The sequence below is a fragment of the Henckelia pumila genome, chromosome 3, assembly GCF_033568475.1.
Source record: "Henckelia pumila isolate YLH828 chromosome 3, ASM3356847v2, whole genome shotgun sequence".
Lineage (NCBI taxonomy): Eukaryota > Viridiplantae > Streptophyta > Magnoliopsida > Lamiales > Gesneriaceae > Henckelia > Henckelia pumila.
In genome coordinates, this window is record NC_133122.1 from 156547401 (window position 1) to 156619489 (window position 72089).

General features: G+C 38.1%; 3 protein-coding genes across 5 annotated transcripts; 1 reads left to right on the forward strand and 2 right to left on the reverse strand.

Annotated features, from left to right (window-relative positions):
• Positions 1-37110: 37110 nt before the first annotated feature.
• On the reverse strand, positions 37111-42661 carry LOC140891384 (uncharacterized). Of its 2 annotated transcripts, none has more exons than XM_073299845.1 (2): positions 41349-42661; positions 37111-38853 (listed from the first exon to the last, which is right to left on the reverse strand). In XM_073299845.1, the coding sequence occupies exons 1-2, from the start codon at positions 41698-41700 to the stop codon at positions 38789-38791; spliced, it is 417 nt and encodes a 138-aa protein (XP_073155946.1). In that variant the 5' UTR covers positions 41701-42661; the 3' UTR covers positions 37111-38788. The 2 variants fall into 2 exon arrangements, with proteins under 2 accessions (XP_073155946.1, XP_073155945.1); XM_073299844.1 differs by having other exon boundaries at positions 37111-40985.
• Positions 38014-38679, reverse strand: LOC140889802 (uncharacterized). The gene has a single exon (XM_073297533.1). It carries the CDS (start codon positions 38677-38679, stop codon positions 38014-38016), a length of 666 nt encoding a protein of 221 aa, XP_073153634.1.
• Positions 42662-47847: 5186 nt separating the features above from the next.
• LOC140891336 (uncharacterized) lies at positions 47848-51220 on the forward strand. 2 transcript variants are annotated; one of them, XM_073299784.1, is made up of 5 exons: positions 47848-48204; positions 48926-49105; positions 49412-49538; positions 50142-50255; positions 50965-51220. In XM_073299784.1, the coding sequence occupies exons 1-5, from the start codon at positions 47950-47952 to the stop codon at positions 51078-51080; spliced, it is 792 nt and encodes a 263-aa protein (XP_073155885.1). In that variant the 5' UTR covers positions 47848-47949; the 3' UTR covers positions 51081-51220. The 2 variants fall into 2 exon arrangements, with proteins under 2 accessions (XP_073155885.1, XP_073155884.1); XM_073299783.1 differs by having other exon boundaries at positions 47853-48204; positions 48908-49105; positions 50965-51213.
• The last annotated feature ends 20869 nt before the right edge of the window (positions 51221-72089 follow it).

Sequence of the window (72089 nt, forward strand, 5' to 3'; positions counted from 1 at the left end):
GATACAACTTGGTGGAGTTTTTCGAAGTTCGGGGACTTTTGTCCATTTTTTTGTAGTCACGTCATACTGCCATAAGCCCATGTTAGAATTTTTCACTAATCTCATATACAGCATGGGTGATGAGAGATCTACCAATTTTGGCAGAGATTTTTTTCGTTATTGTTTCTTTCAGTTCAATCTCTCTACCATCAATGTTTTGTACAACAAACCCGATGAGGATGAGAAAGGAGTTCAATCTGACATCAATGAGGTAATTATTGGGCTCACTGGTGGGTTGATCACGCAATTCCCTAATCATCCTAGCCATTTCTCCACCGCCAACATAAGTTCGTTCTATTAGGTTATTCATAATACAGTTGTGTGGAACTGGACGTCGTCTACCAAATCCACAGTGGTCACAAAACCACAAGCTTTTGTGTTGTTTTCCATTGGCAATGGCAGAACTTTCAATTTTGAAAGATGATGTTCAATTACGTGCTCCAATTTGCAGACGGAGGTGTGAAATCAACCACGCTATCTTTACCTTCTCTTATCTATTGGATTTTGGAATCACAGGTTTTATCCGAGATATTGATGAGCCTCTCTTTGTGGTGACTGAAGATCTGAATATTTCCCCCGTACTCTTCAAAGGTAATAGGAAGGTGGATCTTCATTGGTCCAAATCCATTGTTGCCCTAGATGTTGGCAACATGGTCTCAGCCTCTGACTATATCCAACTTGCCCCTACCACCTTACAAAAACAAATTGATTTTGCACTCAAGCATATCGTCCATGCCAAAGAATTGATCGTTCACTACGAAGCCAGGTGGCTCCATACAAGATTTTTTTGGACGTGGGTGCCCATTCTGGAAAAAAATAGGGAGATAGCAGTACACAAAGATTTGAAATTGGACCCCTGGAGTTCATGACGAGACTGAAGAAGATGAGGAAGAAGAGACTGAAGAATAAGAAAAAATTATCCTTGATATTTTCATTCTATATATGTGCTTAGTTTGGTTACTTTTAGTAGTTCTTATTAAATTTCAGTGTTCTAATTTAGTCAATTAATGAATGTTATTAATCTCTTGTTTTCAACACTACTAAAAATATCCGAGTTAACATGATCAAATTCAGGGGGTGTAGCATGGAGTTTTGTGAATCTCTGAAGACTTGTTTGTGCTTGTTTTGTCCATAAAGATAAAAACAAAGGGAGATTGAAATGAAACATGACTTGCATGAAAATTGCAAGATTGAATTTATTTTTCCTTTTATTTAAGATTATACATTAAAGAGTTTTATCTTTCTAGAATATTGATTTTCTTAAACTCTAGATTTAATATCTTATATTTAAAAGAGTTTGTTTTCTAATGAAGCTACTTTCCTTATTGTATAGGTATCTATTCAAGAAAATATTTCAAGACCAAAAAAAGTCTCTATAAATATTGAAGAACAGATTATGCATAAAACATCGAACATACATGAGCAAGTAGAGAGAACACAGAGAGAGATTAAAAAGGTCGAAGATTTTTCTAAAGAAATCGTATAATCGAGTATTGCTGTGTTGCTGTGACATGTTGAAGACACTCGAAGATAACACTCATCCAAAGTGTTGTTTGAAGAGTTGTTTTTTTGCTCTGAATTTCGACGATTCAAGATTTGCATTCTTGTTTATTTGGTTATTTTATTTTCGTATTTAGGATGCAATTTACTTCCTTGACTTGTCAAGGAAAATAGTTTTCGTTATTCACTAGTATTGGCTTGTAAAATTGATATTTTTTGTAGAGATTATTTTACACCGAGGCATCGCACAGGTGTATTCGATTGTGAACAATTAATTTTGTTTTATTTTAATTACGTAACTTATTTGTGTGTTAAATTATTCCGATGCATTTTGTTGTTGGTGTTAACAATATCACACACAACATTTACTCACACATGTTATTAAAATACCAGTTTGTTAGACAAAAATTCTTTCAAAAACTTTTTCTGCCCTACCCACACGCTCGTGCCCCTGTGCATGGGTGACCCTGAAAAATGGTCTGCCCAACCCACGCTCGGATGCACGTTTGTGTTCCCTTGTGCATTGGTCATGTAGACAGTTTTACAGAATACACATCTAAACACCCCATTCAAAATCATAATCATCTTTCTTTGAAATTATTACATCCAAACCCATACTTCTACCTATCAAGAATGTCTTGCACTTCACATACAAACATTTTCATGCCTCTTTCTTTCAAGAAATATTTTGATACCTCGCAAGACAACATCATATAATTAATATACATACACATAACCAAAATATCTAATATATTTTAGATAACACATTAAAAATGGAACAATACTTGTCTTGTTCTTATTAGTAGGGAATAATCCAGACTCAGGGAATACGATTCTAGCCTTCACTCGATCGAACAATGTAAAAAACTCGTGAAAATTTTGAAGGAAATTACGTGTAGTTTTGGGGAAAGAGGAGGCGGCTATAACATTATTGAGGGAGAGAGAGGGTTTTTTTTCCTAATCTTGGATTAGACAAGCTAAGTTTGTGGACCGAAAACTAGCCGTTGAGACTAAAATAAAATTATTTTAAAGTATTTCTCATGCTCCTTTAAACTAAAATGTTACATATTATTTTATTGAACGTACATGCATAAATGTATCTCTCTATAAAAACTCATAAATATTTCTCACAAGGCTAGTATAGATTCTTTATACTCATACCTGAAAAATATCAAACCAATATTTGCATAAAATTTCATAATTTAAATAATTAAACACATAGATTTACATATTATATAATTTAAATCTCTTATGAATATATTTGTGGATGTCAGATATTACATAATTATATAAAAGGGTATATTTTGAGTGTAGTAACTCGTATCTTGTTTCAAGTTAATAAAATATTAAACATGATTATGAGTTATTAACTAAACAAATCAAAGGAATAAGTGGAATTAAAATATGAATTACAAGCTTTGAAACCACCGAAGAGTTCGGGAGATCCAGGGCTTTAAAACAAGTTTGGAAGCACCGAACAAGGTCTTTGGCATGTTTGGATGCAGGGAAAGTTCGGAAGGTCCAAACTTCCCAACTTCGGAAGCAACGAAGTATGCATGGTTGGTTTAGAAGCAAGGGATAGTTTGGAAGTTCCAAACCCATGATTGGAACGTCCGATCCCTACCATACAAGTAAGTCGATGGGTTCACGGTTGGATGCAAGCCACGTGACAGATCTAAAGGTTCAAATTTTTGATCGGAGCTTCCGAAGCCAGCTATCAGTGAGTTGTCCATGCATCGTTGACTCATCCACTACATGAAGAGTTCGGAACCTCCGAAGTATGATCGGAACATCCGAACTCCAATGATCGGAAACATGTCACACGTGCAGAGTTTAGAAGGTCGGAACTCGGGTTCGGAGCTTTCGAACTCGGCCTATATATAGGGCACCTGAGGAAAATTTCTAATTCACAATTCACACAGTTTCCTATTTAAATTAGTCTATATATTGTGTAGTGACCCTGCATGGAATCACCTACTAACTGGCAACTAATAGCATGCATTAAACTTAATACAGTAACATTCTTAACAGAGTAAAAACGTGCGGAAACATAATCCATAATTTTCATAATAGCTTAGGTAAACATATCCAGGCTTAAATCTGTAGTGATACAACCATATCGAAGAACTTAAAAGTAAACATTATACAGCTAAGCAAATCCTGCTGTATAAAATCCCCTAAAAAGCTCCGGCTTCCTAGTCCTGCCTCGAACTACCGGCTCCGTCCATCCTGCGACCTGCCCATGGAATAGGGTGTCCAAGATAACAACTAGGAGGTGAGCGCTAACGCCCAGTACATAGACATGAGTAAACATATGTATATGATGCATGCAACATGATGACTAGTAAATTGTAGCGACCCGACCCGGATCCACTACCTAATCAGAGTTAAGAGCATAATTAAGCATGCATTAAATAAAATCGCTGCGGAAGACTTAAATACAAGCAGACCGGCAGAATACAACCGGCTAACAAACTCGATTTATACAACCCAATCGAATTACTTAGATAAAAACCTACAGCTAAATACTGCTGTCTTCAAGGTCGCTGGCTCCTCCAGGCTCCTGGTGCTCAATCCTGCACCTACACCTGCCCCGTCGAATAGGGTATCCAGATACACAGAAAATAATGGCCGTGAGCTCTAAGCTCAATATGAAAGCACGGATAAACATACAAATATGATGCATGCAAATGATAGGGTATCCATATCTGGGATAACTGTATACACACTGCTCAGACTGGCGCCTGGGATATAAGCTCGTCACATCGGGTTTAGCTAACCACTGTGTGCGACCACTCATTCCCGAATCACGGACGCGGACCACGGAGTCCTCGAGGTATCAGTACCTAAGGGTACTCGATATCAAACGTCCTAACAGGGCTGAGCAACCCTAACTGGCTCATCTCGAAAGATATACAGATGTTCAGGCACAATATGATATGCACATGCCGCATAACAATAATAACATGCAAACACATAAATGCAACATATAAGCATGCATATCCGCTGGCAATCTCAGTCAGTACTTACGTACCTTTCTAAGGCAGTCCTAGTAGTCCCACTCTAGGTTCCAAGCCTATCATCAAATCTACAATGCAAATACCCATGCATCATTCAATAAGCTCTAAAAGCCTTAACTAAGCTATTGCATACTCCTAAATAATTTAAGGAGACCATATCTATACCTGCGTCCGTTGTCAGCCCACTGATGGCGACTATCCCGCAACTAGGGGTACACCCCTGCTGCAGCTCCACAGCTTCGAGCACTGCTCCGCTACACGAGCACTGATCTGTTACTGTGTCAGACACTATCTGACTATACTAAAATATGTTCCCTACTCTAACTCTAAAATAAGAGTACCCAAAGCACTAAAATAGAGCCACGTGGGCAAAGGAGAGGAACTCGGAATTCGCACCAAATGAGGAGTTTGGACCTCATATTTATAGAGCACGTTCGGATCGTCCGATCCTGACTTCGGATTATCCGAACTGCTTCGGGCCATCCGATCGTCTCATCGGATCGTCCAATCTCCGCCACGCGTCCAACCAATCGCATGCAACCATACACCTGTCCAATACAGTGTTCGGGTCGTCCGAACTGGATCTTCGGATCGTACGACCATTTCCCGGATGACGTCACCAATGACGTATTATTTTGGGACAGCTGGCCGCATGAGTTCGGATCGTCCAAACCCACTTCGGACCATCCGAAGTCTTCAGAGCCTCCGAAGCCTGGCTCCGTCCATGTTCGGATCGTCCGAACTCAAGTTCGGAGCGTCCGAACCTGCCGAACCATATACACCATTTTTGAGTGTCCTGGATCCATTTCTGGACTCCGTTAATTCATCTGGAATTTCCTTAATCATGTTTTACTTAATCTCAACATGAATATACGATTAATTACTCATTAATCGTTAGTTTTGGATACGGGCTACTACATTCCCACCACCTTAAAAGGATTTCGTCCTCGAAATCTAGAGTAAACCCCGGGAATATAGTATAAACCATTCGTCCAATTTATTAATAGTTCCGGTTCAAAACATTGGGTTGAATAACCTTCGACAACCCCAATCCTTGCTAAAATTGTGTCACACTACTGACTACCATCAGTTATCCATCGTTAACCGCAACGACACGGCACATTTGGTCCAAATTACCCATTGAATCAGTCACACTGCCTATAGATCTTAGCGATGACACTCATGCTAAGATTGTTACTAGTTATTAGATATCTCTGGACACGCACGAACTCTATCGCTGCCCATTGAAAAAAAACAAGATACAACTCATTGAATCTCACTAGTGTAACGATAACATCGCATCCCTTGACGTTATCGCAAAGCTCTAAACAAATCGATCTAGATTCGACTCTCGGTCAAATCCTAGATATCCCTTTTTCAAGAACTCATGTGGGTTACTTTTATCACGAAGGATAAAATGTATCTTCCAAAACAGTACCTTATGCGAATAGAAATGGCAACTATCGGTCACCAGCTCGCAGAGCAATCGCACCACTGCACACGACTCTAACCATCTGAAACCCTCAGACTGATTGCAATAAACCTTGATCCGAATCTCGCTATCGTAGATGGTATCTAATTTATCATCTTAGTCATCCTATCATGGATAACCACCAAATCCTGACAATTCCTGGCGTCATAGTACGTACCTTCAGAACTTACTTTTCCCAATGAATGTTTCCCAAAGAGTACCAACTAAGTAAATAGATGACAAAATCTCTGCTTATTAACCCCAATTGCTACAAAATCCTTGTACACAATTTCTTGTTTTAATGCACCCTTCGAGGTCGTCGCTTTGAAATTCACTACCATCCTGCTGAAACTCCCAGATGGACCAACACCATCCTCAGCAGTAGTCTATATCAGATGCTTACTTCTATCTCGGAACTAGAGATAGTAGCGACAAAAACGATTCCGGTTAATCCTGTTCCAGATAACCAAATCCTTGGCTCCCTAGCGGGGATAACCAAACTGATTCACCTAGATCCCGCACAAAATCTATCAATACTAGTGGCAATTCCGCTATCTCAACCTCTCAATGACACAGCATATCAAAACGTACTGGGATATCAGTGACAACAATCCTGCCAGACTCAGAAACACAAGTCTCATCTGTTGTCTCATCCCATGAAACAACTAATGCTAACCTGCTAACGTTCATTGAAATCCATGAGCACTTGTCGAATCGCCTCTCAACAACAAATCTTGAGAAATCTGCTGGAAGCACCCCAAGCAAAACACTCTGACTAACAGTCTTCAAAATTCGTCCACTGACAAACCTGGGACAATCACTGAATCATATTTCCGCAAACTGAATAATTCATTGCTAACACCAAGCAATGCTCAGATCAAAATCCGTCACTGGTAGCCAAAACAACGTTACCAAAAACTACGATCACAGGAGCCAACTAATGACCACTTTTATGATCCGTGGAATCCAAAAGTCTCGATTCCCGCATTCCTGGAGATCCCTTAGCGACTAAAGAATTTCCTAAATGCACTTGAATCGTTATATCAAAGCATACCATACTTAAAGTATCATTCCCAGTACTTCTTGATTCACTATATCCCATCTGAACTGATTGGAATAATATGATCAATCAAATCGATATACTGTAGCTCTCGCCATTCCTGACGATATCAACCCTAATCAGACAATCACTGATCAATGAAACTCTCATGGCTCGATCAATATCGATGATCTCACTGCCACACGTCCGCATATCCCAAATACTTGGAATCATAAGAATAACAGCTGCTTCAATCACTCATCTTTGACAGAGTCAGACAACAGTTACAAGTAGTCACTAGTGCTAAACCTGCACCAGTCTAGACATACTATCACTGTCTATCTTCATCCAAGATGATCATAAGGACTTGTTCAACCCAAGCCGCAATACAAGTCCGAAATATTTCAACTATCGTTGAACATGCTCCTGATAACTATATCTCTTGCTAAGACTGCAACAAATCGAGACTGATGTTACTTGCCGCGGTGTCCCACCTGAAATCACCACCAAGTGTACACTGGCATAAATCACGCTATCCTCACACCTCAAATAGTCATGTACAATCCTTAGCATCAGATGTAATCTATCACTGAAGGAAACCATCAATGCTGAAAACTACTCATCCCCGAGTCAAATGTTTCAGGAATTTCACAAACCCATCTCCTGGATAGCCCCTATCACAAGAGCATCCAAACCCCGACTAGATCCACTAGTCTAGCAGTATCCAATAGACTAAAACTATCTGCTCAGAGTACGCACTCATCAAGGAAAATCCCTCCAAGACTGGTCCTTATGACAAAACTGCAAACCAATATCTCCGACGACAGTCAGACGATATCTAAACCGCCGAAACCTAACCAGGCATCCAATCCAATGTTATACCCCGTCGTTATTGTTACCAAAACTCTATACTAAGTAGCCTTCCCACCGCCAAATCCTGAAGCACAAAGGCTTCCAAGCATTCTCCGAAGTACGAAAGACTCCTAGAGTAACACTGGCATAGGGTCGCGCTCCATCATGTCTAGTCATGGTCATAGTCCACAACTCTCGGCATATACTTGACTTGGTATCCCGATGAAATCCCATCATCACGAAGTCTCAACCTATGAAGGTCAATCAGACTACTGTCCTAAGGAAACAACTTAGAACAAAAACTCAAAATTCCAAACAAGATCAATATTTCCATGCCCCCAGATGAATTACCTCATCAATGGCACTAACCCAGTCAAACGACTAATTAGGTCAGCCCTAGGAAGACACCTAGACTAACCCCATGTCAATTCGTTACCACTGGCTTACCCAAAATCCATGAGTTAACATAGTTGATCACAAATCAACTAATTCCAAGCCAAACTTAGTAAAATTACTTGTAATCAAACACGAATCTTTGAATAAGCAAAACATGTATCATTACTTCAAGTTATGTACAATTTCCTTTATTACAATCCCATGTAATACATACAGTATTCAAAATACAAAAAAAATGTACATCCAATAACTTGAACTGATACAACCAAATTCTGATGATTCATTACAACTGAAATACTGTTTACAACTACAACAATACAGTATTTAAAATCATCGAATCCTGTCTTCGTCCCTTGAGCATGAAGCTTCCCATTGACACACGCATCGATACAAGCATACTCCCGTCCAAGTCTCTCTACATGTCCTTCCGTGAAGAACTCCGGAGAAATGGCACGTGATAGCTAACCAGCTATGCTCTGCGTTAGTGCATGTCGGTCAACTTATTTTGCTCACGATCTACCATCAGCGTTCTTCTTGTGCCCAAATCATGTTTTTGAACATGAAGTTTTCCGTATGCCTACCAAAAGCATCGATACAAGCATACCGGCAAAACCATGTTCTGCATGAGTTTACAAACCTTACACTCGAAACCTGTCATGCCTTAGACACTCAAGGCATTCCCTGGTAAAGGTCTATCTGACAATCTCTCCAGTTACGAGTGGAGAATCTTCAAGGACTGGAACCACATGGATTACTAAACACCATTCGTTCCAAAAAGCCCTAAGAGGTATCTGACGCGATATACTCGATCTTCTCTTCCAATCTTCCCTTTTTGGAATCCATATATTCTTCGATCAGCAATCCAATGCATCGAATGATGAACTGTCCACAGCAGTCAGTCTATCTATCGATATGCTACTACTGGTGTTCTCATCACTGTTGCATTCCTTATAGTAAAGACTTATGCCGCAAACCTCGACAATGAAGAACCAAATCTTCTTTCGCTATGCCTCAATTAATCCTACAAGGATAATCAAGAAGTCTTATTATCAATTTCCTAAGTCCCTTGCATGCAGCTCTGATACCATAAATATAGCGACCCGACCCGGATCCACTACCTAATCAGAGTTAAGAGCATAATTAAGCATGCATTAAATAAAATCGCTGCGGAAGACTTAAATACAAGCAGACCGGCAGAATACAACCGGCTAACAAACTCAATTTATACAACCCAATCGAATTACTTAAATAAAAACCTACAGCTAAATACTGCTGTCTTCAAGGTCGCTGGCTCCTCCAGGCTCCTGGTGCTCAATCCTACACCTACACCTGCCCCGTCGAATAGGGTATCCAGATACACAGAAAATACTGGACGTGAGCTCTAAGCTCAATAAGAAAGCACAGATAAACATACAAATATGATGCATGCAAATGACAGGGTATCCATATCTGGGATAACTATATACACACTGCTCAGACTGGCGCCTGGGATATAAGCTCGTCACATCGGGGTAGCTAACCACTTTGTGCGACCACTCATTCTCGAATCACGGACGCGGACCATGGAGTCCTCGAGGTATCAGTACCTAAGGGTACTCGATATCAAACGTCCTAACAGGGCTGAGCAACCCTAACTGGCTCATCTCGAAAGATATACAGATGTTCAGGCACAATATGATATGCACATGCCGCATAACAATAATAACATGCAAACACATAAATGCAACATATAAGCATGCATATCCGCTGGCAATCTCAGTCAGTACTTACGTACCTTTCTAAGGCAGTCCTAGTAGTCCCACTCTAGGTTCCAAGCCTATCATCAAGTCTACAATGCAAATACCCATGCATCATTCAATAAGCTCTAAAAGCCTTAACTAAGCTATTGCATACTCCTAAATAATTTAAGGAGATCATAGCTATACCTGCGTCCGTTGTCAGCCCACTGATGGCGACTATTCCGCAACTAGGGGTACACCCCTGCTGCAGCTCCACAGCTTCGAGTACTGCTCCGCTACACGAGCACTGCTCTGTTACTATGTCAGACACTGTCTGACTATACTAAAATATGTTCCCTACTCCAACTCTAAAATAAGAGTACCCAAAGCACTAAAATAGAGCCACGTGGGCAAAGGAAAGGAACTCGGAATTCGCACCAAATGAGGAGTTCGGACCTCATATTTATAGAGCACATTCGGATCATCCGATCCTGACTTCGGATCATCCGAACTGCTTCGGGCCATCCGATCGTCTGCCCGGATCGTCCGATCTCCGCCACGCGTCCAACCAATCGCATGCAACCATACACCTGTCCAATACACTGTTCGGGTCATCCGAACTGGCTCTTCGGATCGTCCGAACATCTGCCGGATGATGTCACCAATGACGTATTATTTTGGGACAGCTGGCCGCATGAGTTCGGATCGTCCAAACCCACTTCGGACCGTCCAAAGTTTTCAAAGCCTCCGAAGCTTGGCTCCGTCCATGTTCGGATCGTCCGAACTCAAGTTCGGAGCGTCCGAACCTGCCGAACCATATCCACCATTTTTGAGTGTCCTGGATCCATTTCTGAACTTCGTTAATTCATCTGGAATTTCCTTAATCATGTTTTACTTAATCTCAACATGAATATACGATTAATTACTCATTAATCGTTAGTTTTGGATACGGACTACTACATAAATGGTCATCTGAAAAGTCATGCTCAGCACCGACGCCACATGAGTGCTGCCACCGCACGGATCAACCTCTGGGTGCAACCACACTCGTCTAGTACACTAGAGTAGTCAGACATACATGTCCCCACTGTCGCGGTACTCTCAATGATAGACTATCGAGTATAGAGCTGAGCGGCTCTATAATCAAGTATAACAAGATATAGGCTTAACGTGTATATGCACATGATATATGAATATAGAAAGCGGTAAAACATACATCATGCCACATAATAATTCCAAATAAATGCAACATATAAACATGTATACTCGCTGGCAATCTCAGTCAATGTGTATGTACCTAACACCGAAGTCTGAATTAAGCTGGAAAAAGACAACCCCTAGCTGTCCTAGGTCAACTCTCGACCCGACCTGGTCTCAAGCCCGACGCGACCCGACTTGGCCTCTTGGTCCGACCCCGAGCTCTTCCTTCCCGAGCTCCCGAGCTACTATTTCCCGAACTCCCGAGCTACTCCTTCTTGAGCAGAAATATGAAGTGAGATGGAAGTGATGTGTAAATAACCGAACTCCCAGCTCCTATTTATAGATTTTGAACTGGGACAGGTGTCACTGAAATGCACGAGACCTTGACATCTGGAAGGACACTAAGCATCTCATCACTTAAATGCTTGACACCTCGCCTAACAGCTTGGATTATACATGCACTGATTTTGGTTAAGACACGTGTTCATTCCCGACCTGAACACAATGTGCTCTTCCCATGACCAAACACTACCTTGGCCTTGCACTTCACTTTTCTGAGCACCCTAGGACCCGACCCGAGCCATGCTTTTCCTTGACCGAGCCCCTCGTGTCCGAAACCTCCCTTGGTTCACCATGACCAACCCGAGCCCCAAGGAAACATCCGTGCTCAAACCAAGCTCCATGCCCGAGCTCAATCCACCTCCAGGCCCGAGCCCTAGCTCAATGCCCGAGCCCTAGTGCCATGCCCGAGCCCTAGCCAAAGCCACACACACACGGCCAAGATCTTGATGCTCAACCATATCCGACCCGAGCCACTCATGACCGACCCGAGCCCATGGTCAAATCCATCAAACCCTAGCTCATTCTCATACCATGTGTCCTTGATGTTGACTTGTTTAATTAGTAACCCTTAATCATGTTCAACATATTATTATCTTAAAATGGAATCTGGGTTACTACATTCTCCCCACCTTTAGATATTTTTTCCGCGAAATAAAATCTAAAGACAAATTAAGATAACAATATGGAACAGAAAACCATGTTTTATTACAAAAAACGGTAATTACATCCTTCCATGGTAATCAAAACTACAAAGCAAATAACTCAGGATATTCTTCTCGCATATGGCTCTCGGTTTCCCAAGTTTCTTCCTCAACGCCTCGGCGCTGCCACTGTACCATCACAAGTGGTATAGTCTTGTTTCGAAGAACTTTCTCCTTCCTGTCTAGAATACGGATTGGTCATTCAACATACGACAGATCTGGCTCTAGATGAACTTCAGAAGACTGAATCACATGTGATTCATCAGCTATGTACTGTCGAAGTAACGACACATGAAAAACATTATGTATACTGGAAAGAGATGGCGGTAACGCCAAACGGTAAGCAACATCTCCAATCTTCTCAAGTATCTGGAAAGGTCCAATGAAACGAGGTGACAACTTTCCTGTCACACCGAATCTCATCACCTTCCTGAAAGGTGATACTCGCAAGAACACATATTCACCAGGCTCAAACTGCAATGGCCTGCGATGAATATTAGCATAACTGGCTTGTCTATCTTGAGCAGTTTTGATTCTCCGCTTGATCAAATCTACCTTGTCTACAATCTGCTGCACCAACTCAGGACCCTCGACTTGTCATTCTCCTATTTCATTTCAGAATAACGGAGTACGACACCGTCAATCATAAAATACCTCGAAAGGTGCCATATCAATACTACGATGATAACTGTTATTGTAAGCAAATTCGATCAAAGGTAACTGATCCTGCCAAGATAAACCAAGGTCCATGACAGAATAACGTAGCATATCCTCCAACGTACGAATCGTCCATTCTGACTGCCCGTCAGTCTCCGGATGATATGCAGTACTTAAACTCAGAGTGGTACCCAACGCCTGCTGAAAACTATCCCAGAAACGTGAGGTAAATCGCGGGTCTCTATCACTGACTATGCTCACTGGAATCCCATGTAATCGCACTATCTCTTGGATGTATAAGCATGCCATGTGATCATAAGAATACTCCCGATTGTAAGGAATGAAATGTGCTGATTTCGTCAAACGGTCAACAACGACCCAGATAGCATCACACTGACGCGAAGTCATAGGCAAGTGGGTGACAAAATCCATAGTTACGTGCTCCCACTTCCATTCGGGAATCTCAAGATTCTGCAGTAATCCACCTGGTCGTCGGTGTTCAGCCTTGACCTGTTGACAAACCAAACTTCTTGAAACAAATTGATATATACTCCGGTTCATTCCTTTCCACCAGAATCTAGTTCGCAAGTCCTTATACATTTTCATGCTTCCAGGATGAATAGACAATCGACTCCTGTGAGCTTGAGAAAGAATATCGTTTTTGAGCTCCGCAACATCAGGTACAACCACTCGATTCGATAAGCATAATAAACCATCTGCCTGATAATGGAATCCAGATGTATTAACTCCATTGGCTAGACGTGCCAAACGCTGAGTCTTAACACCAGATATCTGAGCATCTCTGATCCGAGAATACAATGCTGACTCAGATAGAATAGTATACAATCGAATCTCATTTCTCCCTTTCTTGTGCTTGAGCGTAAAACTCAATGAACAACACTCTTGAATCATATGAGATACTTCACTAGTCTGAAATGCAGAAAATCTCACCTGCCGACTCAAGGCATCAGCAGTAATATTAGCAGAACCTGGATGATATTTGATTTCACAATCATAATCCTTCAAAAGATCCATCCAGCGTCTCTGTCGCATATTCAACTCCGCATAAGTGAATAAATACTTCAAACTCTTGTGATCTGTGAATATCTTAAATTTCTCGCCATAAAGATAATGTCTCCAAATCTTGAGTGCAAATAAAATGGCGGCTAACTCGAGATCATGTACTAGATAATTATTCTCATGCGTCTTCAACTGTCGAGAAGCATAGGCAATAACATATCCATGGTGTGTCAGAACACATCCTAACCCCTGACCAGAGGCATCAGTGTAGACAACATAACCTCCCGATCCAGAAGGTAGAGCTAACACAGGTGCAGTAGCAAGACATCTACGCAGCTCATGAAATGACTCCTCACAATCCGAGGACCATATGAAGAAAACATCTTTCCGAGTAAGCTGAGTCAAAGGCCAGGCCAACTGTGCAAAATTCTCGATGAACCGACGGTAATATCCAGCTAGACCCAAGAAACTACGAATCTCAGCAATCTTCGTCGGACGAGACCAGTTCAGCACTGCCTCTATCTTACTAGGATCAACAGATATTCCTTCACTAGAAATCACATGACCGAGAAACACTACCCGATCAAGCCAGAATTCACACTTGCTCAATTTCGCATACAGCTGCTTATCTCGTAACGTCCGCAACACAATCCTCAGATGATGTGCATGCTCATCCTTGTCATGAGAATAGACAAGAATATCATCAATGAAGACAATGACAAATCTATCCAGATATTCTCGAAATACCTGATTCATCAGATTCATAAAGACTGCCGGTGCATTCGTTAAACCGAATGGCATCACCAAAAATTCATAATGCCCGTATCTGGTTCTGAAAGCAGTCGTAGAAATATCTGAGTCTCGTACCCGCATCTGGTGGTATCCCGATCTCAGATCTATCTTGGAGTAAACAGAAGTACCCTGTAATTGATCGAACAAATCATCAATTCGTGGCAAAGGATACTTATTCTTGATGGTGACACGATTCAGCTGCCTGTAATCAATACATAATCGCATCGATCCATCCTTCTTCTTGACAAATAACACAGGTGCTCCTCACGGAGAAACACTCGGACGAATATATCCCTTATCAAGCAGATCCTGCAACAGCTGTTTCAATTCCCTCATCTCTGACGGTGCTAGACGATAAGGTGCTCAAGATATAGGCGTAGTTCCTGGTACTAGATAAATACCAAATTCAACCTCTCGAACCAGAGGAAAACCAGGAATTTCATCAGGGAATACATCAGAAAACTCGTTGACAACCGGTAGCTGATTGATACCCGGACTACTCGTGGACATATCAACTGCATAAATGAGTTAGCCCTCCCTACCTGACTCTAAGACATGACATGCCTTCAGAGCCGATACAAGTGGCATCGGAGGTTGCACACCCTCACCATAAAAGTACCAGCTATCACCCTCATCCGGATGAAATTGTACCAGATGCTGATAACAATCCACAGTAGCGTGATGCAAAGTCAGCATATCTATTCCCAAAATACAATCAAAATCTGTCATCTCTAATATCATCAGATTAGCCGATAACACATTACCCTCAAACTCTAGAAGGCAACCCATCACTAGACGCTTAGTTACTACCTCCTGCTCTAGCAAAGTAGATACAACTAAATCCATATCTAATGATACATAAGGTAATCTATGTCTCTTAACAAAACGACTAGAAATAAAGTAATGCAACGCTCCAGTATCAATTAAGACAAGTACAGGAATACCACATAACAGAAAGGTACCTACCAACATGCGATCGCTTCCCTCTGTAGCCTGCTCCTAAGACAGAGCAAATACCTGCCCTTGAGTCTGTGGACGGTAACCAGAAAAATTCTGTGGTGCTGTCTGCTGACGTGGAAAAGTAGAATCCTGAGATCCAACCTGTGATCCCGATCCACTAGCAGAACTCATGCACTGAGGACAATCTCTCTGCAGATGTCCCTGCTCACCACAAATATAACAAGCACCAGTAGCCTTCCGACATGAAGCCGCAGGATGCTTCCTACCACAGTGGCTGCAAAATTCCTCCTTCTTCTTCTTCTTCCCGAAACAGAAAGTACCTCGTGAACCACGAGAATCAGATGAAGTAGTAGTAGTAGAAGAAGAAGACATAGGTCCAGATTGCACAACAGATTGAGCCCTAGGCCCAAGAGATCCACTAGGCTGTCCTGGCATCATCAACAGTGCCCGCCTATTGCTATTCTCCACTTGACGGCAACGGTTCACCAAAGTCTCATAAGATATCGGATTATCACATACGACAACTTGTGAGTAGATATCTTGATTCAGGTCTTGCAGAAAGATATCATACTTGGACGCATCACTGTCATTGATATGAGGACTAAAAGGTAGCAGATCAAGAAATCGTTGCTGATATTGATCAATAGTCATTGATCCTTGTCTCAGAGTCAGCAACTCCATAGATCGTGCCTGACGAACAGCTGGAGGAAAATACAGTTTCTGAAACTGCTGACAGAAATCCCCCCAAGTCACCTGTCCTCTCTCAGTACGTGCCTTAGTAGCTTTGGCATCCCACCATAAGCGTGCTCAATCCTCTAGAACGAATTCTAGAACTTCCAGTTTCTGCTTCTCAGTGCAATCGAAAGCTCGAAACGCACTCTCGAGTTTAGACATCCAACCTCTTGCCTGTTCAGGATTCTCACCTCCCAACTAGGGTTTCGGTCCTACTTGCATGAACTTATTAATAGAGTAACGACATCTACCCTCATGAGGACGATGTCGATCATCCTGATGGCGATGGTGACGATGATGATAACCACCTCCCTGACCAACACTACCGTGACTCTCGTCAGTCATATCCTGAAAAGAATTGCACATTAAATTCCCAAATGCGCAATAATTACTTAAGATGAGAGTAAATCCCAAGTACTAATCCCAAAATCCATGCATGCTCTGATACCAAAAATGTAGTGACCCTGCATGGAATCACCTACTAACTGGCAACTAATAGCATGCATTAAACTTAATACAGCAAAATTCTTAACAGAGTAAAAACGTGCGGAAACATAATCCATAATTTACATAACAGCTTAGGAAAACATATCCAGGCTTAAATCTGTAGTGATACAACCATATCGAAGAACTTAAAAGTAACCATTATACAGCTAAGCAAATCCTGCTGTATAAAATCCCCTGAAAAGCTCCAGCTTCCTAGTCCTGCCTCGAACTACCGGCTCCGTCCATCCTGCGAAACCTGCCCATGTAATAGGATGTCCAAGATAACAACTAGGATATGAGCGCTAACGCCCAGTACATAGACATGAGTAAACATATGTATATGATGCATGCAACATGATGACTGGTAAATGGTCATCTGAAAAGTCATGCTCAGTACCGGCGCCACATGAGTGCTGCCACCGCACGGATCAATCTCTGGGTGCAACCACACTCGTATAGTACACCAGAGTAGTCAAACATACATGTCCCCTACGTCGCGGTACTCTCAATGATAGACTATCGAGTATAGAGCTGATCGGCTCTATAATCAGGTATAACAAGGTATAGGCTCAACGTGTATATGCACATGATATATGAATATAGAAAGCGGTAAAACATACATCATGCCACATAATAATGCCAAATAAATGCAACATATAAACATGTATACTCGCTGACAATCTCAGTCAATGTGTATGTACCTAACACCGAAGTCTGAACTAAGCTGGAAAAAGACAACCCCTAGCTGTCCTAGGTCAACTCCTGACCCGACCTGGTCTCAAGCCCAACCCGACCCACCCGACCTGGCCTCTTGGTCCGACCCCGAGCTCTTCCTTCCCGAGCTCCCGAGCTACTATTTCCCGAACTCCCGAGCTACTCCTTCCCGAGCAAAAATATGAAGTGAGATGGAAGTGATGTGTAAATAACCGAACTCCCAGCTCCTATTTATAGATTTTGAACTGGGACAGGTGTCACTGAAATGCACGAGACCTTGAAATCTGGAAGGACACTAAGCATCTCATCACTTGAATGCTTGACACCTCGCCTAACAGCTCGGCTTATACATGCACTGATTTTGGTTAAGACACGTGTTCATTCCCGACTTGAACACAATGTGCTCTTCCCATGAACGAACACTACCTTGGCCTTGCACTTCACTTTTCTGAGCACCCTAGGACCCGACCCGAGCCATGCTTTTCCTTGACTAAGCCCCTTGTGTCCAAACCCTCCCTTGGTTCACCATGACCGACCCGAGCCCCAAGGAAACATCCGAGCTCAAACCAAGCTCCATGCCCGAGCTAAATCCACCTCCACGCCCGAGCCCTAGCTCAATGCCCGAGCCCTAGTGCCATGCCCGAGCCCTAGCCAAAGCTACACATACACGGCCAAGCTCTTGATACTCAACCATATCCGACCCGAGCCACTCATGACCGACCCGAGCCCATGGTCAAATCCATCAAACCCTAGCTCATTCTCATACCATGTGTTCTTGATCTTGACTTGTTTAATTAGTAACTCTTAATCATGTTTAATATATTATTATCTTAAAATAGAATTTGGGTTACTACATATTGAGGGCCCGATAATATTGAGGTGTTTTTGGAATAGAATCAAGGTTGTGAGTTTAAACTAGGATATTGACATCAGCAGGCGAACGACAAACGACGGACTAAGGTATGGTCCGAGAATCTTATTAAAATATAGAAGTATATGTTAGCTTAGTTAAGGGTTTTAAAGAATGTTTAGTGATATGATAATTACTTGACTGTAAGCTTAGAATCTAGACTCTGATTATATTTGATCTATCACTTAGATGTACGTAAGTACTGTTTGAGATTGTCAGCTGAGTATGCATGCTTATATGTTGCATTTATGTGTCATGTACATGTTTTAATTACTTCTTTACATACATACTGCATGTTCACATACATGTTGAGCGATATCTCCTTCGAAATAGCTTTTCCGGTAGGGTCACTCAGCCCTACACCTGATATGTTGTCTAACACCAGGAATTACTGCAATACGCGGAGACTGATACTACGGTGATCTAGATGAGTGTATGAGTCATCCCAAGGTCGGATTCTCATATGGTGCTACATACTCATTGGTGCCTAGTCTGGTCAGGAGTGGGTATTTGACAAGTCACTTAGTCACCTCATGTGCATGCATCATATTAGTTATTTATACTCATACTTTTGTACTGGGATGAATATTGCTCATGTCCTTAGTGTTACCTTGGACACCCCATTCTACGGGAAAAGTCTCAGGTTGGATGGAGATGGAGGATCGAAGCAGGGTTAGTTGCAGGTCCAGGGGCTGCTGGGAAGATTGTCGGCGTACAGTTATGTTTTTGTAAATATGGTTGTGCGAATACAGTGTGTTTTTCATTGTAGATATGATTTAGGACGATCCATCTCACAAATATAAATCCATGAAATCATCTAACATAAGACATATATTTAAATTATAAAACTTTTTAATTAATATTTTAAAGAAGAAGATAAAACCTAAGATATGAGAAAAAAGTGAAAATTATTTTGATACATGAATTATTGATAAAATGTCAAATTGATACATGAACAATTGAAAATAGTTTAATTGGTATATGATCAAACTTAAAAGATAATTTTGCCCTTTACTTAAATTGCTTTTAAATCCAATATTGTTTTTAAATTCTACTAGATACATATTTCACTTCTTAAATTATTTTATTTATTTAAATTGCAAAAATAAATAAATATTTACTATACCATAAGAAGAAAATTGTATATCATGCATCCGAAAAAAGTATACAAAGTTGTATATCATAAATGAAAAGACATACACATATATATATATATATATATATATATATATATAATTTGAAAAATATCGGTAGCCTATAGAGATCAAAGCAACAATACAACATCACGTGATCTTGCTTATTGTATTGATTTACACAATTATTATATATTGCCGAAAATTTTTATACTTGATTTATATAATTCTGAAAAATTACAAGTTTTTTTTCAAATTGTATCTTTGATTAAATATTTAAATTTAAAAATATTTATATTATAATTTTTTATCAATATAATAAATTAAATTTTATTCACGTATATTCTGATTTATTTATGAATTGTAATTTTATTAATATAAATGATAATATTATAATATAGATGAGAAAAACATCATATTATTATATATTTATAAGTATTTTTAATATATATTAATTGTTTGTGAATATTTAATTTATCAGTTCTTATATACATATGTGTGTGTACGTTTGTATTACTTAATAGAGAAAATTATTTTTTTGGTCATGTATATTTATCACTTTTAGGGGTGTTCATTCGGTTCAAACCGCATGAATCGAACTGGTTTTTTTGTTTAACCAAAATTTTGGTTCTCCGAAACTCCGAACCGAATGGAGTGGTTCGGTTCAGTTTTTACTGAATTTATTTCGGTTAACCGGGTTTTTTTAATAAAAATTTATGTTTATGAACTAATTTTTGGAAATGTGAACAATCGATTATAATTTGAGTCAAATGTGATTAACATTTAACTGCATCGAAAAATGTATTTTGACATAAACCGTATTGAGATTTGAGAACAAAAATTCCACCATGACATTTCGATAATAATAATTTATGAACTTATAAAAATTAATATAATATATAATGTAAATACGTGCATATGTATAATTTAATAAAAAATTAATTTAATTAATTTTTATCTTTCTACTTGAAAAAATCATAAGTCCATAAATGTTTATATGTAGTTTTTCTTTAAAGATAGGTACACTTTGAATTATGTATGTTTGATTAATACTCCAAATATACTAATTTAATAATTTTTTTCTTTCTATTTGAAAAAACCTTAAGTCCATAAATGTTTTATGTTTCTTTAAAAATAGGTACACTTTGAGTTATGTATGTTTGATTACTCCAAATATACTAGGTACTTATAGATTAAAATTTAAATATTAACCTATTCCCTTCGGTGCAGACCGATCACTGATCAACAATTCAACATGGCTGGAAAGTGGAAAAAATCCTAATCACTATAATTGGAATTTGGAAACAAAAAAACAATTGACAAACTAATTGATTAATATTTAATACAATACAAGTGTAACCACAATCTCATGCATTAACATGACACATCCACATAACACAAATCTAATTAACGATACAAAATAAGTCATTATCATTAGACATTAATCCATTATAATATTCAGCAAGTCAACATATCATATTTACTAAATTTTTAATAGCTCATCACAACTTCACGTCTTCACCTATAAAATTTCAACAAAAAAAAAATATTTAGCATCACACCAAATGTCTAAAAATTATTGTAAAATAGTAAAATTTTAACAATAATATTTAACAGCTTACCTCTCACAATTTAATTCATATGCCAATTATACTAGATTCAGTGCCAATACTTTGGGAAAAATCTGCAAAATATAAATATAATGTGTGTATACATATATACATATATATATATATATATATATATATATATATATAGACTTGATCCCCCCGCACCCTAGGATACCTGCGCCCAAAACAACTCCGATTGTCTTGAAATTTTCACGGTAGGATCGTCCCAAAAATAAAATCTAACGATATATCATATGGTACAAATTTTAATCTCGGTGGCTGGAATCGTGAAGATTGCTAGAAATTGGGTGAAATGTGTAATTTCCGGCCATCTTCACGATTTCGACCACCGAGATTGAAATTTATATCATATGATATATCATTGAATTTGCATTTTTGAGATGATCCTACCTTAAAAATTTCAAGACAATAGTAGTTGTTTTGGGCACGGGTGTGCACGGATTCCCCGCACCCTAGTGTGCGGGAGATAAAGTCTCTACACACACACACATATATATATATACATATATATATATATATATTATGTGAGAACATTATAAGAATAAAAAACTAGTATAGGCAACATTTTAACAAAATGTAAAAACTTAAATTAAATAATCATAACTTTTTCAATATTTTGAATGAAATCATAATCTTCTTCTAAACTTTTTGTTGGATTGTGACGAAGATATATTGGCAACAAATCAAAGATGTGCCATTTTAGGGGTTAATGAAGCTCTAAAATCATCAATGATACGACCCCCTATACTAAAGATTGACTCTGAAGCTACTGTAGATATAGGCATGGCCGGAACACCACAAGCCAATCTTGATAAAATGGGAAACTTGGGGCAATGCACTTTCCACCAATCAAGAACATCAAATTTTGGATTATCTTTCTCAATACGTTCATGCAGATACATGTCTAACTCCGACTCATCCATGTCTCCAATCTCTGATATAATTTGTTGATATTTCTTTCTATTAGTCCTCAAAAACCTTCTTTCGGAGTCTGTATCACTAGAAGCCCCCGTAACAATGCTTCCTATTTCCATGCATGAAGATGAAATTGATGTTGATGTTGTATTGGAAAAAGCATACAACTTTTTGTAATCTTCAAATGTATCATAAAGAGCACCCTTTGCCAAATTGTCCATCATATCCCCACGCTCAACACCATACATGTTCTCGAAAACAAATAACAAATAATTGAATTTATGACGGGGGTCAAGCATAACAGTAACATACAACATCATATTCATCTTATCCATATTGCCCCAATATTTTTCAAACTTTGCTTTTATACGTCTTACCATATCTACCAAAGCATTGCCATCACTCCTCAACCATTCTTTCAAAAGATCATCGACATTACTTATCTCATCCAAAAAAGTGTTAGATATCACAAACAAAAAACCAGAAATTCGAACAGTGAGTTCATAAAATTATTGCAGCACTTTTACAAATCTCTCAACAACTGTCCAATCAGATTTTGTAGGCAAACCGATATTTCCATGAGATCCCCTTGGAAAAAATTCTGAATGAAAGTCAGCATCAGACACCTCATACCTTTCAAAGACACCCTGAAAAATCACAGCAGTTTGCAACATTATATAAACAGAGTTCCATCTTGTTGGGACATCAAAAAACAATGATTTATTGCTCTCCACTTTTTGCTCAACTGCATTATCTACGGGTGATTGCCTTACATATATAACCGCTGTTCAAATACGCTCAATAGAGTTATTCAAATCCTTCAAGTCATCCTTTATCACAAGATTTATAATGTGCCACACATCGCATATGCAAGAATTTTGCACCCAAATTTCAGTTACCAGCTAACAAATCTTTTTTTCAAATATGCAATGGTAGTATCATTAGAAGATGTAGTATCAACAGTTATAGCAAACACCTTATCAATTCCCCAATCAAGCAAACACTTCTCAATCAAAAGACCTACTTCATCACCTTTATGACTAGGTTATGGAATAAAATTAAGAATTACCTTATGCAAACTCCAATACTCATCAATACAATGACCAGTCAAACACAAGTAAGTAAGTCTTTGATTAGAAGTCCATGTATCCGCGGTTAATGAGAGTCTTTGTCCACTTGTTCTAAAATAAGTTTTCAGCTTATTTTTTTCATCGAAGAACAACTTATAACGATCTCTTGTTATGATTTTGATGGAATCATGAAAAGTGGAATTACAGTGGTCACAAAATACTTAAACCCTTCATTATCCACAAACTTAAAAGGAAGCTCATCAATGATAATCATGAGATCTAGTGTCTTTCTAATAGTTTTTGAATCAATCTTAAGAGTAGAAGATGCTTCTTTTTATCCTGTTCCATTTGACAATAACTTGTTTTTGTATGAATCAAACTTAAAAGTTGCAACTTGTGTATTTTGTGGGTGATTCTTACTGTAACGCCCCGTTTTTATCTTAATTGACTTTAATTGAGATAATCAGTGATTTCAAAATTCGAGAGCCGACTTTTTATTGATCAGGGATTATTTTGAAATTTTCGGAAATTTCTGGTACTAAAACGCAAAAAGTGGATTTGTTATATAATCTAGGACTTTGACTAAGTCTTCTTATCTTCAACCTTTCCCCTCCAAGTCGATTTCCTCCATGGAAGATGCCTCATCCTTCCCTTAAGCTTTGTGATTTCGATTTTAGCTCGATCCATCCGTTGGAATTAAATTCTGAAGTGATATTTGCAGTCACGGCATTGAGAGCTTCGTTCTATCGTAAGTTTCTCTCCGATCAGATATGTTTTATTTTTTGAATGTAGTTGGAATTTGATTCTTTTCGGGTATAATGTTCTTGAGATTATTCTTATCGTTTATTCTCATACGAAATTGAAATAGAGCGTCGTTCGGAATTGTTATAATTTTTAGAAGCATATTTCGAAATGTTGGGTTTTGAGACGTGTTGGTTTTTAGTTTGAATGTTTGAATGATGATTGATATGAGTTGTCTGGATTGATATTATGCTGTCTGCGTTACCGATTTATCAGAATATAATCGTTATGCCGTCAGTTTGAGTTTCGGGATATCGTTTCTATTGATTTGATTATACCGAGTTGATGAGGTTTTGATATCAATATTGATCTTGTGACTTCTTCTGTTAGATTGGTTCGAAGTCCTTGGAGTTGAGAGATTGCAGCTTCGATCAGTTTGAAAGATTTGAGCCGGTATAGTATCGATTTCTTACTTATCGATCAAAGATCTTGAATAGATATTGAATGCAGTATTGCTGTTTTACAAATTGAAGATTGTGAAACGACGAGAAGGTATAAGATGACTTTGGAATGGAATAAGGACGATTAACTCGAATCCGGATTGATTCGATTGTCCTAGAGGAAATCACATACTTACATGTTTATATGCTTATTTGAACTTGATTGAATTGATATTTGAATGCATGAGATTTCATATGAATTCATATTGAGCCGATTGATTATTCATTTTGAATTAGACGATCTGGAGATTATAATTGAGTGGCCTTGGTAGGCGATTTACTACGAGCGTCGATTAACTCACTATAATGCTCTGGAGTCTAGAGGACTAAAATATTCCTCGTCCACCTCGAAAGGGGAGTTCGGTGTGATTGTTGGATATTTTAACCTCGGGATCCCAAACCGAAGAAAGAAAGAAAGAAGAATTCCTTTTTATTATCTGAGTCTGATAATCCAGAAGTTTTAAAGCCATGCATATCATTTTATTCCGTAGTGAAACGAATTACTTGAAGAATATGTGGAAATTGATTATATATCATGTTTTGATATATTATGTGATATTGTATGCTAGTCTCTTTTACTGGGAATATTATTCTCACCGAATTATCTGGCTGTTGTCTTGTCTTTGTTTTTGTGCTTGGCAACAGGTGGGGCAGGACCGAGTCAGAGGCAGCATAGCTAAGGGTTGAGTTGATTAGAAGTGAGACTTGGTGTTTTGGGAGTCAAATTGTAATCGAATTTAGATTGTATTCGAACTCTTATTGTTGTATTATTTGAATAAGTTAGATTGAAGCATGTTCTACTAGTTGAGATTGTTTAACTTTAAAACTACCTTGTAATGGATTTATGCATGTTGTATCCTTGGATTTGTAGTGCATGATGTTGATTTGGAAATGCTGGGATGAGCCTTGTTGAATTCTGCTGTTTCTTTGTTCTGTAGCAGGGGGCGCTCGGTCGGCACTTTTTTAGCAGACCAAGCACACACCCCATCGAGGAAAACAACAGGTTGCTGTGTTGGAGGCGCACGGTCTGCACTTTTTAGCAGACCGAGCGCACCCCGTTTTAAAAAAAAATATTTCAGTTTTCTTTTAGTCTTGGATCTTGCATGCTTTAGTGTAGTTAATCCAAGATTAGTCATTTAGCACCGAGGTCTCACATTAAGTGGTATCAGAGAGTTAAGATCTTGAACTGAATTTAGAAGAAAGCAGGGTAGATCGAGTCCGAATGAATTGGCTTCTCGCATGTGTTTGAGTTATTTAATTAATTTATTAAATACGATGTGAGCATGCTTTATTGATTGAGAATTACTTGAAGTACATGATTATGTGATTTAAATTTTTAAGTATGAAATTACTTGAGATATCAATTGTTGGTTTCTGGACCGAATGCAAATATTCTCGAAGTGGTGCTATTTTCAGAGAAGGTTTTGGACCTTATGGAACTATGAGAATTGGATTATCTGTGTCCTAACCTTTGATTATCATATTATGGGTCCTCGAAGAGTGTTGAATAGGAACCCACCGCCACTTGTTCCTTCGAATGAGAATCCGCCTGTGAACACTCCTCCGAACGAACAGGGCAGTACAGTAACAGATCAGATGGATGCAACTGCTACGCCTATGGAAACCTTACTGAAGAGGTTCCAATCTTTCCGACCCCCGATTTTGAAGGGTACAGAAAATCCAGTTGACTGAAAGAGTTGGTTGGACGACATAGGCCAGCTTTTTGATTCTCTCGACTATTCTGACGACCGCAGAATCAGGTTAGTCATACATCAATTAAGAGAAGTTGCGAAGAACTGGTGGATTGCGACAAATAGGGCTTTTGAGAATCGAGGTACAACTATTGACTGGAATCTTTTTAAATCAGAGTTCTATAAGCGGTTATTTCAAGTTTCGTACCGAAAGGATAAAGGTGCCGAGTTTGAAAATCTGAAGCAAGGAAACTTGAATATCGAGGACTATGTTGCCAAGTTTGACAGCTTGTTGAGGTTCGCACCTCACATTGCCGACAACGAAGAAGCTAAAGCTGATCAATTCATCAATGGCTTAAATCCTGATATCTTCACTCTGGTGAATACTGGAAGGTCCAATAACTTTGCTGATGCAATGGATCAGGCCAAGGGTGCTGAGGCAGGGCTGATGAGGGAATCAGGTTGCACCTCAGCAGCAACAGAGGCAGTTTCAGAACCAACCGCTTCAATATCAGAATCAGCCTCAGAGATCCGAGGGTGGTAGCAGTGGAGGCAAAAAAAAGGATTACTACCGACCGAAGGGAAAGCATTTTAAGAAATCAGGAAGCAGTTCTTCGAGCTCTGGTGGCTCGAATCAGTTCAGTTCTGGACAGGGTTCACGTTCCTCTGGAGCATCTTGCAACAAGTGTGGAGGTCGTCACTCCAGCGACCAGTGTAGAGGGATTTTTGGGAATTGCTACATCTGTCAGCAGACGGGACATTATGCTAGACTTTGTCCCCAGAGAGGCTCTGAGCAAGCACAGAGTGGTAATGCTTCTAGACAATCCGCACCACCTCAGAGGCAAGCGAATGAAATTCACTCTTTCCAGCCCCAACAACAGAATCGTCAAGGAGGTAACCAGAACTTGAACCAACCTCCTCGACAGCAGGCGAGAGTTTTTGCTCTGAATGAGGATCAGGCTCATGCAGCACCTGATGATGTGATTGCAGGTAACTGTACAATATTTGGTTATCCTTCTTATATTTTGATTGATACGGGTGCGTCTCACTCTTTCATATCTGAGAAATTTGTATTGAGGCATGCCTTACCTTTTGAGCCATTACCTGCTGTGGTTTCTGTTACTTCGCCTTGGGTGGAGGAATTGTTTTAAGGAATTTTGTTAGGAATTGTGAATTGAGTAGTGAAGGGAATTTGATTAAGTTCGACTGTGTTATACTTGGTTTGTCTGATTTTGACTGCATAGTTGATATAGATGTTTTGACTGAGTACAGGGCTATAGTGGATTGTTTTCAGAAGGTAGTCCGTTTCAGACCAGAGATGACAGATGAGTGGAGATTCTTTGGTAAGGGTTCTCGATCTAGAATTCCTTTGATTTTTGTTTTGTCTATGACTAGACTGTTGCAGAGAGGAGCAGATGGTTTTTTGATCTATGCAGTGGATGTTTTCAAGTCTAGCCCGGTGTTGATTGACATACCAGTGGTTAGAGAGTTTCCTGAAGTGTTCTCGAATGAGATTCCGGGATTACCGCCTATTCGTGAGGTTGAATTTGGCATCGAACAGACGTCAGGTACTCAGTCGATTTCTAAAGCTCCGTATAGAATGGCCCCGATTGAATTGAAGGAATTGAAGGAGCAGTTGGAGGAATTGATTGCCAAGGGATACATTCGACCTAGTGTATCGCCTTGGGGTGCTCCTGTTCTATTTGTTAGAAATAAAGATGGCTCTATGAGACTTTGCATCGACTACCGCCAACTGAACCAGGCGACAGTTAAGAACAGGTATCCTTTACCTCGTATAGATGATCTTTTTTTATCAACTGCAGGGTTCGTGTATTTATTCGAAGATAGATTTGAGGTCTGGGTATCATCAGCTGAGAGTGCGAGAAGAGGATGTTCCTAAGACTACGTTTAGGACGAGGTATGGCCATTTCAAATTTCTTGTCATGCCGTTCGGTTTGACTAACGCCCCAGCAGTCTTTATGGGGTTGATGAAACGAATCTTTCAGTGCTTTCTAGATGAGTTTGTTATTATTTTCATTGACGATATCCTGATCTATTCGAAGAGTCGTGCTGATCATGCAGAGCATCTGAAGATTGTTTTGCAGATTTTGAGAACTGAACAGTTGTTTGCCAAACTGTCGAAGTGAGATTTTTGGTTGGACCGAGTCATTTTTCTTGGTCACATTATCTCTGGAGATGGGATTTCTGTCGATCCCAGCAAGATCGAGGCAGTTATGAACTGGCGAAGGCCGACTTCTGTACCTGAAATTCGGAGTTTTATGGGTTTAGCGGGTTGCTATCGCAGATTTATTCAGGGTTTCTCTTTTATTGCGAAGCCAATTACCCAGCTGACTCAGAAAAACGCGCCTTTTTTTTGGACTGAAGAGTGTGAGACCAGTTTCATTGAGTTGAAGAAGAGATTGACTAGCGCTCCGATACTTTCTATTCCATCAAGTTCTGGAGGTTTTTCGGTGTATTGTGATGCTTCTCATTCAGGTCTTGGTTGCGTACTTATGCAGAGGAAGCATGTGATAGCGTATGCATTGAGGCAGTTGAAACCGCATGAGACTTGCTATACAGTTCATGATCTTGAACTCGCTGCTATTGTTTTTGCCTTGAAGATTTGGCGTCACTATTTGTACGATGAGTCTTTTGAGATCTTTTCTGATCATAAGAGCCTGAAGTATTAGTTTTCATAGTCCGAGTTGAATATAAGACAGAGAAGATGGTTAGATTTGCTTAAGGATTTTGACTGTGAGATTAAGTACGATCCGGGGAAGTCGAATGCAGCTGCGGATGCTTTGAGTCATAAGCTTTGTTCCTTATCTCTTTCGACCTGCGGTATGTCTCGTTTGGTTGACAATTGTTGCAATTCTTGATTGGAGTTTGAATCAGATAGGAATTTTATCAGAGTTTGTGTTATCCAGGCCGAGACAGAGTTGTTTGTGTCGCTCAGAGAAACACAGAAATCCGATGAGAGTATTCAGCAATCGATAGAGAATGTGAGATCTGGACACCAGTCTAAATTTCAGGTCAGGGATGATGTTTTATTTGTGAATAACCGTATTGTTGTGCCTGATATTTCTGGGATGAAACAACGTATCCTGCGAGAGGCACATTGCAGTCGGTTCGGTGTTCATCTTGGAGGCTGAAAGATGTATAACGACCTGAAGAGTCGGTTTTGGTGGAAGAAGATAAAGAGTGATGTTGCGAGGTTTGTATCCCGTTGTTTGAACTGCCAGCAGGTGAAGGCTGAGAGAAAGAGGCCGGGTGGTCTTCTGCACAGTTTATCTGTTCTGGAATGGAATGGAAGTGGGATCATATCTCGATGGATTTCGTCACGAAGCTACCCCGATCTGTTCGAGGATGCGATGTCATTTGGGTAGTGATTGACCGTTTGACGAAGTCTGCTTGTTTTATTCCGTATCGGATGACATATCGTCATGATCAGATGGCCGAGTTGTATGTCAGAGAGATTGTCAGATTGCACGGTGTGCCGAGATCGATTGTTTCAGACCGAGATCCTTGGTTTACTTTTCATTTCTGGCATAGTCTACAGGAGGCTCTTGGTACTCGTTTGCACTTGAGTACAGCATACCATCCTCAGACCGGCGGTCAATCAAAGCGGATGATTCAGACTCTGGAGGATATGCTTCGAGCAGTAGTGCTTGATTTTGGCACTAGTTGGCAGGATTCGTTGCCTCTTGCGGAGTTTTCGTACAACAACAGCTTCCAGTCGAGTATAGGAATGGCACCATTTGAAGAGTTGTACGGAAAGAAGTGCAGATCTCCTCTGTACTGGGATGAATTGTCTGAGTCCCCAGACTTGGGACCAAATATGATTCGTGATATGGCTGAGCAGGTGAAGATTATTCGATTGAGAATGAAGACTGCTCAGGACCGACAAGAGAAGTATGCGAATATCCGTCGCAGACCTCTATCTTTCGATCAGGGAGACCGTGTATTCTTGAAGATTTCTCCGTTTAGAAGTACTATTAGATTTGGGAAGAGAGGGAAGTTGTCATCGAGATTCATCGGTCCGTATGAGATTTTGCCGAAGATAGGCGATCTAGCCTACAAATTAGCACTTCCTCCTTCTTTATCTGGTATTCACGACGTATTTCACGTCTCGATGTTGAGGAAATATCATCCAGATCCTTCTCATATATTCTTCAACCTGACGAAGCTGAACTCGATGAAACTCTGAGTTATTTCGAGAGACCGATTCAAATCCTTGACAGAAAGGAGAAACAGCTCAGAACCAAATCGATTCCTTTGGTGAAAGTTCAGTGGAGTCATCACAGAGTCGAAGAAGCGACTTGGGAGACATAATCTGTTATGAGACAGAGATTCCCTGACTTATTTATCTGACGTGAGTCCTTAATTCTGTTCTTGAATTCTTATTTCTTTCTTATGAGTTGATATTACTGATTTCGAGGACGGAATCTATTCTTAGAGGAGGAGAATTGTAACGCCCTATTTTTATCTTAATTGAATTTAATTGAGATAATCAGTGATTTCAGAATTCGAGAGCCAACTTTTTACTGATAAGGGACTATTTTACAATTTTCGGAAATTTCAGGGACTAAAACGCAAAAAGTGGATTTGTTATATAATCTAGGACTTTGACTAAGTCTTCTTATCTTCAACCTTTCCCCTCCAAGTCGATTTCCTCCATGGAAGACGCCCCATCCTTCCCTCAAGCTTTGTGATTTTGATTTTAGCTCGATCCGTCCGTTGGAATTAAATTCTGAAGTGATATTTGCAGTCACGACATTGAGAGCTTCGTTCTATCGTAAGTTTCTCTTCGATCAGATATGTTTTATTTTTTGGATGTAGTTGGAATTTGATTCTTTTCGGTTATGATGTTCTTGAGATTATTCTTATCGTTTATTCTCAGACGGAATTGAAATAGTGCGTCGTTCGGAATTGTTATGATTTTTAGAAGCATATTTTGAAATGTTGCGTTTTGAGATGTGTTGATTTTGTGTTTGAATGTTTGAATGATGATTGATATGAGTTGTTTGGATTGATATTATGCTGTCTGCGTTACCGGTTTATCAGAATATAGCCGTTATGCCGTCACTTTGAGTTTTGGGCTATCGTTTCTATTGATTTGATTATACTGAGTTGACGAGGTTTTGATATCGATATTGATCTTGTGACTTCTTCTGTTATATTGGTTCAAAGTCCTTGGAGTTGCGAGATTGCAGCTTCGATCAGTTTGGAAGATTTGAGCCAGTATAGAATCGATTTCTTACTTATCGATCAAAGATCTTGAATAGATATTGAATGGATTATTGCTGTTTTACAGATTGAAGATTGTGAAACGGCGAGAAGGTATAAGACGACTTTGGAATGGAATAAGGACGATTAACTCGAATCCGGATTGATTCAATTGTCCTAGAGGAAATCACATACTTACATATTTATATGCTTATTTGAACTTGATTGAATTGATATTTGAATGCATGAGATTTCATATGCATTCATATTGAGCCGATTTATTATTCATTTTGAATTAGACGATTTGGAGATTATAGTTGAGTGGCCTTGGTAGGCGATTTACTACGAGCGTCGATTAACTCACTATAATGCTATGGAGTCTAGAGGACTAAAATATACCTCGTCCACCTCGAAAGGGGAGCTCGGTGTGATTGTTGGATATTTTAACCTCGGGATCCCAAACCGAAGAAAGAAATAAGAATTCCTTTTTATTATCTGAGTCTGATAATCCAGAAGTTTTAAAGTCATGCATATCATTTTATTCCGTAGTGAAATGAATTACTTGAAGAATATGTGGAAATTGATTATATATCATGTTTTGATATATTATGTGATATTGTATGCTAGTCTCTTTTACAGGGAATATTATTCTCACCGGATTATCCGGCTGTTGTCTTGTCGTTGTTTGTGTGATTGGCAACAGGTGGGGCAGGACCGAGTCAGAGGCAGCATGGCTAAGGGTTGAGTTGAATAGAAGTGAGACTTGGTGTTTTGGGAGTCAAATTGTAATCGAACTTAGATTGTATTCGAACTCTTGTTGTTGTATTATTTGAATAAGTTAGATTGAAGCATGTTCTACTAGTTGAGATTGTTTAACTTTAGAACTACCTTGTAATGGATTTATGCATGTTTTATCCTTGGATTTGTAGTGCATGATGTTGATTTGGAAATGCTGGGATGAGCCTTGTTGAATTCTGCTGTTTCTTTGTTCTGCAGCAGGGGGCGCTCGGTCGGCACTTTTTTAGCAGACCGAGCGCACACCCCATCGAGGAAAACAACAGGTTGCCGTGTTGGAGGCGCACGGTCTGCACTTTTTAGCAGACCGAGCGCACCCCATTTTTTTAAAAAAAATATTTCAGTTTTCTTTTAGTCTTGGATCTTGCATGCATTATTGTAGTTAATCCAAGATTAGTCATTTAGCACCGAGGTCTCACACTTACAAGCTCTCAAATGACTATTCAGAGTAGAAGTCCCGTGTTTTGATTTGTGAGCAGCATAATTTTTTTCACAGTACTTACATTTTGCCCTAGTCTTCCCATTTTTATCTATGTAAATAGTAAAGTGATCCCGAATCTTATCTCTTCTTTCTGTTGGTTTCCTTTTGGGCCTTTCACTTGGACTTTATTCTCCAATTGGACCCTCTTCTCCAATTTTTATAGATGTATTCAACTCCTCCATTTCTTCTTCAATAGTGAAGCTGTCATTTTTCATTTCATCATATTCAAGTTCCACAAGATTAGGACAAGCACGTGCATTAGAACCTGAATTTTCACCTCTATCACTTGATGTAATATAGGAGTGGGATGGCAGTGGTATGCCGTATGCCGGCAAGCTCGTTCTTTTGGTTTTGGAATTTAGAAGTTAGAATGTAGAAGCACATCATGTTCGTTCATTTTTTTTGCCATTTTGGATGATATGTTTTTCTTGTATTTGAGACTTTGATTGTTTATTGCAATACATTTGAACCCACAAAAGGCTACTAGAATGAAATATATTAATTGATAATGGTTCTAAAATATGTGATTGTATAGTTCTAAAATAATTCATGGATAATTGATTCAATAATTTGATTGCAGATAAATTTCCAAGTTTTAATAATTTATGTTATTCGTGATATTTTACATAATAACTATTTTTGTTATTTTCATATATATCGAATGACAGAGGTGAAAATTCAGGTTCTAATGCACGTGCTCGTCCTAATCTTGTGGAACTTGAACCTGAAGAAATGGAAATTGATAGCTTCACTATTGAGAAGAAATGGAGGAGTTGAATACGTCTAGAAAAATTGGAGAAGAGGGTCCAATTTGAGAAGAAGGTCTAAGTGAAAGGCCAAAAAGGAAACCAACAGAAAGAAGAGCTAAGGTTTGTGATAACTTTACTATTTACACAGATAAAGATGGAAAGACTAGGGCAAAATGTAAGTACTATGAAAAAAATTATGCTGCTCACGGTTCAAAAAACGGGACTTCTACTCTGAATAGTCATTTGAGAGCTTGTAAGAATTACCCACAAAACACACAAGTTGGAGATAATCATACAATAACAAGTTATTGTCAAACGGAACAAGATAAAAGAAGCATATTCTACTCTTAAGATTGATTCAGAAACTATTAGAAAGACACTAGATCTCATGATTATCGTTGATGAGCTTCCTTTTAAGTTTGTGGAGAATGAAGATTTTAAGTATTTTGTGACCATAGTAATTCCACATTTCATGATTCCATCGAAATCAAGGATAACAAGAGATTGTTATAATTTGTTCTTCGATGACAAAAATAAGTTGAAAACTTATTTTAGAATTTAGAACAAGTGGACAAAGACCCTCATTGACTACGAATACATGTACTTCTAATCAAAGATTTCCTTACTTGTGTTTAACTGGTCATTATATAGATGAGTATTGGAGATTGAATAAGGTAATTCTTAATTTTATTCCATAACCTAGTCATAAAGGTGAAGAAGTAGGTCTTTTGATTGAGAAGTGTTTGCTTGATTGGGAAATTGATAAGGTGTTTCTTATAACTGTTGATAATACATCTTTTAATGATACTACCATTGCATATTTGAAAAGAATATTTGTTAACTGGGGAACTGCAATTTGGGTGCAAAATTCTTGCATATGCGATGTGTGACACATATTATAAATCTTGTGGTAAAGGATGGCTTGAAAGATTTGAATGACTCGATTGAGCGTGTCCGAACAGTGGTTAGATATGTAGGACAATCACCAGTAAGATTGAAGAAGTTTAAAGATAATGCAGTTGAGGAAAATGTGGATAGCAAGAAATCATTGTCTTTTGATGTCCCAACAAGATGGAACTCTGTTTATATAATGCTGCAAACTGCTGTGATTTTTCAGGGTGTCTTTGAAAGGTATGAGGTGTATGATGCTGACTTTCTTTCAAAATTTTTGCCAGGGGGATCTCATGAAAATATCGGTTTGCCTACAAAATATAATTGGACTGTTGTTGAGAGATTTGTTAAAGTGCTGCAATACTTTTATGAACTCATTGTTCAAATTTCTGGTTCTTTGTTTGTGACATCTAACACTTTTTTGGATGAGATAAATGATGTCGATGATCTTTTGAAAGATGTTTGAGATGTGATGATGATGCTTTGGAAGATATGGCCAGATGCATGAAAGCAAAGTTTGAAAAATATTGGGGCAATATATATAAGATTAATATGATGTTGTATGTTCCTATTATGCTTGACCCCGTCATAAATTCAATTATTTGTTATTTATTTTCAAGAACATGTATGGTGTTGAGCGTGGAGATATGATGGACAATTTGGCAAAGGGTGCTTTTTATGATACATTTAAAGATTACAAAAATTTGTATGCTTTTTCCAATACAACATCAACATCAACATCAATGCCATCTTCAGGCATGGAAATGGGAAGCAATGTTACGGGTGATTCTTGTGATACAGACTCCGAATGAAGGTTTTTGAGGGCTAATAGAAATAAATATCAACAAATGATATCAGAGATTGGAGGCATGGATGAGTCGGAGTTAGACATGTATCTGCATGAACGTATTGGGAAAGATGATCCAAATTTTGATGTTCTTGATTGGTGGAAAGTGCATAGCCCCAGGTTTCTCATTTTATCTAGATTGGCTCGTGATGTTCTAGCCATGCTTATATCTACAGTAGCTTCAGAGTCTACCTTTAGTACAGGGGGTCGTATCATTGATGATTTTAGAGCTTCATTAACCCCTAAAATGGCACAATCTTTGATTTGTTGCCAAGATATCTTCGTCACAATCCTACAAAAAGTTTAGAGGAACGTTATGATTTCATCAAAATATTGAAAAATGTATAATTATTTAATTTAAGTTTTTATATTTTGTTAAAATGTTGCCTATACTAGTTTTTTATTCTTATAATGTTCTCACATAATATATATACATATATATATAGATGTATATATATAAATATATGTATACACACATTATATTTATATTTTGAAGATTTTCTTCAAAGTATTGGCACTGAATCAAGTATAATTGGCATATGAATTAAATTGTGAGAGGTAAGATGTTAATATTATTGTTAAAATTTTATTACAGTAATTTTTAGACATTTAGCGTGATGCTTGTTTTTGTAAAAAATTTATAGGTGAAGAGTGAAGACATGAAGTTGTGACGAGCTATTAAAATATTATTAAATTATGATTTGTTGGCTTGTTGACTATTATAATGTCTAATTATAATGACTTATTTTGTATCGTGAATTAGATTTGTGTTATGTGGATGTGTCATGTTAATGTATGAATGCATGAGTTTGTGGATTGTGGTTGCACTTGTATTGTGTTAAATATTAAATATTAAATATTAAATATTAATCAATTAGTTTGTCAATTGTTTTTTTTTTTTTGTTTCCAAATTCCAATTGCGGCTATAGTGGTTAGGATTCTTTTCACTTTCCAGCCATGTTGAATTGTTGATCAGTGATTGGTCTGCACCGAAGGGAATAGGTTAATACTTAAATCTTAATTTATTTGGAGTAATCAAACATACATAACTCAAAGTGTACCTATTTTTAAATAAACATATAAACATAAAACATTTATGGACTTAAGATTTTTTTCAAATAGAAAGACAAACATTATTAAATTAGTATATTTGGAGTATTAATCAAACATACATAATTCAAAGTGTACCTATCTTTAAAGAAAAACATGTAAACATAAAACATTTATGGACTAATGGTTTTTTCAAATAGAAGATAAAAATTAATTAAGTTAATTTTTTATTAAATTATACATTTGCACGTATTTACATTATATTTTATATTATTTTTTATAAGTTTATAAATTATTATTATTATTATCGAAACGTCATGGTGGAATCTTTGTTCTCAAATCTCAGTACGGTTTATGTCCAAATACATTTTTCGAAGCAGTTAAATGTTAATCACATATATTTGACTCAAATTATAATCTATTGTTCACTTTTTCAAAAATTAGTTCATCAACAAAAATTTTTATTAAAAAAAACCCGGTTAACCGAAATAAATTTGGTTAAAAACCGAATCGAACTGCTCCATTCGGTTCGGTTTTCGGTTCAGAGTTTCGGAGAACCGAAATTTCGGTTTAACCAAAAAACTGGTTCGGTTCGGGTGGTTTTAACTGGATAAACACACCTATTCACCTCTGTCACTCGATATATCTGAAAATAATGAAAATATTTATTATGTAAAATAGCACGAATAACATAAATTATTAAAACTTGAAAATTTATATGCAATCAAATTATTGAATCCATTATCCTTGAATTATTTTAGAACTATACAATCACATATTTTAGAACCATATCAATTAATATATTTCATTCCAGTAGCTTTTTTTTTTTCAAAAGCCGCCTGTTGTGGCGGGGAGTTAGGCAAACTCCTACCCGTTTATTTCAACAAGAAAAAAATACAAGAGAGGGTGACTAGACCAAGACCTCCCAAGAAAAAAATCAAAAATCAACAACCCAAAAAAAATAGCAATTATTTCGAATTAATCCTCACATATGGAAGTCCAGCTCTATCCAGCCTGCAGATGCCCCTAAGTTTCCCCTTAATCTGCCCATGCAGAAAAGTAGCCGAATCAAGTAAAGAAAGCCCCATATTCGTCAGTTCATCAGCTGCCACATTAGCCTCCCTATATACATGAGATTTGAAAACCGGATAATTATAAAGAAAGAACTGAATTTGGGTCAAGGTAGCACAAAGATCCGAGCAAGTAGTGTCCGCATCAATAATGTTCAAAACAGCCTGCGAGTCAACCTCCAACCAAAGAGAAAAATAACTGTACTCCTAACAAAGGGATAATCCCCGGAGAATAGCCAATAACTCTGCCCTAGTGTTTGAACCAACACCAATATTCTCCGAAAAAGCCAAGATAGTGTTTCCCAAGTGATCTCTAACAATGCCACCAATAGCGGAGCTACCATTACCTTGGGAACAACCATCAGTATTTAATTTGAATCTACCAGCCGGAGGAGGCAACCACCGCACCAAAAGAATGGACGTGACCCGAGTGCATTCCAAATGAACACCAAACAGCCCGCTAAATCTTCATATCCCGCCCAGTGAGTAAACAGAAATATCCCAGCTCTATTTATCGTAGAAAGGTGATCATTCAAAAGTTTAATAACACTGACAGCCGTCACAATCTGACCTCTATGCCTAAACCAGTTTCTGGCTCGCCATAAAAACCAAATAATCAAGAATGGCACCATTTCCCTCACATGACCTTTTCATTTCCACTATTCTCTAACACGTCAGTTCCCAAAAATATGCGGATCATGGACTCCAAAGATGTTGGAGTAGTAAGACCAAACCGCCCTTGCTAAATTTCCCAAGAAGAAAATATGATCAAATGATTCTGAAGTCCTGCAACAATGGCAAGCCGACACAAGAGCCACTCCTCTAGATTGAAGAATATCATCCACTGGAAGTCTGTGGAAAAACCATCGCCAACAAAAAATGGATATGGAAGGACGCAATAACTTAGACCAGCATCCATGGAACCAATCGATCACTGAATCCCTATGTCGTATCACATCCCAAGCAGACTTAGACAAGAACACCCCATTAATTGTAGATTTCCAAACTGCCCTATCCATGTCCAGAGGATGAATAGGAACCTTTAAAATAAGATTTAAAATATCTAGTGGCACCACCAACAGCAAACGATTAGCAACCCAATTCCCATCTTCAACAAACCATTTAACTAGGCGAGACGACAACCCCTGAATTGGAACCAAAGAAGCCAACGGGCCATTCGGAGTCCAAGAATCGAACCAAAAACTCACATCACCTTTACCAATCTTCCATCCAATAAAGCTCTCAGCTCTATCTCTAACTTTAAGCATTCTCCTCCAAGTTGGCGAGATTTCTTGTTTTAAAGGAACATGCGCCGGGGATTCATTACGACAATACCTCATGAGAAGATATCTGCTCCAGATAGACTCTCCAGTTCGAAACCGATACCACAACTTGATCTCAAAGGTCGTGACTGAATCTTTAAGCCTTTTAATCCCAAGACCCCCTTCACTAACCGGCAGGCAAATGCAATCCAATGAGTTTTAACTGCATCAGGTTTTGAACCCCACAAAAACCTGGCACATAACATTTCAAACCAATGAAGAACAGTTCCTGGAGGATGAAAAACATGAAAAAGATAGATTGACATCGAGCATAGAACACTCTTGATTAAAATCAAACGACTACCAAAAAAAATAGAGGCAGAATCCCATCCCTGAATTTTCTTAGTAGCGTTAGTAATAATACTAGCGAAATAAGAACATTTTCAGGTTCCAAAGAACAATGGAGCCCCTAGATAACAAATATGCATCACCCCTTCTCCAAATCCTGTGATAGCGTAATATTTGACTTTTAATAACGCTAAGCAAGACTTTGAGACAATAATCACACTCTTAGGATTGCTAATTAACTGCCCTGAACATTCTTCATATTGATATAAAAATTTTCTCAGCGCCTTCACATTATAGATAGCACCATTCGAAAATATCATAAAGTCATCTGCATATGCCAGATGAGATATAGACGAGCTACGACCAATATGATATCTCAAACCCCTTTTATGATCAAATAAATTATCCAAACCCCTCGACAAATATTCTGCTGCCAACACAAATAATAATGGAGACAATGGGTCTCCCTGACGAAGACCTCTATGGGACGGAAAATTCCAGACAAAGAACCATTAATTTTCACAAAGAACCAACGATTATTCACACACCGAAGAATCATATCACAAACTCCCAAAGAAAATCCAAAGGCTCGAAGAACTTTCAACATAAAATCCCATCTGACCCGGTCGTTGGCTTTCTCCATATCCAACTTCAAGATAATATTACCTCCTCTGACCCGATAATTTAATTGATTAACCAATTCTTGAGCCATCAAAATATTATCAGATATATGTCTGCCCGAAACAAATCCACTCTGAGAAGGAGAGATAAGCCTGGGCAGCAATGGCTTCAACTAAAGTGTAATAATTTTGGTGAAAATCTTATTGACAACATTACAAAGACTGATGGGCCTAAAGTTCGCCCATCTCTGCGCATTATCACTCTAAGGAATCAAAACAATGGTTGTAGCAGTAATAGCCCGAGGCAGAGAATACCCCTCCCAAAATTCTCGAACAGCTGAAAATAAGTCATATTTAAAAATGCTCCAGCATTTCCGAAAGAATGCTGCAGAAAACCCATCAGGGCCAGCAGCGCTATCTGCATGAAGGGAATTGACACACTCCAACAATTTCTCCTCAGAAACATCTGCCAGAAGACAAGCATTATCACCATCATGTACCAACTGAGGAATATGTGAAAAATCTGCCCTATTAAGAGCAGTGGGTTCCCCAATGAGCAAAGATTCGAAAAACTTAACCCCTGACTCTTGAATTTGCATGGGGTTCTGCAAGGCCTCTCCAGAATCCCAAATCCGAAAAATCTGATTAGAGACTCTCCTCTTATTCACCATGTTATGAAACATTTTTGGTGTTGCGTTCTCCATCCACAATCCACCTAGAAGCCGCCTTTTGTTTCCAAAAAGCCTCCTCCATAGATAAACCAAGTGCCAAATTAGCGTGAGCAATATAAAGAGCTGACCTCTTAGAATCAGAAGGATCCCTATCAAAATCCTCCACCGCTTGAGGAACTTTCAAATCAAGATCACGCACTTTGTCTAAGACATTGCCAAACACTTCTCTATTCCACCACTTAAGATGAAGCTTTAACCTTTTCAACTTGGAAACCAGACAAAAAATACCATAGTTAGAACAAGGATTGTTCCAATTAATTCTTACAGTCTGTAAGAAATCTGGATGCAACAGCCACATATTCTAAAATCTGAAAGAACCGGAGGGCCGGGGAACAAACAGAGCAGAAATCTGGAGAGGGCAATGATCAGAGGAGCCCCTATGCAAGTGTTCAACTTAAAAGAGTTAAAACATTCTGCCCAAACCGATGAAATGAGAACTCGATCAAGCCTTTTCCAAATCCTAGAGTTAGTCCAAGTAAACCGAGAACCAACAAATCCCGCATCATTTAACCGAGCAGAGGCGATGAATTCGGAAAAGTCATGCATGAAAGTTTGTCTACTAACCATTCCAGAAGAATGATCTAGGGGATCCACAATAACATTGAAATCACCACCAACAACCCACGGACAACCATCAATAGGTTTACACTCAAGTAATCCCTCCCATAAAGAAAGTCTGTCATTCCTGTTACATTTAGCATAGACAAACAAACAATAAACAGCAACCAGAAATTGACTAGAAAATAATTTCAGATGAAGAAATTGCTCATGATCCTTCAAAACCACCATAGACACACCACTATCATAAAAGAACCAAATTTTATTATTGACATTCGCTACCACCTCCGAAAAGCCAAATAACATTGACATTGGCCACTGCTCAAGCTGTCTCATAGGTTCCAAGATGGCCATAAACATAAATTTATTGATTTCCTTAAAAAGTTTGATCCTTCTCTGAGCGAATTAATTCCCAATACCTTGCACATTCCAAATAAGACAATTCATTGATTAACCGTTAAAGATCCAGTAGCAAGATTTTTATCATTACCTTTTATCCTCAAGCCTGGAACTGATCTTGTTCTTTTAGGCGGTCTGTCAGGACCTCTCTTCTTAGGAGCATGAACCACAGGGGCATCTCCAGAAATATGTTCGATAACCTGTACAGCTTTCACCACCGCTATATCTGCACAAATATTTTCCAACCCCCCGCCAATCCCATCTCCAATATTCACGTCATCTCCCCCATACTCCAATTCCAACAAATCTCCAAACTCATCAAACACATCATCTCTACATTCAGTCCCTCGATCAACAGCATGTTCCAAAGTAGAATCAAATTTTTCATCCAACGCCACTCCCACAATAACCCTTTCAGAAACAACCTGATAAGCAACATCCATCTCGGTATTAACAACAACCAAGGAAGGATCAGCAGACTGAGTATGAACACCTTCCAGATCCCTCTCCTGCTCACTACAAGCATCAAATTTTTTGAGAAAGTGTCACCAATATCCCGATTAAGCGGAAGATCTGTACCAGACTGTCGAAGAACTCCAGACCCTTCCAAATCATTCTGAATAAATACCCCATTTCTCCAAGACCCGTGCCATATGCCATCAAATTTTTTGGATCCAATAGATTTCTCAGGAAGAAACAAGTCCCTAGCGAGTACCGGATCATCAGCAAGATTATCCACCAGAGGGTAAAAAATATCAGTAGGATCCCCCTGTTGGAGAAGAGAAGGTTTCAAGACCATAGCTGGCGCTTCATTGTTTTTCTGAACCAGATCCTCCTCATAAAGATATTCAAGAATAGGATCAAATCGATTAGAAGTCTTAGACCCCTGAGCAAGCAAAGGACTTCGAGGGCCAAGATAAAGAGAGTCCATTCCCTTCGAGGAAGAAGGGCCAGGTTGGTTATTCACAGCTATTCCATCGATAACCTTCTCTTTACCCTTATTCGAACCCACCTCCTTCCAAACCATCCGAGAGCCAGTTTCTTTACCTCCTACACCATCCGAATCCTGCTGCTTATCAAGTCCTGAATCATCTACTTCTACAAACCTATTCTGAGGAACACCTTCACATTTTTTTGGAAATAATATCACGTAAATCACCTTTGAAAGACACTTGATTGGAAGCTGGCCTAAGTTTTTCCCATTAGCATAACATTCGCTGAGATTGTGCCCAACATGACAGCAATCCACACAATAATTAGGAAAATTTTCGAAAAAGACCTACTGTTCCCTGATCTTCTTACCCATTCCAATGAAAATTTTGTCATTTAAAGGCTTTAATAAGGCCACCTCTACACAGACACGAGCCAATGTTAATCGATCACCTTCGAAGTTGGCTCATCCATCTTGAGAGGTTTTCCAACTAGACTAGCCACTGAATACAGGTGCTTCCTGTCGAATAAAGCTATTGGGAGATCAAGGAAACACACCCATACTGGAACAATGGAACATTCACGTTTGTAATCAAAATCTGGGGTCCATTTGAAAACTTGTAGAACATGGCCATGAAGAAACCATCGACCCTTGCCCCAAAACCGGGTCATATCCTCCTCTAGTTTGAAATCAATGAACAGAAACCCAGATGTGGGGACCTCGGGTTGCTAATCTCATCTTAGGGCAATTAATAATTAATTAACAATTAATCAAACAATAAGGAATATTAAGACCAAGAGCTAAATTTTTTTTTTAAACACAGCACCTCGCTCGATCGGGCAAATTCAGCCGATCGAGCGAGCTAGGAATTCAAGCTCCGGGTCTGCAATATTTTTGGCCTCGCTCGATCGGATGAACTCGTCCGATCGAGCGAGCCCAAAAACATGTCTCTCGGGTTTCAATATTTTCAGGCCGCGCTCGATCGGTGCTTAGTGGTAACAGGATTGAGTTGAATTTGGATATATGCCTGGTGGTCCAAGTTCGAATCCTGGGGAGGGCAAAAACTCTCCTTTCCAGGTGGAGAGAAGGCCATGAGTATGGTCGCGGGCCCCCAGAGCTGAGGCCAGATGGGCCAGAGGCAGAGGGACGCACCCGGTCCATTACATAATTTTTTTTTAAAACACAGCACCTCACTCGATCGGGCAAATTCAGCCGATCGAGCGAGCTAGGAATTCAAGCTCTCGGGTCTGCAATATTTTTGGCCTCCCCAGGATTCGAACTTGGACCACCAGGAATATATCCAAATTCAACTCAATCCTGATACCACTAAGTTGATCCCTTTTATGTAATGGATCGGGTGCATCCCTCTGCCTCTGGCCCATCTGGCCTCAGCTCTGGGGGCTCGCGACCATACTCATGACCTTCTCTCCACCTGGAAAGGAGAGTTTTTGCCCTCCCCATGATTTGAACTTAGAACACCAGGCATATATCCAAATTCAACTCAATCTTGGTACCACTAAGCTGATCAGCTTAGTGGTACCAGGATTGAGCCAAGATTTGAACTTGAACCACCAGGCATATATCCAAATTCAACTCAATCCTGGTACCACTAAGCTGATCAGCTTAGTGGTACCAGGATTGAGTTGAATTTAGATATATGCCTGGTGGTCCAAGTTCGAATCCTGGGGAGGGCAAAAACTCTCCTTTCCAGGTGGAGAGAAGACCATGAGTATGGTCGCGGGCCCCCAGAGCTGAGGCCAGATGGGCCAGAGGCAGAGGGATGCACCCGGTCCATTACATAAAATGGATCAGCTTAGTGGTACCAGGATTGAGTTGAATTTGGATATATGCCTGGTGGTTCAAGTTCGAATCCTGGGGAGGGCAAAAACTCTCCTTTTCAGGTGGAAAGAAGGCCATGAGTATGGTCGCGGGCCCCAAGAGCTGAGGCCAGATAGGCCAAAGGCAGAGGGACGCACCCGGTCCATTACACCGGATCTCAAAAAATTCACGTTGTATGGGCCAGAAAACCCTACAGTAGAAAAAGTTTGCAACGTTTTATCCTTGTTTGGCCACCTTTCTGAGAATTTACCAATGAGTGCAAATGGGTGAGCTTTACCCATGTCCACCAATTCTTCATCGAAGAAGAAGATCCCCGGAGTATAAATAATTAATTAACAATTAATCAAACAATAAGGAATATTAAGACCAAGAGCTAATTTTTTTTTTAAACACAGCACCTCGCTCGATCGGGCAAATTCAGCCGATCGAGCGAGCTAGGAATTCAAGCTCCCAGGTCTGCAATATTTTTGGCCTCGCTCGATCGGATGAACTCGTCCGATCGAGCGAGCCCAAAAACATGTCTCTCGGGTTTCAATATTTTCAGGCTACGCTCGATCGGTGCTTAGTGGTAACAGGATTGAGTTGAATTTGGATATATGCCTGGTGGTCCAAGTTCGAATCCTGGGGAGGGCAAAAACTCTCCTTTCCAGGTGGAGAGAAGGCCATGAGTATGGTCGCGGGCCCCCAGAGCTGAGGCCAGATGGGCCAGAGGCAGAGGGACGCACCCGGTCCATTACATAAATTTTTTTTAAAACACAGCACCTCACTCGATCGGGCAAATTCAGCCGATCGAGCGAGCTAGGAATTCAAGCTCTCGGGTCTGCAATATTTTTGGCCTCCCCAGGATTCGAACATGGACCACCAGGAATATATCCAAATTCAACTCAATCCTGATACCACTAAGTTGATCCCTTTTATGTAATGGACCGGGTGCATCCCTCTGCCTCTGGCCCATCTGGCCTCATCTTGGGGGCCCGCGACCATACTCATGACCTTCTCTCCACCTAGAAAGGAGAGTTTTTGCCCTCCCTATGATTCGAACTTGGACCACCAGGCATATATCCAAATTCAACTCAATCCTGGTACCACTAAGCTGATCAGCTTAGTGGTACCAGGATTGAGCCAGGATTCGAACTTGAACCACCAGGCATATATCCAAATTCAACTCAATCCTGGTACCACTAAGCTGATCAGCTTAGTGGTACCAGGATTGAGTTGAATTTGGATATATGCCTGGTGGTCCAAGTTCGAATCCTGGGGAGGGCAAAAACTCTCCTTTCCAGGTGGAGAGAAGACCATGAGTATGGTCGCGGGCCCCTAGAGCTGAGGCCAGATGGGCCAGAGGCAAAGGGATGCACTCGGTCCATTACATAAAAAGGATCAGCTTAGTGGTACCAGGATTGAGTTGAAATTGGATATATGCCTGGTGGTTCAAGTTCGAATCCTGGGGAGGGCAAAAACTCTCCTTTTCAGGTGGAAAGAAGGCCATGAGTATGGTCGCGGGCCCCAAGAGCTGAGGCCAGATGGGCCAGAGGCAAAGGGACGCACCCGGTCCATTACACCGGATCTCAAAAAATTCACGTTGTATGGGCCAGAAAACCCTACAGCAGAAAAAGTTTGCAACGTTTTATCCTTGTTTGGCCACCCTTCTGAGAATTTACCAATGAGTGCAAAGGGGTTAGCTTTACCCATGTCCACCAATTCTTCATCGGAGAAGAAGATCCCCGGAGTATTTTTATACAAACCATAAACACTTCTAGCCACTTTGCGATTTCGGTCCTTCATATTTTCAGATTTTAGTTTTAGTATGTTATCTTTATTTGTTTGTTTGTTTTTTTTTATTCAATTTTAGTCCTTTTCGATGTGGCGCACATGTTATGTGACACCAATACTTTATTTATATTTGTTTGTATGTTTGTCACTTTGCGATTTCGGTCCTCTATATTTTCAGATTTTAGTTTTAGTCCGCTATCTTTGTTTGTTTGTTTGTTTGTTTTTGTTTTTGTTTTTGTTTTTGTTTTTGTTTTTTTACAATTTTAGTCCTTTTCGATGTGGCTCTGATGTGAAATCAATGACTTAATTTAGTCCTTTTTTGTTTAGTAGAATGTTTGCTACACTAATATATTAAGTTAATATAAATATCTTGAGGGTAATCTTGTCCATATAAAAATTAAATACATAAGATGGAATGTTAGTAATAATTTTTGGAGTGTAAATAACATTTTCCAAAATTTAAATAAATATACATTTATGCTTATAATTGTAATCAATAAAATAATTTTGAAAAATAAAATGTGTATTTATTTAAATTTAACAAAAATATAAGACTTTAAAATTATTTAATTAAAGAATAAAATTGACTAATTTATAACTTGATCATCTATCAATTAAATCATTTTCAATATTTCATGTACCAATTTAATATTTTATCAATAGTTCGTATATCAAAATGAATTTACTCAATAAAAAACTATTAAGAGACGGAATGTAAATAATTGTGACAAACCTCAACGTAATTAATCTTAATAGTATTATTACTACATAATAATATATGAACTCCTTATAATAACATCTCGATCAAAATACTTTTTGTTCATTGTTATTTTGAAAACTCATTTCGTTAAATAATTTGTTTTTTAAAGTCAAAGTGGAAATCGTTAAATAATTTGTTAAACATAATCAATAACTCAAAAAAAAATATAAAATTAATTATTAAGTATATTAAAAATAGACGTAAATTATTCCTCAGTTTTTTTATTTTTATTTTTATTTTTATTTTTTAATAATAAATAAAAGGCTATGTATCTATATTATATATAAAGAAAGAGTGTCTCTTACTATGATCACTTTTATTTTTATTTTAAAAAAAAACCCACAAAATTATCAAATTGAAAGAAAAAATCAAATCAAATCAAATCAAATACTTGAAAAAAATAAATTTATATATATACAAACATAACATAATATTTGTATATAACATTATGAACACATGCGGTGGGGTGCGGCTTGGCTCGGCTAGTGTTTGTAAATGTTAAATTCTGTTTTAGCTTCTACAACTTTTACCCAAAAGTAAGAAGTTAAAATTTGATGCTTTTTTTGCTTCTGCTTTTTTTGTGTAAGGTATAAAATTACAAGTTGACATATATATCATTAATAAACTTATCATATTACATATGCTTTTATAATTTTTTTTAAAAATATTTTTTAATTTTACATTATTATTACAAGTATTTTAAAAAAAAATATTTTTTTTTTATTTTACATTATTATTACAAGCATTTTTTAAAAAATATTTTTTATTATTTTACATTATTATTACAAGCATTTATATATATATATATATTTCTTTTTCATACATTTTTGTACATATCTTGTATATTTATACAATTTTTTTCATTTTAATATTTTTATTTTTATTAATCTTATATATTTTTCAGGTATTCATCTTATAAAAAATAAAATATTTTTGATACAATATTCATAATGTAAAATAATATATAAACTTATTTTTTATAGTGTGAGTATCAAAAATTAAATAATCAAATAAGAAAATGGTTGTCATTTAGTTAAAAAATTAAGTTTGAAAACAATTATTCTCCAAACACTAAATTTTAGCTTGTTTTAGTTTTCAACTTCTATTTCCAAAAACTTCCTGCTTTAGCTTCTCACCAACTTCAAAAAAATATCTACTAGAATCACTTTTAAATAAATAAAATTATCCAAAACACTTCTTAAGAAAACTACTGGCAAATCGAAACTGAGCCCAATTCATCTCAGGACCCCAATCTTTAGTCATTGGAATTTGGACCAAGGGCTCTTGCGCGGCCCGGCTAGTTTAATAGAATAGAAGAGGAGAATTCTGGAATCGTGCGAAGAATGTTAAAAGGTGAAACCTGAAAACCTTGAAATTAAGGAAGACGAAATGGCTGTGATTGAAGAAGTGCCAGCCGCTGAAAGCAGTTCCAAATCTCAATCTCAATCACAATCACCGGCTCCGGCGGCGGCGGGGGGATACGAGTCCGATGGGTACGAGACCGCCAGTGAAACCGAGCTGAACGACGCCGTTCCAGAATCAGAGAATCGTCCCGATGATAAGAATTCCGATAGTTCAACGATCCTCGCCAAGGAAGAAGAACGGCATGAAATGTCCGACCGCGTCGAGAATGAAGTCAATGAGGTAAAGCTATTGAAATTTTTGTCTGCTTGCTATCTTGACCATTTTCTCGCTTATTGAAATGTAAATTTTGATGTTTGGATCATCGAAACTTGTGCTTTTGATGTATTTGAAACTGAACTGCCTACATTTTTTGTGTTTACTGTATTTGGAAGCTTGACTGTTGCCATATCTCTGTATTTTACGTCGATCTTATGCAGTTGACAATGTAACACATACACACTAATGCCAAAAACTGAAATTTTGGAACGAAACTAACCAAAATGTTGAAAAATGAGTTAAGCTCTAATTCCAGGAACATCTTCGCTAATATTCTCCTGAAACATGGGCAACTCAGTTATGGGATATTTAACACTTTATAAATGCTTTCGATTATGAAAATGATTTTGACAGAAATGAATTTGTGATTAGAAGCTATTTTTTCAATAATCTGTTGTACATGATTGGATGCTGTTGGATACACCTGTTAGTGATTAGTAAGTGTAAAATACATTCAGTGAGTACAGTTTTTCTCGATAGAGCATTTCTTATTAGTTTCTCATCTATGTTAAGTTAATCACCAACTGGGAAGTTAGATATGAGACAAACATACAGTCACATATTACTTAGTTTTTATTTCCCCTTAGATATTTCTTATTCTTTCGTGTAAATCCAATGTTTTGCTAACACCTCACCTTACCGAATGTCTATCTACAATTTCTTTTAGTTGTCTTTTGAGAAACAGAAGGCCTTACAGAAATCAAATGACGCCAAACTGGAGGGTAATTCCTTATTTAAAGCTGGGCAGTATGAGGAGGCACTAGCAAAATATGAATTTGCAATACAAATTGTCCAAGATGTTCTTTCATCTACTGAAATACGATCAATATGCCATGCAAATAGAGCTGCTTGTTTCTCCAAATTGGTATGCTCCTTCGACTGTGGTTCAGAATAATTAATTTTCTGTTGTCTAGTATCGATGATGCATAATATGCTTGCCAGCTCTACCTTGGGCATAAATTTTGTTCATTCAAATCATTTCCGTTCAGCATGTTTACTTATAAGCATTTAGATGAGCACTTTATATGTTGGGAAATGCTTTTCCAATGCACAATTAGCTGGGCAAAGGGGCACACATTTATACGTCTTTGACTGGTATAATAGTAATAGGGCACTCACATTCCATTGTACTATGAGTTTTGTGGCTATTGCTTTCTTCCTTCATGATCAGGGAAATCATGAAGAGACAATCAAGGAGTGTACAAAGGCATTAGAGCTGAATCCTACCTACATGAAAGCTGTGCTAAGAAGAGCGGAGGCACATGAAAAGCTTGAACATTATGAAGAGTCGATTGCTGGTAAATATAACTTAAAAATGCAAATCGAATACTGTTATTGTGGAGGATAAGTGTTAGTTGCTATTTGGTGCCTTCTTTTTATCACATGTTGCAATGCAATGCCTACATTATGACATGTTTTGCATTGGTCTTTTTCTAATCATGTTTATCAGATGTTTGATGAGGAGCCTGATGTTTGTTGTTCGACGATTTAAGAGTCAACTCCCACGTCTGCAGAAAGAGGGATAAGGAAAAATGCTCCTATCCAAAATGAATGACATAGGGCTGTATGTTTCCTCATAGGATTAGAAGACAGTATTTGGTATTATAGATGATCACGACCCCTCCCCTTATACCTTAGGGTAATGTACTTTTATTTTTTCTGGTAACTGTGTGAAAATCTCGATCAACCTCAATGAATCGGCATGTTGACAAACATCACTTGTTTCATATTTTAGTTTTTTTACAAGATTGCCTGCACGTGTCCTTGTTTTGGTAGTTTAGATGATCATGATAGTGTGTTTGCCTATTATCTCTTTTGGCACTGAGTCATATTTGTCAAAACAAATAAAACTTGCAGTTATTTGAATCTTGCCTGATCTCTTTCTTGTTGATTGCTGCTAGACATGACAAAAGTCTTGGAATTGGATCCATCGAATGATCAAGCTAGGCGAACCATTATCCGTTTGAAGCCATTAGCGGATGAAAAACGTGAAAAAATGAAGGAAGAGATGATTGGTAAAGCTCCTTGTTTTATGAGTAGTTTTTTCTTTTATTTTCGTCGTCTTTTTTGGGCTGAGTTGTTACATCTTTGCTTGCTGCGTGGTTGATGTCTTGTTGAAGCACATCATGTATGCAAGAGCACACAATCTATTTGAAATTCAGTTGGCAGTAGATTACTGGACACTAGGATCCCCACCATCAAAGCAAAAGATCCCAAAAGGAAAAGGTCGAGTTACCTTGGATCGCCTTTTTCTAACAAAAAATTATTATAATTTTGTCAAAATTCCTACTCGAGGATGATGGTCACTACTATACTTTGTGTCTTTCATACCAAGGAATTTGATGAAATGTAAGTTTGAGAAAAGAAAGTCCTAATCACTATGATGATGTTCTGTGGGTAGTATTGTTTCTGAAATTCGCATGTACATAAATTTCTCTTGGAAAGAAGTGAGTGGTGAATTCCCTGAACCAATTTTTCTGCTTCTTTGTTTCATCACTAGGATATTGTTGTACGTTGTTGTGTACTTTCCTGATATCCTCCCCGATTTTATGTTCCCCTTCCGTTACATTGAAAAGGTATCAATCAGTTCCATTTGTAGGCTGGTTCACCTAGTCGTTATATCTTTTAGCTTGTTTGATAGAAAATTTACAAGGTATGGTTCTACAATCTAATGAAGTATATTGTCTTCATGAAATCTTGATTACCTGCTTGTTTCGAGTGCAGGGAAGCTGAAAGAAATGGGAAATTCTATTTTGGGTCGTTTTGGCATGAGCGTTGACAATTTTAAAGCTGTCAAAGATCCGAATACTGGTTCCTATTCTGTTTCATTTCAGCAATAATTTCGCTTTTTGCACATTTTATACACTATGAATAGGGGGACATTGTTTTGGAGATGTATTGTATCTCATGGCACCATTCAAGTATTGATGTTGCTAAATACAAATAAAAGAACAGACAATGTAAATAAAAATATGAATATCAGATCAGATAAAAAGTTCAGCTAAAGCGAGAGACGTATCGGCACGAAGGCTCAACTTACTCCAATATCGACTAGCTTAATTTGTTGCTTTTTACAAGGAATATTAGTAAAAAATATATATTAATTACCACAATGATTTTATAATAGTGTGTAAATAACATCACTTTGATTTATTCAATTTATTATATTTCTTAAATAATAATTGAGTTCGAGGGCTGCAATAGAATAGAAGGTGAAATGCGAATGGAAGAGGTGGGAGATGGTCAGTTTTGATTCCCCGATCATCTTAGTTATGGTGCGGTTTTGAATCAGTTCAATCGAAATGTATTCATTTAATTTTAATAGGAAAAATAATGGTACAATTCATATGATCGATTATGATAGCCCAGTTGTGATTCAAATGGACTCAAATATGGACCTACAACTAAGAGATTGGGCCTCTAGAGGACTAATAGATCAAGAGCCCACACAAATGAGAAATACAGGCCAGCGTATAAATATAGAAGGAAGAGATCGAAGAAGCAATTGGGAAGAGGCTCGAGAAGATTCCAGGGGGCGCAACAAACTAGGGTGGATGCGAGATTACGTCATGTGAAGAGAGTCACGTTTTTTAACCTAAAATTAGTTACGATTTCTATTATGTTTAGCCGCTATTGTAGTGGAGTATAAAGAGGGAGATATGAGGAATTGTAAAGGCATTCAGCAAATTTATCAATACAAACAATTTGGGAGTTCGACATCGACTCGAAGGGTGTGTGTGTTAATTCGTATCATCTTGGTGCTCTCGTTGAGAGTGATAGACATAATGAGGAACGAAGAAATCGCGGAAGCAATGCGTCAATTGGAGAGCAATTTCAAATCGCACTCCGAAGAGCAATTGGCTAGCTATACGAAGATCCTGGAACAATACATGGCCTCCATGGATTTGCGATTTGGGCAGATGGACCAGAAGTTGCAGGATGTATCTTTGGAGCGAGGGACCACTGAGATCTCGTTCGTTTCAGAGGGACAATAAAAAAAAAGGGGAAAGGGACGATGTTAGCTGGCTATCTTAAGGGATCAAACTGGACTTACCCAGGTTCAATGGTGAAGAGGTGCACAACTGGATCTACAAGGTGGAGAAATATTTTTCTCTACATTCCATACCATCAGCGGTTCGCTTACACATGGTAGCGCTACATCTAGAAGGAGAAACAGCTTCCTGGTACTAGTGGATGGACCGGAATGTGTCTTTGGTTAACTGTGAACAATTCATCGAAGAATTAAAGAAGTAGTTTGGGTCTTCTGTTTATGCGAACCCTTTGGAAAGAATTGCAAAACTCTTACAGACAGGGGGGTGGTATCCCACTATCGAGCTAGGTTCGAGAGTCTTATGAACCGCATCACAGGGGTGGCTGAACCTCTCTTCCTAAATTTCTTTATCTGGGGACTGAAGCTGGAGATTCGGCGGGACCTTTTGATCCCACCACTCACGAGCCTTGTGGAAGACATGACCAAAGCCCAGCTATTTGAGGGAAAAAATGAAGAACTCACTGGGATGATGTGGAAAGGGGGCATGACTGTCTCATTGGCAACAGCAATACCCTCAACTGCAATCAATAGGCCAGAGGAGAGAAACTATGGTGGATACACAGCAGGGCATACCTACGCAAACCCCTTGGGAGCACCGATGAAATTACCTATTAAGAGACTAACATCAGCAGAAATGAGGGAGCGATGCGAGAAAGGCCACTGTTTCAATTGTGATGAGAAATTCAATGCGAACCATCGTTGCCAAAATGCATGATGAATCTCTTAGAGGATGATGGTGATGACGTGATAGGGAAGAGAGATTGGGAGAAAACAAATAAAAGCATCTTGGATGAAGGGGAGGTGGAACTGAGCTTGCATGCCCTGGCAAGCGCTTCTAATCCCAGGGTGTTTCGCATCACTGGGCAGCACCGACATATTCCGGTGGAAGGATTACAAGATGGATTCAATGACGATATCAGTAACAGGAATTGGAATAGCAAGATATCTAGGTTTTTTCAAGATCGTCATTGCCGAGATTGGCATCAGAGTTTCGCCTTATGTGGATCCCAGCAGGATGGAGCTGGAAGAGAAGATCCAGTTATCAACTCCAAGCACTTCTCAGGGTTGAATGGAATGTGTGACATGTAGTCATCCATTCGGCTTCGACCAAGGAAGCCACCCCTGAAGACTTTCCACTAGTAGTTGGAGAGATTGTCATAAAGATCCTGTCGGAGAATGGACCATTTAATTGGTAGTTTTCGGTAGTAAGATTAAATATTTTAGATCTTGCGAGGAGAAAGTCTGCTGACATGCTTGTATTTATGCTTTTGTGTGTGGCAGACGAGAAACTTCACGTTCAAGATCAGTAGACGAAATGAAAGATTTTTGCATTTAGTCAGACTGTAAGATTTTCGTTGTATTGGGTTTTAAATATTGTATTAAGTTTTGTTGTAAACATTATTTTAGTTGTAAGAATTTAAATTAGATGTATTAAAGATTTCAGATATTTGATGTACTAGTTATTGTTGTATTGTGCATCTTTTCATGTAATCTTTTGGATAAATTGTTTATCATGTAATAAAGATTGTATTGAACCTGAGTTAGTGGTTCAAGTATTATAATTGTAATTTTTGGGATTATCTTGATAATATTGAATAAAGGATATTGATATTTGTTTAAACATGTGTATAATTAGGATTGAATTATGCATGTTTTCAGTTGAATAGTTCTAGATGTATTTTATAGAATATTCTATCGAGACAAAGTGTTTGCCAAGGATGATGTGTTTTCATCAAGGGCACAGTGATGAATTATACCAAGTGTTGTGGACTGTGTGGATATATGACTAGACGGAGAGAGAGTGCGACCCCATGTTTGTATTACTCTGGGAGCCTTTCGTGCTTCAGAGGGTGTCTGGGAGATTTTCTTGCTTCAAATGGTTATTCAGGGGAGGCTACCTCAGTCTGATGTGTTGCAATAGTCACAGTAGGGGTATAGATATTCGATATTTGGAATTAATCGTGAATATTTAATTGATATTGATATTTAGTATTCAAGGAAATTAGTTATCGTCTGACTTCGTCAGAGATACATATTAAGGATTTTCTGCTGTCAGGACTAGTCTTGAAAGAGATTTTTCTTGACGAGTGATCATTCTGGTCAAATAAGGTTTTGATCTAATTTTGTGATATTAATAGATCTAGTAGGTGGAAGGATTTCTACCAGTGGTTATTCAGAGTATAGTCTGACTTCGTCGGAGAGGCAGTGTGACATTCCTTTGGAACAAGGAAAATACCGGATATCGGATTTGGGAAAAATATTCTTTGGTCTTTGTACGTTTTGATTATCCATCTTGTATGGACATAAGCAGTGGTAGTAAGTTTGGATTGGTACGGGATTGGTGCCAGTAACTACCCTTAACTATCATCTGACTCTGTCAAAAATATGAATGTTGAGTTCAGTGCGAACTTTGTAATTCCAAGTGTTAGGAATTAACAGACTTATGGCAACGAGATCAGAGTTGTTGGTCGATCCATGTAAATTATCAGTGATCATTAGATTATAGTCTGACTTCGTCAGAGATATGGAAGGAGATTTCCATGATAACGGGGATTGTCCAAGATAGAGGGTCATCATTTGAATTGTGATTAGTCCAAAGATTACTGAGTAATTTTTATGTCTTTATGATTGGTACAAAATTAGTGCCAGTGACTACTCTTGGTTATTGTCTGATACCATCAGAAATATAACAGTAAATTCAGAATGGGAATTCTATGATTCCAAGTGTTTTGAGTTCAAATTATTTCTCATTAAACAGAACTAAAGAGATCATAGTGATTGATCATCAGTGTAAGATTCTAGTAATCGAGAAATTAGTAAGTGGTAATTTTATTGATTGATTCTTGTGGGCTGTGTGAGCTGCAGTGAATAGAATGATGCAGTCGTTTAGACTAAATCAGTGCTTATTTGAGTTTTTTATTGACTAGAAAATATTTGAGACATTTCTGTAAGTTCATATGCTTAAGAACATTGTATGTGAGATATATTCAGAATTTCTCAGTGTTTGGGGAATTTCCAGAAATGTGCTAGTTCAGCTTTTGGGTTTCTTTCTGCTTAATAAGAGTTGATAAGAAGTTTTACTTCTAATTTATCTGTGGCAAATACAAATGTTGTAACCCAATAATAGGGGAGGTGAATGTTCTTTTGTATAAAGGAAGATTGAAATTGTTCATTGCTTGGTGATTAGAAACTGAACTGAACAGTTGTTAATCTTTGAGAAAAAAACTGATAGGATGAATACAGTACTCTGGTATTCAGTCCTCAGGAAAGTTTCTGCAGTATTCTGGGAATTTCATTGTCAGAAATTGATCTAGCAAGTGTTTGAATTTCAATGGGTACTAACAGGATAACATCAAGTGTTTAGACATGAAAAAAAGGACAATAGCTGAGATCTAAAGTTACCAGGTCTAGCGGGATTGTTATCAATTATTTTCCGGAATGTCTATTGGATGCGGTAAACCATTGATGTATATAAGATTGAATCTTGAGTTAGCAAGATTGTTTTAATTTGAGGACTTTGCAAGGGAGGGATAAAACGGTTTTGTTCATCTAGTAGCGCAAGTCAGAATTAAGCAAGAAATTATTATTATTATCCGTGACAAGACAATCAGTATTATTGTTTTGAGCATTATATCAAGTTATGAGATAGATGTCAATATTCGACCCAGATTATTAGTACCAAGAATTTTTCTAATCGAATTTTGAGTCAACAGAATATATATTGATATTTCCAAGAATAGAACCTAAAGGGTTCAGGAAATCAGGAATTGTGAACAACGACGTTGTCACATGTGTTATGAAAAAGTGTTAGTCATTAGTACGATAATTCTTTTGGTATACAAAGATTTGAGTAATCGGTTCTGATGGAAAGGTATGAAGCGCTTTGCGTATCAGTATGTTTTCTGATATTGGGTATGTCAACAGATTTAGAATGAACATCGACAACCTGGAAGTTTGTATCATAGTTATCGATTCCTGAGTGAAAATGAGAATTATCACGATGGACTTTGTGACCCATTTTTTCGGTATTCTCGAGGAATTATGATACAATCAGGGTTGTGATGTATCGACTTACCAAGACAGCGCATTTCTTTCTGCATAATCGAGACTTCACTTTTGACAGTAGTGAATGATTACGCATTCAGGAGATTGTGAGTTTTCATGGCATACCAGTAAGCTTTGTCAGTAATAGAGATTCCAGATGTATTTATAGATTCTGGGGGAGTTTTCAACGTAGTAAGGGTACTACTCTTGACTTGAATACTGCTTATCATCCGGAGACTGATGATCAGTTGGAGTGCACTATCTATACTCTTGAGGATATGCGGAGAGCATGGTCCAGCTTGGAAAAAATCAGGTTTCAGTGACTGAGTTTGTATACAACAAACAATTATCATAGCAGTAATGATATGAAACCATTTAAGAAATTGTACAGACAATGATGACATATTTCATTGTTTTGAGAAGAGACTTGGGAAAACAACAGGTTGAGAAACCAAGAGTTAAGTCAACTGGGTGTTGATATATTTGAATTATCAGGAAATATATCTCTCGAGTTTATTGGTCTAATTGAGATATCAAAAAATAAATGAGATATTATAGACTAATATTGCCGCTATATGGGTCTAATATCCACGATGTGTTCCATGTATCACTGTGGTGAGGATTTGTGATAGATGAGTCTTACATCTTGAAATCATCAAAGGTACAGTGGATACATATTTGACATGTGTGGAGACCATGTTGTTATTGAATCATAAGAAAAGTGTTGAGGAATAAGAATTTCTTTTGGTCCAATTTTAATATTGAGACACTACTGACGATTATTTGGATTACAGTGAGATCTGGTAAAATGATATGAGAGAATAAGAACCTGTTGTTCTTATTCAAGTTCATTCGGTACTTAAGATATGATTTCGAGGACGAAATCTCTTAAGTGGGGGAGAATGTAGTAGTCTGGTTCTATTTTACAAGATTAATTTGCTAATCATGATTAGATTCAATAAAACATGGTTAAGAAATTTTTATATATGATTAAACAGACCAAGAAATCGGACCTAGAGCACCCAAAAGTGGTTAGTGGGTCTAATTGGGCTCGAAGGGTTCGGATGGTCCGAACCTAGGCCCTTGATAAATTGGATGATCCGATGGAGATCGGACGCTCCGAACGCATTTGGACATATGTCCAAATCTAGTCAGATGGATGACGTCATAGCTGACGACACTAGGCCCGATCGGACGATCCGAAGAGGGATCGGCTCGTTCGAACTGGGGATCAGACGATCCGAACTCCGTCTATAAATACGGGGGAGATTTCCTCATTTTGAATTGTTCAGAATCCTCTCCTCTCCCGCAATGACTCTATTTTAAGGGCTTCGGGACTCTTTCTTTAAGAGTTAGAGTAGGAAGTAGTATTTTTATAGTTAACAGATAGTGTCCGTAGTAGTGGCCAAACAACAGAGCTTTGACGAGGTGTCCAGGAGTCGTAGAAGGGTTGTGCCCAATCTTTGGGGCATTTGACATAAGCGGGCTGACGATGGACGAAGGTATAGCTTTAGCTCCTTATAAAAAATAGGAAGTATGTTATAGTTTAATTAAGGCTTTTAGAGCATGATAGATGGTGTTTGACATGTTAGATAATACATGGTTATTATGTATTGTAGTGTTGTATGTTAGGCTTGGAACCTAGGTGGGAGCTTCTAAGATCTGCCTTAGAAAGGTACAAAAGTATTGTTCGAGATATCCAGATTGAGTAAGCATGTTTTATGTGTTTGCATGGTTTATTTGGTTATATTGCATGATTTTATCTGCATATACCTGTCATGACTGTATGTTGCATATATGAGCATATTGATCATATATCTTTGAGATATCCAGTAGTAGTAGGGCGCTCACCCTACGAGTAGTGGATAGTTGGATACATAAGTATTGTGTCAGGTCAGCGTTATGGTTGGACACTTGTACTAGTATCAGGTCACCATTATCCACTGGATATAGGAGCCACCTCATGATGCGACGACACAACGTGCTATATACCCTGGGCCTAGTATATGAGCTTGTTTCTTGAATTGAGAGTTTTGGTAACTAGTACATTTGCATACATGCACATATAATCTTGTATACTCATACTCTCGTACTGAGCGTTTTATGCTCACGACTGATTATTTTCTGTTGTCTGGTCATCCCATTCGATGAGGCAGTTGCAGGTTGTTCTCTTGAGGATTGGGAGGTTAGGTGGTGACCAAGACAGGATTATAGGTTTTACCACTAGGTTATACTTTTCTGGTATTAGTTTATTTAAGTTCCGCATTTTTACGCTGATTAAGTTTATTTATTGTTTAATTGCATACTCAAGATTCTGATTAGTAGGTGATCACGGTGCGGGTCACTACATTTTTTGTCAAAAAAACTAAGGGATCTAACATAGTCAACAAACATAGGCATGTCATTGTGAAAGGCAGCAAAAAAAAATTGTCACGTTGTCCAAATTAATAGCTTTCTTGGATGATTAAAAGAACAAAACATCGATAGAATCAAGTGGATCTCATTCGGTGCAACATGCTGAAAATTAAAAGAGTGTTGCAGCATCATTGAAAGCATCCAAAAGCAAGTAGTGACATTATTGGTGTTTGAATTGGACTTTTATTATGGAAGTTGTTCTCTTGGGTTTGATTTGAATTAGTAGTTGTGGACATGTTATTTACTTTGTCTTGGTTTTGAATGGCTATAGATTTAGTGGTTATATACATGTTTTGGATTTGAATAGTTATGGCTTTAGTGTTTTGGATATGTTATTTCTTTTTTCTTGGATTTGAATGGTTATGGATTTAGTGGTTCGGACATTTTAATATGGTTATGTATTGTTATTTTCTTGTTCATGTTCTTGAGTTCTTGCGTTCCTGTGACGAAATTTTGGATTTTGGACATGTGTTCTTGTGTTCATGCTTAGGTGAAGGTGTACTGCCTCATATGTGTTGTAGTAACCGTACCCTAGTCTAAGTTAATTAAACCTAAAACATGATTAAGGGTTACTATTAAAATAAATCAAAGGCTTAATTAGTACTAAAATATGATTTCCAATTTGGATCCAGCGGAGAGTTCGGAAGCACCAAACTAAGGCCTTGGCATGTTCGGATGCAAGGCAGTTTGGAAGGTTTGAACTCAATTCGGAAGGTCCGAATGTGTTTGGATGCAATGATAAAGTTCGGATGCAAGTAAACAGATCGGAAGATGATGCAAGTAAACAGATCGGAAGATCCGAACCTAAGATCAGAAAGTCTGATCCCTAGCAAACAATCATGCATGTATATGGACGTTCGGATGCAGGACAAGTGGCAGATCGGAAGGTTCCGAAGTCCGGATCGGATCTTTCGAAGCTAGCTATCCATGAGGTGTCCGAGCAGTGGCGACTCATCAATTTCATGCAGAGTTCGAAACATCCGAAGAGGATTTTGGATCTTTGGATGTGAGGACCTCGGATTGCTAATCTCGATTCTTATGGGGCAATTAATGAATAAGCATCATTAATTAAACAAGTAAGGAGAAAGATCAAAGCAATTTTTTTTTTCCAAATAGGGGTGCGCTCGAGCGGTCAAAAACTAAGGCTCGGGCGCTCCTTATAATTCAACCGGGCATAAACATGGGCTAAGGGCTGCGCTCGGGCTGTGAAATATTGCAGCTCGGGCACTACCTCGAGCAGAAATCACCCCTGTTTTCTGCAGCTCATTTTCTGATCTTTCAACCTCTTCAATACATGTTCTTTTAAATTTAAAACATGCACAAACATATATATCAAGATCTTAACCATATCAACATGCAAATCTTACATCAAACTATATGTGAAATACATGGAAAAGCTAAACAAAACAAAAGTTCCACATGTATTCTTCAATCTACAACAAGTTCTTGACTTCTAACAAACATGATAAAGATCTAGGTTCATATCTTCTGCTACAACCTGAGTCGCCACTTGCTAAGACTCTCACTCGAGCTACCCACGTCGTCTGTGGCTAGCTCCTGTCCCTTCTGTTGTCATGCACACATACGAAACAAGATAATAGCAGGATAACTTCGGTGAGAATATAATTCTCAGTATAATCAACATAAACATGCGTTAACGATAGCAACTCAATTCCAAGTTATAACGTAAATAAAATGATATTTAGTAAAGCAAATCGATCCTCGAGATTTTGTATCCGATCTCGGTCTCAAGATTCGTAACCGATCTTGATCTGGATATATCCGAGCTTTGTAGATCGTAGCCGACTCAACATCAAAGGTAAGCAATATAAATCAAAGATCCATTTACCTGAGATGGATTCACAATTCAAGTTCTAAACAAGAACATATATTTAACAAGTATGCGATTTTTGCGGGATAACTCAAGAATCATAGTTCTCGAGTTTCAAAGCCCTTACGATCGATGTCATATTATACCTTTAGTCTTGAGTTTGGAGATGCTTCCAATCTGAATAAACAACATAGCAAACTCATATAAAAATATTCTCAACCATAAATCAATCCTCAAGGAAAAACTAGTTGCAAACCTTGCTCTTTCTTTCCCCGTTCGAAATCTAGAAATCTCGAGCCATCAAGCTTCACTAAAAATCCAAAATATAGTGGTCATAATCAAGGAATATCAGTTATCAATTCATAACATCTTCAGCTCAATCACAAAACATCAAAACAACTTCAAATCGTAAACCGGCGGCGTAACGACTGAAACCGATACCGAAACTCAACTCTATCGAGTCTAACAATCATAACCAGCTTCTAAACATAATATATCAGCAGTATATCATCATAAAACAGCATGAATCAGTAGGCATAGGTTCAACATGAGTTGGAAATCATAATCAATTCAAACAATATCCGTTCCTCGATCCGACTTCGATAACATAATACATAGAACCTTTAGAACACATATCCATGATCAAAATCTAAGTTTTGCACATACATAAATTTTGAAACCTATTGAATCTCATCAATACTTACATAAAATCGAAGCTCTTGAGGCGAGGATTGCAGAACCATGCTCGATTCTGAAATCGGATGATCGGATAAAAAGATATCAAAGTTGGAAGATCAAATCTCAAGGAAGAAGATGATGCTCTCGGTTTCCTTTGGGCTGAGAATGTGAAAATATGAAAAACATAAACATATAAACGTTCATATCCATATTCAAGCCATTTGTCCTCCACTAAATCCCATAATTTCACTTTGACCCCTCAACTCTTCATAAATTGCAAAACAATCCTCGGCCCTCTTTTTAATTCAATTTTAATCCTAAATAATTTAAGAATATTAGAATTTAAATATAAACTCTAAAAATTCTCAAATTAAATATCCTCGGATTAAAATTAAATAATCTCTAATTAAATCAAATAATCTCGGGCCTTACATTTCTCCCCTTCTAAGATATGATTTCGCTCTCCAAATCGAATGCAATCTGTATACACATAAGATAAGAAAATAATGGAAAAACTGAATAAGACTCACATCAGTGAAATAACTCAGAAAATCTCTGTTTTATATCTTCTTCAGTCTCTCATGTAGCTTCTTCAACTCCATGTCGATTCCACTGAACTTTGACTAACTGTATCGTCTTATTTCTGAGTTATTTTTCTTTGCGATCAAGTATTTGAATAGGCTGTTCAAAATAACTCAGAGTCTCGTCAAGTTCTACTTCATTAGGTTGAAGAATATGAGATATATCAGGCTGATACTTCCGAAGCATAGAAACATGAAATACATCGTGAATACCAGATAATGATAGAGTCAATGCAAGTCGATAGGCAAGATCGCCTATCTTCTCCAAAATATCATACGGACCAATAAATCTAGGAGACAATTTCCCTCTCTTGCCAAATCGGATAGTACCCCTGAATGGAGAAATCTTCAAGAATACTCTGTCTCCCTGCTCAAAACATAACGGTCTACGTCTGACATTCGCATATTTGGTCTGTCTATGCTGAGTTGTTTTCATTTTCTGCTGAATAAGCTTCACTTTCTCATTCATCTCTCGAATCATATCAGGCCCAAGTTCAGGTGTCTCTGAAATATCATCCCTATACATAGGAGATCTACACTTCTTACCGTACAGTGCTTAAAATGGAGTCATCTCAATACTGGTCTGATAGCTGTTATTATAAGAAAACTCCACAAGTGGTAGAGAATTTTTCCAAGTAGTGTTAAAATCTAACACCACAACTCTAAGCATATCCTCAAGCGTCTGAATAGTTCGTTCTGACTATCCATCAGTTTGAGGATGATACGCAGTACTCAAGTGCAACGAGTACCTAGAGCTTGCTGCAGGCTGTGCCAAAAGTGAGATGTGAATCGAGGATCTCGATCAGATACGATATACTTTGGCACTCCATGCAATCTGAACACTTCTCTAACATAGATCTCTTCCATCTGGTCATGTCTGTATGTCATCTTATATAGAATAAAGCACGCTGACTTCGTCAATCGATCAATAATCACCCAAATGACATCGCAACCTCTGGATGAACGTGGTAACTTCGTAACAAAATTCATGGAAATGTGATCCAACTTCCATTCAGGAACAGATAAGCTATGCAATAAACCACCTGATTTCTTTCTTTCGGATTTTACCTGTTGGCAATTCAGACATCGAGACACAAATTCTGTGACATCAGACTTCATCTCTTTCCACCAATACTGATTTTTCAAATCTTAGTACATTTTTCTGCCATAGGATGAACACTGAATGTACTGCAATGAGCTTCTTTCAATATCTGTTGTCTCAAATCTGAAACATCTGGAACCACAATTCTGTTATTCTTATATAAAACATTATCAGTCGTAACTTGATATTCAGATTTATGCCCTGATCTGACCATCTCAATCAACTTTTGAATACTATGATCATCTTTCTGTGCTTCTCTGATTCTGATCAACAACTCTGGTTCAACACTGATAGCACAAACTCGAATTTTCGACTTTCCTGGAAAATGTTTGATTTTGCAATCAAAATCTTTCAATAAATCGAGCCATCTTCGTTGCCTCATGTTCAGTTCAGATTGCGAAAATAGATATTTCAAACTCTTATGATCAGAATAAATCTCAAACTTCTCACCGTAAAGATAATGTTGCCAGATCTTCAATGAAAATACAATGGCGGCCAATTCCAGATCATGGATTGGATATCGAATCTCATGTGGCTTCAGCTGTCTCGAGGAATAAGCAATGAAATGTCCTCGTTGCATAAGCACACATCCTAGTACCTTGTGAGAAGCATCACAATAAACAGTGAAATCACCAGTACCTGAAGGAATCGTCTAGACTGGTGCAGTTTTTAACCTCTTTTTCAACTCAAGAAAACTCTCTTCACAAGCTTCAGTCCAAACATATGGTGCATTCTTCTGTGTCAGTTGCGTAATAGACTTCGAAATGCTAGAAAAATCTCTGATAAATCTGCGATAGTAACCTGCTAAGCCCATAAAACTACGTATTTCCAAAACTGAAGTAGGTCTTGGCCAACTGATTACTGCATTAACCTTGTTCGAATCAACAGAAATCCCATCTTTCGAAATAATATACCCAAAGAAACCAACTTTATTCAACCAAAATTCACATTTTGATAACTTAGCATATAACGTCTCCGCTCTCAAAGTCTGTAACACAGTTCTAAGATGTTCTGCATGATCACACAGATTCTTTGAATATATCAGAATATCATCAATGAAGATAATCACAAAATCATCAAGATACCTCTGAAATACCATATTCATCAAACCCATAAACAATGTTGGTGCATTGGTCAGTCCGAACGGCATAACAATGAACTCAAAATGACCATACCTCGTTCTAAATGCAGTCTTGGGTATATCTTCATCTATGACTCTCAGCTGATGGTATCCAGATTTCAGATCGATCTTGGAATACACTAAGAAACCCTGCAACTGATCAAATAAATCATCTATTCTAGGCAAAGGATAACGATTCTTTACCGTTGCTTTGTTCAGTTGCATGTAGTCAATGCAAAGTCGCATAGACCCATATTTCTTTTGTACAAACAGAACCGGAGCGCCCCAAGGTGAAACGCTCGGTCTAATGTACCCCTTAGCCAGAAGATCTTTGTAGTGACCCACACCGTGATCACCTACTAATCAGAAGCTTAAACATGCATTTAAATTAATTAAATAAATCAAAAATTAAACAGCGGAAAACTTAAACAACAATAAAATATTGTTTACAACCATATCGAATAAATCCAGTTTATTAACCCAAATACAACATAAACAAAAGCCTAGACAAAGCCCTGCTGGTCATCCAACGCCTAAGCCCTCCTGGAACCACCTGCATCGTCTAGCCGCATACCTGCCCCAAAACACCTAGAAATGCCTAAGAACCGAGAGAGGAGAGATGAATGGTGTGAAGAAAAGTGAGCCTCGGATGGCCTATTTAAAGGCGGAGTTCGGATGGCCTAAGAACCGAGATAGGAGAGCTGAATGGTGTTTTTCCAACTCGCCTAAAAGGTGGGCCGGCTCGCCCCATCTCGCCCCGCCTAATGATGGGTTACGACGGGTTGTGGGCAGGCCCGCCCCGCTGGCCCGTTTTGACACCTCTAATTACAATCAATACACATAATTAAAGTAATAATATTCCTAATTTCTTATTACAATAATTTACATGATTATTCATTGAAAATATTTCTTATTAGCTCCTACAATTACGTTGAATAATTGAATTCCCAAAATATAACATTACTCTACCAACACTCTCCCTCAAGTTGGTGTATGTATATCCGCTATACCCATCTTTCACCTAAAAATATGAAATGATCTACCACATAAGCCCTTAGTAAATGCATTTGCCAGTTGATTTCAAGAATCGATATATCGGGTTCTTAAGCTTTGATCATCCAATTTTTCTTGAAAAAGAATATATCTCAGTGTACTTGGTGCGATCATGTTGAATCGGATTATGAGCAATTCTTATGGCCTCCTTATTGTCACAATGTAGTAATAGAGATTCATTTTGAAAGAGTTTAATGTCTTGCATTAACTTCTTAATTGATAAGTGCATTTCATGCATTTAATTTGTATATTATTTGACTTGACTTTTGTGATATATCGAGACGTATTTCGTGAATTTGTTTGTTATTTTTGTTAAGTATATGAAAAGAAGAAAATTATGATTTTGTGTTGACATGGAGCTTAAAGGACATGGAAAAGAGTTAGAAAGTAAGAAGGAATCAAAAGAAGGCAAGGAAAATTGTTGAAGGCCGAACCTGCAGCGCGCCCGCACTGAGGAAGTAGCGCGCCCATGATAGGTGTTGGTGTCTGAAAAATAAAATGCCAAAGCAAGTGCACGCCCGTGTTGTCGCGTAATTGAAGATTCCTATTTTCTTCGGGAAGGAAACTTTCAAACTTTCATGGGCTTTTGTGCGTTGGATTAGAAACACGTATAAAAGGGACTTTCATGCACATAATTTAGGAGATAGTCGCACGCATCTTAGAGAAGAATACATACGCCTACTTTGGAGAATTTGGAAAGAAATCTGTGCTTGATTGGAAGAAAAAGCTGGAACAAAGAAGAAGATCGCGTCATCCGGACACGACATTGCATCTTTGCATTTGTTCTTTTATCTTTATTTTTCTTAATTGTTGAATTGATGTCTAGATCGACAAACATGCTTAGTTTTTGCAATATTTCGATCATGAACTAAAATTTTCTAGTCTAGAAGATGATGTAACTTGGTAGATACAACTTCTATGACTTTTTGATTTTATGTAATTGATTCCTTCAATTTAATTGTGTTTTCTAGAATTGATTGTCTTTTCAATTTACTGGTCATAAATTGATTTGTTATATTTATTTGAAATCGTTGCTCGGGAGAGGGTATTTTTGAATAGGATCATTAGAAAATACATTATTATTCTTTATATAGCTCGAGAGAGTGTATAACGTTAACAGAACTTTTGGAAGAACATAATTTATCACATTTCATTAAAGCTAGATTTTTAATAGGGATATTGGAATCGAATCTTAATTGATACATTTTATTTGTTGCTCGAAAGAGGGGAAAAAACAATTAAATATTCTTGGCTATTAAATAACAGGAATTCATGAGCTTCAATTAATTAGAAGTAGTTTTTGTTGAAACCAAGTGAAATCAAATCCTCTAAATGTTTTTCTCTCATTGATAATCCTCTAAGTTGCGTGGTTGGCTTGCTATTTTCTGTTATTTATTTTAAGTTTGAAACAAAAAATTTCTATTTAATATTCTAAATAAATTTTATATTATTTTAATTACAAGCACTGATATTATTTTCAATTTACTCCTCGTAGGAACGATATTCTACTCACTTTTTATTAAAACTTGACAACCGTGTGCTTGCGAGCGAAAATTACGCAACATTAATCCATAAAATTTCACAAACTCCTTGTGTCATAGCTCTATATTCTACTTCAGAGCTTGATCTGGAAACCACACTGTGTTTTTTGCTTCTCCATGTAACCAAATTTCCACCGAAGAAGACACAATATCCAGAATTGGAACTTATATCATTAGGAGTTCATTCCCAATCCGCATGAGTATATATCTTATACCCAAATGACCATTGTTTGAAAGGAGAAGAACTTTCCCATTACTAAATTTGAGACACCTTAATATCTAAAAGACAACTTCAAGATGTATTGTTCGAGGACGATGCATAAATTGAATTATAACACTTGTTGCATAGGCTATGTCAGGCCTTGTACGAGATAGTTAAATCAATTTCCCGACAAACCTTTGATAGCTATCAATGTCGACCAACTCACTGACGTCTTCATTCAACTTTTGATTGACTTCAGTGGGAGTATCTGCTAGTTTACAGCCTGACATTCCAGTTTCCTTCAGCAAGTCTAAGACATATTTTATTCTAGAGATAAATGTATCTTTGTCAGATCGAGAAACTTCTATTCCAAGAAATATCCCACTTTGCCCAAATCTTTAATCACAAACTCAGTGGCCAAATATTTCTTTAGTCTAGTCATCTCTTCTCGGTTGTCTCCCGTCATTATTATTATATCATCGACATATAGAATTAGGATGGTAACCTTACCGTCGATATGTTTATAAACATAGTGTGATCTACATTATTTTTCTTGTAGGAAAGAGCGATCATTTTTCATTCACTACAACAAAACTCCAAATACACAACACCTAAAAGACAACGGTTTTAATTCAAAACCTTTGTCTTTTAGCTTTTAACAACGATTTTAATGAAAGATCTTGAGATTTTGCGCATGGGAAGACTGCGCATGGGTTTCAATTTTAAAGATCTTTAGATTTTGCGCATGGGTTTGACTTTTAAGTGATGTGACGACTATTTTGTGAAAAAAATGGCAACTTTGGTCCCTGGAATTCTGTTGAAGCTACTGCAGCATATGAACACAGATGTGAAAATTTAAGGAAAGCATAGGTCTTCTTTATTGAGTACCTTATTTTTGAAGAAGAATATGCTTTTGTTCAGTGTCCAGTAGGTTTCATATTTATTTCTTTGTCCACCTGATAAACTTGTTTCGTGTTGCTTGGTTATGCAATGAGTGCATACTTTCATTATATTGATGTAGTTATGGTTATATCTATGTCTTTTAAAAGTTTTTATTTCACTGAGGTGTTAATTGATGTAGTTATGGTTCCTTGTATTTTGGATACAAGAATATATGTCAAACCATGACAAAAAAGTAGGTCTCGAAGTTGAAGCAGATGTATCTTCTCGGTGAAGATTGATTTTGTAGTTAAATTAGAATTCGAATTCGAATTTTAGTATGCATTGAACTTTGTAGATAAACGTTCCAAGTTTGAATGATTTGTAATACTGGAAAATTTTATATTAAATTTTATTTTAAAAATTTTAAAATTTGATTGATTTATAATATTGAAATTTTGTATATTAATTTTTTTGTTTTTTATTTGAAAAACGACAACGGATAAAAATGACAACGGATTTAAAACTGTTGCTGTTGGGTGTATTTTTTACAACACCTTCATTTACAACGGTTTTAACTCCCCCTACGACAACGGATAAAATCCGTTGTCATAGGCCTTTTTTCTTGTAGTTTTAAACCTGCCCAAGCAAGCTCAAGGTAATTGCTTCAAACCATGTAGAAAGACATTTTTGACATCAAACTGCTGTAGATCCCATTCAATATTTGCAGTACAAGAAAAGAGAACCCTCATTGAATTCAGTGTAGTAACAAGTGCAAAAGTTTCTTCATAATCAATCCTATAGGTCTGAGTGTATCCCTTTGTTACTAATCGGACCTTGAATCTTAAAATTGAAAATATACTTTATGCTTTACAGTGAGTAACCATTTACATGCAACCAATTTTTTTTTCCTAAAGGTTGGTCAATAAGCTTCCAAGTCCCATTTTGCCTACGTCCTTCATCTCTTCTACCATGACACATTTCCATCCAGGTTCCATTAAAATCTACAAACCACTTACAACCATATAAAGAAACTATTTGGGCTTGGCCCCCACACATCAAAATGAATTATCATAAACAGGTTTGAACTTATATTGATGGGGGATATGAAGTTCTCATGTGATTAGCAAGTACAAGTATCGCAAACTAAATTTTCCACATTACACTGCTTGAATAAATGATCAGGATAAAGTTTTTATAAAACATAAAAAGAGAATTTCATAGTCTTCTATGCCACTGAATGATTTGGTGATGAGGAGAGCCTAAATCACTTATCAAGGTGTGAATTTTGGGACTAGATCATTCAATTACCAATTGGTATATACCGTCAGTCATCCGTCTACCATAGCAATCGTTTTCCCCATGCTCAGCTCTTGTATAACATAATGAGAAGGGAAAAGAAATTCAATTTTACAATTCAAATATTTTGTATGAGCATTAATAGATAGAAGGCTGTGTGAAAAACGAGGGCTATGTAGAACAAGAGGTCAATCAAGTGAAGAAGTGCATTTGATAGAACATTTTTCAAATGTATGTAGTGACCCGCACCATGATCACCTAATAATCAGAAGTTTAAGCATGCATTTAACTTAATTAAATAAATAAGAAATTAAACAGTGGAAAACTTAAACAACAATAAAATATTGTTTACAACCATATCGAATAAACCAGTGTATTAACCCAAATACATCAGAAAACAAAAGCCTAGACAATAACCCTGCTGGTCCTCCATCGCCTAAGCTCTCCTGGAACCACCCACATCGTCCAACTGCAGACCTGCCCCATGGAATAGGGTGTCCAGATACAACAAAGTACGGGACGTGAGCATGATAAGCTCAGTACGAGAGTATGAGTATACGGTGTTATGTGTGCATGTATGCAAGTGTACAGGGTACCAAGACTCTCAGGTCAAGAAACTAGCTCATAGACTGGGCCCAGGGTATATAGCACGCTGCGCCATCGCATCAGGAGGTGGCTCATATATCCAGTGGATAATGGTGACTTGATACTAGTACAAGTGTCCAACCATAAAGGTGACCTAACACAATACTTACGTATCCAACCATCCACACAAACTCGTAGGGTGAGCGCCCTACTACAGGATACCTCTAAGATAAAGACTCAATATGCTCATGTATGCAACATACAGTCATGACATGTTGTATATAAAGGCATATAAAACATGCAATCACATAATCCATGCAAACACATAATACATGCATACTCAATCTGGATATCTCGAATAATACTTCCATACCTCATAAACTAGGCAAGCTAGACCAGCACTATGTCCAAGCCTATAATTCGCACTACAATGCAAAGTACTCATGCATTATAATCTTATTCTAAAAGCTTTAACTACTCTACAGCATACACCCTATTTACTATAAGGAGCCAGAGCTATACATGCGTCCGTCGTCAGCCCGCTGATGACGACTGCCCCAGAACTTGGGCACCGCTCCGCCGCAACCCCGGAGCGCCTGGCCAACCTTCAGACCAAGCCTAGGAAGGCTGGAAACACCCCAAAACCCCTAGAATACACTAAAAACCGAGAGAGAAGTTGGAAATTGGTGTGAAAATTCTGAATTTCGGAGGGCCTATTTATAGGCGGAGTTCGGACGGTCCGAACTGCCACTTGTCCGAGCCGTTTAGACACTTGGACCCTGTGGAGTTCGGACGGCCTGAAGTGGTTCGGAGGGCCCGAAGTGGTCCGTGTGCTCCGAACTGTTTTGGTCCTTCCGAAGTCATTTTTGGACCCCCGGGACCTACCCCACCATTTTCGAACGTTTCGGATCTGATTTTCCACTCATTTTCACCAAATAAGAACTCCTTAAACATGTTTTGACACTTTTAAAAATATATGTCATTTTCTAACATGTTTAAAATCACTTAATCTTGTAAAATGGAACCGGGCTACTACATTCTCCCCCTACTTAAGATATTTCGTCCTCGAACAATCTTAAGTATTGAATGCAGTAAAATACTGAATAAACATCTTTTATTCAAACTGATTCATTTTACAAGTTACAATCTGAAAATACGACAATTCAAAATAACTCTGGATAATCTGTACGCATACAACTCTCAAGTTCCCAAGTGGCCTCCTCAGTGCCTCGGTCCTGCCATTGAACTAGAACAAGAGGAATAGTTTTGTTGCATAACACCTTATCCTTATGACCTATGATACGCAAATGTCTCTCCACGTAGGTCAAATACGAGTCCAACTGTACTTCAGAAGGCTGTAAGATATGAGACTCATCTGCCACATGATATGAGTTGTTTGGAATGGTTTGATGATGTTGAGGATTTTTGGTTTGACCGTTTATAGCCGTTATGCCGTCGAAATCGAGTTTTGGATTATCAGTTGTTTGTTTCGGTTTGATTTCCGGAATTGTTTGAGTTTATGAATTGACATCGAATCTGTATAATCTTCATTTTCAGATTTGGATTGAAGTTTTGGATTTGGATCGAACTTGGGAGTTGAATTGATTCAGAATTGAAGAACGGTATAGTATTGAACTTCTTGAGATGGCTCGACTGGTTTTGATTCGATATTGATTGAGTTTCTTTGCTTCGATTGTTTTGATTCGATTGATTATTTATTTGAGTTCGTTTTTATTTTCAGATTGAATCCTCGACGAACTTGAAAGGTAAAAAGACGACGATTGAATGAACGGGACGATTAACTCGAATTTGAATTAATTCGAGTGCCCGAAAGAAATCACATACTCGTATGCTTTTCGAATTATTTGATTTTAAATGGAATGAGTTTAGTTTCATTTGCATACATCTTGAGCCGAAGATTTGATTCGTTTTGAATTTAGACGATTTAGGGAGCTATATTGAAGTGGCTTTGGATTTTGAGTTTTTCCAATTGCTAGAATTCTTCTTATAGTTGCTCTGAAGTCTAGGGGTCTGAGTTGAGCGACATCCACCCCGAATGGGTGTGTCGGTGAGTTGTTCGTGAAACCTTGACCCTGGGATCCCAACCGAGTACCGATTGATATTCGATTATCCGATTAGATAATCCCGAGTTTTGAAGTCATGCATTGCATTTTAATGCATTTCGAGTTGATAGCTGACATGCCATTTTGAATTAATTGACTCGTTGTTTTATATAGCATGAATTGTTATATTATTTGAAATTGCTTTATTTGTCCCTTTTACTTAGAAATTATATTTCTAACCGGTTTATCCGGCTGTTGTCTTTGTTTGTATGTGTACTTGGCAACAGGAGGATCAGGATCTGGACCGAGTCGTCTTGGTTAGCTCGGGGTGAGATTGATAGAAGTGAGACTCCGCGTCGTAGGGTCGAGTTCGTTGAACTTGTATCAGTTTTGTTGAGTCTTTTG

Excerpts from the sequence above, each read along its gene's own strand:
- LOC140889802 (XM_073297533.1), bottom strand. The coding sequence starts at position 38,679 with ATGAGGTATTGTCGTAATGAATCCCCGGCGCATGTTCCTTTAAAACAA.
- LOC140891384 (XM_073299844.1), bottom strand. The coding sequence starts at position 41,700 with ATGGATGTTGCTTATCAGGTTGTTTCTGAAAGGGTTATTGTGGGAGTG. Across the intron at positions 40,986-41,348 it reads TCCAGGCTTGAGGATAAAAG|GAATGACAGACTTTCTTTAT; the intron begins GTAATGATAAAA and ends TAAATGTAACAG.
- LOC140891336 (XM_073299783.1), top strand. The coding sequence starts at position 47,950 with ATGGCTGTGATTGAAGAAGTGCCAGCCGCTGAAAGCAGTTCCAAATCT. Across the intron at positions 49,106-49,411 it reads CTGCTTGTTTCTCCAAATTG|GGAAATCATGAAGAGACAAT; the intron begins GTATGCTCCTTC and ends CTTCATGATCAG. Across the intron at positions 49,539-50,141 it reads TTATGAAGAGTCGATTGCTG|ACATGACAAAAGTCTTGGAA; the intron begins GTAAATATAACT and ends GATTGCTGCTAG.